Source organism: Perognathus longimembris, chromosome 9 (genome assembly GCF_023159225.1).
Source record: "Perognathus longimembris pacificus isolate PPM17 chromosome 9, ASM2315922v1, whole genome shotgun sequence".
NCBI classification, from domain to species: domain Eukaryota; kingdom Metazoa; phylum Chordata; class Mammalia; order Rodentia; family Heteromyidae; genus Perognathus; species Perognathus longimembris.
Genome location: NC_063169.1, coordinates 51049176 through 51121264, shown reverse-complemented (window position 1 = coordinate 51121264; position 72089 = coordinate 51049176). Strand labels below are relative to the sequence as shown.

At 38.0% G+C, this 72089-nt stretch overlaps 2 protein-coding genes, 1 long non-coding RNA gene and 3 other non-coding genes across 7 annotated transcripts; 1 reads left to right on the top strand and 5 right to left on the bottom strand.

The window, feature by feature from the left end:
• Nucleotides 1-23512: 23512 nt before the first annotated feature.
• Nucleotides 23513-25960, bottom strand: LOC125357624. Its single transcript, XR_007212177.1, has 3 exons — nt 25925-25960; nt 24053-24195; nt 23513-23541 (listed from the first exon to the last, which is right to left on the bottom strand). It is a non-coding gene; the product is annotated as an uncharacterized LOC125357624 (long non-coding RNA).
• Nucleotides 25961-32636: 6676 nt separating this feature from the next.
• On the bottom strand, nt 32637-35060 carry Rps12 (ribosomal protein S12). The gene is made up of 6 exons (XM_048354105.1): nt 34945-35060; nt 34785-34835; nt 34571-34687; nt 33557-33659; nt 33044-33145; nt 32637-32721 (listed from the first exon to the last, which is right to left on the bottom strand). The coding sequence occupies exons 2-6, from the start codon at nt 34796-34798 to the stop codon at nt 32659-32661; spliced, it is 399 nt and encodes a 132-aa protein (XP_048210062.1). The 5' UTR covers nt 34799-34835; nt 34945-35060; the 3' UTR covers nt 32637-32658.
• LOC125357799 lies at nt 32806-32939 on the bottom strand. Its single transcript, XR_007212204.1, has one exon. It is a non-coding gene; the product is annotated as a small nucleolar RNA SNORA33 (small nucleolar RNA).
• On the bottom strand, nt 33232-33307 carry LOC125357805. Its single transcript, XR_007212210.1, has one exon. It is a non-coding gene; the product is annotated as a small nucleolar RNA SNORD100 (small nucleolar RNA).
• LOC125357848 lies at nt 34244-34316 on the bottom strand. The gene has a single exon (XR_007212236.1). It is a non-coding gene; the product is annotated as a small nucleolar RNA SNORD101 (small nucleolar RNA).
• An 8463-nt stretch (nt 35061-43523) lies between the features above and the next one.
• On the top strand, nt 43524-69721 carry Slc18b1 (solute carrier family 18 member B1). 2 transcript variants are annotated; one of them, XM_048354104.1, is made up of 14 exons: nt 43524-43683; nt 45200-45339; nt 50579-50674; nt 51041-51114; nt 53984-54131; nt 56313-56469; nt 60342-60478; nt 62220-62321; nt 64228-64319; nt 65837-65932; nt 67232-67306; nt 68204-68297; nt 68399-68448; nt 68967-69721. In XM_048354104.1, the coding sequence occupies exons 1-14, from the start codon at nt 43569-43571 to the stop codon at nt 69031-69033; spliced, it is 1443 nt and encodes a 480-aa protein (XP_048210061.1). In that variant the 5' UTR covers nt 43524-43568; the 3' UTR covers nt 69034-69721. The 2 variants fall into 2 exon arrangements, with proteins under 2 accessions (XP_048210061.1, XP_048210059.1); XM_048354102.1 differs by having other exon boundaries at nt 43524-43710.
• Nucleotides 69722-72089: the final 2368 nt, after the last annotated feature.

Below are 72089 nucleotides of genomic sequence, written 5' to 3'. Positions count from 1 at the left end.
AAATTTTTTTAAATATCAGTAATATTCCTGCCTTAAAAGTGTCATCTTTTTTATTGATTATCTATGGTTTCTGGGATGTAGGAAAATGACCCGAAAACAAACACAAAGAGCTTTTTGTTGTTGTTTTGTTTTGTTTCGGGTTTTTTTGTTTGTTTGTTTGTTTGTTTTTGCCAGTCCTGGGCCTTGGATTCAGGGCCTGAGCACTGTCCCTGGCTTCTTTTTGCTCAAGGCTAGTACTCTGCCACTTGAGCCACAGCACCACTTCTGGATTTTCTATATATGTGGTGCTGAGACATCGAACCCAGGGCTTCATATATAGGAGGCAAGCACTCTACCACTAGGCCATATTTCCAGCCCAACAAAGAACTTTTTGAGAAGCTTTAACTTGTATTTCTTATTCAATGGATTATTTCCCCAAGACATTAGACCAAATTTCAGCTCTTCAATTTTGTGTACAAACTCTACACAGAAAATTTTCAAGAAGTTTGAGAAAGAGGAAGAAGAGGGGAAAATTTATGTCGAAAAACAACTTTGCAAAATATATTTGTTGAGTTGTCACCAAAATAATATGTTGAGTGACCACCTACCTTAAAACACTAATTTCCAGCATTATTTTCAAATACTTAACATTTAGGTCAGAAGGTTTATTTATCCTTTTGAAATAGAATCATACTTTCCAAAAAATCCAAGGCCTGACTGAACTAAAATTTGAAACAAACTAAAGCACGGAGTCCTTCTCACACAACCTGGATATCTAACCCTTAATGTACCAGAAGTTTTAGTTTCTAAGCAAGAAAGTGAGTATATTTATGACAGTGGAGCCAAGATGTGGGAGGCAAGGCCAGGCAGGGGTTCACACCTGTAATCACACCTACATGGGAAGTAGAGGCAAGAGGATCTAGGTATGAGGCCAACTGGAGAAATTAGTGTGAGACACTCTCAAAACCAAATGAAGCCAGTTGCTGGTGGCTCACACCTGTAACTCTAGTTACTCCAGAGGCTGTGATGTGACTATTGTAGTTTAAAGCAAAGCCAGGTAGAAAAGACTTTGAGATTTTTATTTCCAATTAATCAGCAAAAAGCCAGAAATAGCAATGTATCTCAGAGGTAGATTGCCAACCTTGACTAAGAAAACTAAGATGGATTGCTCTGGCTCTAATTCAAGCCTCAATAAGGGTACAAAAGAAAGAGAGACAGAGACAGAGAGACAGAGAGACAGAGAAACAGAGAGAGACAGAGAGAAAGAGAGAGATCAATTCCCAGTAATACATACATACATAAACACATACCTGGGGGGCAGCTCCTAGGAGATCTTTCAGCAAGGACTGCCCATTTCTTAATCACATAAAGATCACAATGGTAAAGATGAGTTCAGTTTCCTCTTTTTTGGCTCATGATGTTTATTTCTTTATGTTGCCCACAAAATAAAAAAGACTTATTCAGAGGCAAATTTTCCATATTAAAAATGCAATTTTTGTATGTAAGCAGAAATGTCCAGAGTCATATTTCTGGCTATGCAATTTTACCCTTCGTTTTCAGAAAGAAATTAAGAACTTTCTTTTCCAAATTCAGATTTTATTAGTATATGATCATTTTAATGTGACAGAAATTTGAAGGACTAACCTTTGAGAGAAGGAAAATTAAAACATCATTTTCAAAGAATCAAGATCGCCATGAAGTATTTCTGAGGACTTTAGAAAAATAGTTCAATGACTACCATTTTGCCAGATCATTTGCCAAAATGTTGACATGAGAGTTTCCTGAAAACTTTGTATAAGGTTTCCAAAAATTTCAGTGAGGAAATTGCTAAAAGAATAAACAATCAGTCCAATTGCATACAGTGAAAAATAAAGTCTACAGCCAATGTGCATATTCTCTGTTTATAACTAGGAAGAATTTAAATTACTTTCTTAGCATTCCTTTTTTTCCAAGTATAAACTAACTCAAAAATTAAGTAAAAATTGATGATCAGGCAGTGTTTCTCTGGCTGCCATACAGTATGGGCAATGAGTTCTAGACTCCAATTTATTGGTTTGTCAGAAAGTTTGGTTATTTTCATCAATTTAGCTTTACATTTCACATTCCTCTGCTTAATTGAAACCATGCAGACACATTTGGTTAGCATCCACAGTCCTACAATAGTAAAAAGGGCACTTTGTTTCAAATTCTGCACAGTTTACCAGTAAGTTATATTTTCTTGCATTAACAATTAAATATACTGTCACAGTTAATGGCAAGCCCTCCCTAATCTCCATTATCAATGGGTACAATTCAGATTTGACAAATATCCAGTCAGCTAGTAGAGGAAAGAACATTATCATAACTTTCTTCTTATAATTGAATAAATGGGTTGTTGGAGACTAATGATAAGATTTTAAAATACATTCTTTGGAAAGTTATAACTATTTTAGAAGCTTGATTAATTCCCTCTAATTCTTACCCTATGGGATCCAGAACCTAAGTGCCTACAAAAGACTGAGATCTAAAGGGCAAACCAGGAAGTGCTACAATTGGTTGCTATCTGTTCTTCCTTTTCAATCTCATTGTGAAAAACAACTTGGAATGAATTTTTAAAGTGAGTGTAGAAAGAAACAGGATTTTTATTTTCTTGCTTTGGTAAAGCAATTCCAAGTAAAACAGAAAAGCAAACCTAAAATAGCTTCTCTTTCTAAAATACAGTGTTTGGCAAACTAATAACAAAATGATAGCCTATTTCCTTTCTGTGTATGAAAACATGCACAGAATAAAGTAAAGGATGAACAAATGAGCCCTAGTTCACCCATACAATCTATAGAAGCTAGAATTGCTGCTGCTGGAAATGGATTACTCATTCCTTTGCAAATACTCTATTACTCTAGACACTCTTGCCACACTCTCACAACTACTCTAACCATAGACAGATGATATAAGTAGAACCCTGCATTGTTCTTCCACATTCCAGACACCCACTCACTTCCTTGTCTTCCTTGCAGCAAGCCAGTGTGGCCGAGCAATGAAGCCAGAGCAACTTTACTATGATTGTCAAGTAAGAGCAAGGAGGCCCCCACCCATCATGGCAGAAAGACTGAGTGGCTAAGTATTATCAGAAGGAAAGACCAGCTGTCAAGCAGTGAGGAAGAGTCAAGAAAGACACCAAGGACAAGCCAAGATAGATAACAAGTCACCAAGCTAACTGTCCTCATTAGAGGATTCATTGGCTTCCTTGCCCTCTTCCTTTTACACAAACCTACAGATCTCCCAGTATGTATTAATCTCTCACCCTGATCCTAAAATACTTTAAGTGACTACCCTGAAGTTAAAATGAATGACAACCTTAAGAGTAAAATAAAACACAACTGGTATCTTTCTCACCTCTTGTGGCCTTCCAGCTTATGGTCGCAACTTGCTTAGTTTCCTCTGAGAAGAATAAGCTCTTATTCCCTTCTGCCCTCCTTTCGTAAAGCAGCTATAATTCTAGGTCCTGGTTTAAGAGTAGCTTCTTCAGGATGGTCCTTCTGAATTCCTAAATCAGAGCTCTTAGAGGGCAGGCCTTCCTTCAGTCCTTGCCTGAAATATTAACTGAATCATAATTTCTTGGGCTAGGAAACTGCATCTTTAGCAAGGTTTCCACATATTCTGAGGCACAGTCATTTCAGAAACATTTAGATTCTAAGATGATAATATATAGTTATCCTAGCATGTATTAAAAAAAAACCATACAAAGCAATCAGCCACCAGTGAAAATAGCCCCCATGACCAAACATTAAGACCAATCAAAGTGAACTCCACATATCTCTGATGTGCCTGAGCATGCATTCATGGGTACTAACAACAGTCACTTACCCCATGCCCTCGTCTGGGATGAAATATAATGGTTAAAATTTACTGTATATTTTCTTTATAACAAGTGATGTTATGACTACTTTTCTTAAACCACCTCCATTAACCTTCCAAGATAGCCCTATAAGTTAAGTGTTCTTATCTTCATTTTGAAGACAGCAAAACTGAACAGAGATATTAAGTAATTTACCTAAAGTCACACACAAGTATATGCAGTCTACATTGTATTTAGCACTGTGTGTCAGATGCAAATAATCAGAGTGGCAATTAATCTTTCCCACTAAACTGGTCACCAGTGAGGTAAACATAGTCCATAACAGAGTCTCAGCAAACATTTGGTGAATGAATAAGGTTACAGTAATTCAGTGTATGACCATTTGTGAAGTGCTAGGAGGCTGATTGCTTTCACGAGGATTTTCCTAGGATTCTGAAGCTGTCTTTTAATGAATTTCAAAGTTACAGAGCTGGGGAGATATAGAAAATGTCAAAAGCCACTGAAATCCATACACGTTAATTATAAAATTTGCTTTTCCGCTTCAAGAATTTTTTTTTTATAAAAAAGTGATGAAAATGAAACTGACATGCATGCTCTTGGCCAGTGTAGTCATATACCAGAAAGGTCAGAATCAACAGTGAGACAAGCCTCCATATCTCATGAGATTAATTCCTGTCCAGAATGCATGTCAGCGGACCCAGTTACAGCCCATAGCCTCAATGTTGAAACTATCCATGTAACCCACCACACAAGATAAACATCCACCTCTCTCCCCAATATCAAGTTGGCTGCTTCTTTCCATTTGGAGCATAGTGGCTTCCCTAATCATAGTGGCTGTCACACTTAAACATGAACCCCTCTTGAACTTTTTATAACTGCTGAAGCACAGCACTCACTACATACTGTCCTCCTTCCTGTCTTACTGTCAGACCTATCTGCGTTTCTGCTCAACACCTCCCTAACTCAATTTTTGTTTTTGCCCAAGCTAAACTGCATCTTCCCTACATAAACAAACCGCTAAAATATCTCTGTAGGTGGGGTAAAACTTGGCTTTACCTCCTAGGGTCTCCAATGGGCCTTGACAATTAAATTTCCATACAACAAATTTAATAGGAGAAAAACATTGAGATTATTTGCATATACATTGAGACTCCCATTAGAAAATGAGGAGTCAAAAAGTAGCAAAACCTAAGTGCATATATATAGGTTGAACCAAAAGAAACAACTGTAGTAAAATATATGGAGGACTAAAAAGAGATGAGAGTTACCTTAACAAGGTCTGTATATACAGAATCAATCTCTCAGCTCCAGACTCTGTCTCAGAATGTTTCCTTGGAGAGTTATCTTTCCCTTCTCCTTGGAGATTTTGTCTCTCACTTTTAGAAAGAGAGGGGGTGCTCAGAGTCCCCTTCTTGAATCTAATATTTTTCAGGTGCTTTTAGCCCAAAATAATACTTTGCCAAAGTGGTGTATTTAGGAGTGGCATAGATTGTTAACCTTTACCTCCTTTCAGCATGATACTATACTTTAAAAGTCACTCCAAGCTGGGCACCAATGGCTCACACCTGTAACCCTAGCTATTCAGGCGGTTGAGATCTGAAGATCACAGCCAGTACAAGCAGGAAAGTACGTGAGACTCCAATTAACCACCAGAAAACTTCAAGTGATTCTGTGGCTCAAAGTGGTAGAGCAAGGGAAAAAAAAAAAAAAAAAAAAAAGGCTCAGGGACAACACCCAGGCCCTGAATTCAAGCTCCACAATGAACTAAAAACAAACAAAAGTCAATGCAAAATACTCTGAACATAAAATTTAAACTCTTCAGAATGACTTTCAAATCCTCCATAAGGCTTCTATTGTATGTGTCATTCAAACTACTTCCCAAGACCCTCAGTATAAACATCTTTATGATTTCCTTTGATCCAACTTCCCTGCCCCAAGGGGAGACAAATGTTTCATATTGAATACCTATTTCTTCTCTGCACTTGCCAAGTCACTTGGTGATCTCTCTTCCAAACAGGTTGTGGCCACAGTTAGTCCATGGAGTTCTTTCTCTTTTCTGAATCCCCATATTGATGGTGATTATATTCTGCATTGATTTGTAATTGAGTTTCCCACTTTCTGCACACAGTACTCATTACAACTCTGTCCACTATTTCAATAAGTTATTTTTTCATAGTAAAACAAAGATAAATTGAACTTTAGGTCAAAAAATGTATGAATTTCCATAAAATTTCTCCCTATGACCTAAATCCTTAAAATTCACTCTGTTATATAGTGAACAAGAAAAACTCCAACCTGGTTGAAGGAACAGCCCATAATAGTCACAAACAAGTGGGTCACTGTGGAAACCCCAGCACTCAGAAAGCTGAAGTGATAGGAACATGAGTTTGGGGCTAGTATAAGCTATAGAGACCTCATTCCAAAAGAAAAACAAATCTGGTAGCAAGGGAAGGGTTGACACTGTGCAAAAAGAAATATACTCTTTACCTGTCTTATGAAACTATAACCCCTTTGTACATGACCTTTATAATAATAAAAAATTAAGAAAAAAAGCATCTCACCAATGCCACTTTAGCTCTCTGGAGCTGGTCCATTTCTGTCTTCTACCACACAGTTTACATCTCAAGATATTCCTATGCTTCAGTATTGATCTCCTTCCAGAAGATAATGTTATTTCACATATTTGCTGAATATGTGCGTGTGCCTTTTTAAAAGCAAATTTTTATAATGAAAAACATACATTCAAGTACTTCCACAACTCATATTTCATCCAGCTAGGGGTTGCTGACATTGATAAACCACTCAGCTCCTGCTTTTTAATGTATAAGATCATCAGGCAAGTTCAATGAACTACAATCTATGTGTACATTAGGGCACATTTGGAGACCTTTATATTTGGTCTATAATTAGACTTTTCCAAAGTAATATTTTACATTTATTAAAGACTTTACTCCCCAGAGTCTTTCCAATTATATTGCCCACTTACAAGAGGGAAACGGGCAGTTCATCATTGTCAATAGACTTTTTTTTTAGAACAACTTTGGGGAAAACAATATCCCACACTTTTGTTGGTAACTTGGTTTTATTCTCACAATATCAGATGAATTAGAATTTCTAAATTTTTCATGTTAAATAAAGATGTAATTGTCTATTTGAAAAGCCTAGAAGAGCTTGGAATGAGAAAAAGTAAATAAGATCATATAAAAGCTAAAATAAAAACCTAATTAATTTATTTAAATATGACATACACATTTTTCCACAGCCAGTGTACAGTCTTGGGAAGCAACATTCCTAAAGAATTACCTTCTATATCGTGTTATATATATATATATATATATATATATATATATATATATATTTTTTTTTTTTTGGCCAGTCCTGGGCCTGGACTCAGGGCCTGAGCACTGTCCCTGGCTTCTTCCCGCTCAAGGCTAGCACTCTGCCACTTGAGCCACAGCGCCGCTTCTGGCCGTTTTCTGTATATGTGGTGCTGGGGAATCGAACCTAGGGCCTCGTGTATCCGAGGCAGGCACTCTTGCCACTAGGCTATATCCCCAGCCCCCTCGTGTTTATATTTTTAGCCATTCATTTTTTATAGTCAGACATCAGTCATATTTAAAATGCCTCATACATAATACATTCAAAAGTTTGTTATCTTGAAAACATAACTCTCTTTGGAGAGTTTAGTATGACTTTCTTGAACTCCCACTATCACAGATATTTCATAAGGATTATACACAAAAGTGAAGTATTGGAACTTTGGTAACCAACCAATTTTTTTATAACACAATACAACTAACTCCCTTAGCAATATGGTGCTAAGACCAGTAAAGTAAAATTTCCACCATTGTCTTTGGCTGTTACTCTGAGTTTCCTTTAAAGATACCACAAAGCAGGGACCCACCTTTTAATAAACCCCACAGAAATAGAGTTTGTAAAAGTTATGAGAACAGAGAGGCTGGAGGGAAAAAAAAAAAAACCAGAATGGTGGGAAGAAAGCAGACACACAGAGGCAGAGACAATCAGTCACCAGAACCAATTTTGCACTGGTTTATGAACCAGGATATTGGGGAAGGAGAGTGAGGTTCAAGAATTGGAGCTAGGAGGAGGAATTGTTTTTAATATAGTGTTTTTGCTTTTGGTTTTCACTTTTAATCCTGTGGTGTTGAAAGCACAGCTTTCACAAAGACAATCATATACTCAACATTATAAATCACTCTCCTAGTCTCATAAGCTGAAGGTCTGCAAGGAAAATTTGAAATCAACACTGTGCTCAATTCTTATAACCACAAAAATGATAGTGGGATAGAGAGAAAGAACGAGGGAGGAGGAGGAGGTAAAAGAGGAGGAGAAGGAGAAGGAGGAGGAAGAGGAGGAGGGAAATTTAAAAAAAGATAGAAGGGAAGGAGGAAGGGAAGAAGAGAGGGAGGGAAAGACAACCACTAAATCTTTACAGTCAAGATGCAGTGCTTTTTTTCTCAGAAAAAAATTATACCTAGCAACACCATTTGAAACTATTCTTTATTAAATCAGAGGTCAATATCTTGGCCATCAATCTATTGACATTTTCTAAATTTAGCAAATGTAGGATGCAACATAATGGAAAAATGTATTAATATGGGTAACAATTGGCTTACCCCTTCAGATTTTTTTATTAAACTTTTTTCTTTATTGTCAAAGTGTGGTACAGAAGGGTTACAGATTCATATGTAAGGCAGTGAGTACATTTCTTGTTCAACTTGTTACCTCCTCACTTATTTCCCCCACTCCCCCTCTCCCTTTCCTTCTCCTCCCAAGAGTTGTACAGTTGATTTACACCAAATGGTTTTGTAAGTATTACTTTTGGAGTGGTTTGTCTTTTTGTCCTTTGTCTCTCAGTTTTGATATTCCCTTTCCCTTCCCCAGTTCTAATACCCATTAAACAGTATCTAGGGTATTTGGATGAGATATAGTGGTAGCGGGAGTACAACCACAGGAAGGGAATATGAAAAACAAACCTACACAAAACAATCAAACAAACACACAGACAAGAAAAAAAATGAAAAAATACAAAAGGTACGGTTTCACATGGCACATTGATAATAAATACAACAGTTGGTATAACACTTGTCTCCACAACGTGGAGTTCATTTCACTTGGCATCATTTTATGTGATCATGATCATATGGGTGTAGCTATTGGGGTATTTTGGTCTTCTACCATGACTAGCCTAATCATGTACTAGCTATTCCCTATGAGGAACACCATAGGGTTTATGTTTCTTTGCGTCTGGGTCACTTCACTTAATATGCTTTTTTTTCCAAGTCCTTCTATTTCCTTACCAATGGGGCAGTGTCAGTCCTTCTGATGGAGGCATAGAATTCCATTGTGTACATGTACCACAGTTTCCTGATCCACTCATCTACTGAGGGGCATCTAGGTTGGTTCCATGTTTTAGCAATGACAAGTTGTGCTGCATTGAACATAGTTATGCTGGTGGCTTTAGTGTAGTCTTGCTTGTAGTCTTTTGGGTAGATGCCCAAAAGTGGGGCTGCTAGGTCTTAGAGGAGCTTTATGTTTAGTCTTCTTAGGAACCACTTCAAATTTTTAAAAACTAAAAATTCTGCTTCCAAAATTCCAATCAATATAGAGTATTTCCAGTTATTTGAAATTTTCTTGTGTGAAGCTTTCATATAGATTTATTAGCACCTAAAGTGTTCTTTACGTATCAAACCAACATTCATGGAGGTCCATGTATAAAATCCTATAGGCTCCTACCAATCTGTAGGGCAAAGTATAAAAACCCGAGGACCAGAAAAGTGACAACACTGCATTAAAAAGTCAGTAAGAATATATTTTGCAAAGATAGAAGCATGTTTCCAGATTTAGGTAACATTCAGTTTTTTTTTCTAATTTTGTATTCATAATATTGCTAGATTATTGTAACTGTACCCAGATACTACATGTTTAAATGAACAATTCAAAATAATAAAGTGTCTCATTGAAGGTTACTGCATTAGAAGTCATGAAACATGAAGAAAAGTTGCAAAACTAACTTCTGAGACATCTTGAGGCAGAAAATGTGAGGGCAGAATATAATAGTCTATGTCAAGGATTAAAAAAGTAAGAATAGGGCTGGGGATATGGCCTAGTGGCAAGAGTGCCTGCCTCATATACATGAGGCCCTGGGTTCAATTCCCCAGCACCACATATACAGAAAATGGCCAGAAGTGGCGCTGTGGCTCAAGTGGCAGAGTGCTAGCCTTGAGCAAAAAAGAAGCCAGGGACAGTGCTCAGGCCCTGAGTTCACGGCCTAGGACTGGCAAAAAATAATAATAATAATAATAATAATTTCTGTACCTTCAGAAAACAGACAGTTTTGCTAACATGATATTTTACTCTATTTGGAGCAAAAAAGAAATGTCACAAATAGGTAAAGGGGGCCCATATTCCTTGGAGTTTTCAAACAGGAATTCTATGATCATATATTAAGGGGAATGATGAAAAGATCCTTAGCTTTTCACTCAATACTCTGATTTTGTACATACGATGCACAGTCCTTTGCCAAACATAGCTCTTTGTTTTAGACATCAGAAAACAAGAAATTATTTTTTAATTTAGTTTAGGATATGACAATGCTGAATATCCAGTGAGCTCCACTACTGAACTTTCAACCCTTTTCCCCAAGAATCATGTACCCTTTCTTCACCCTTCCAAAGATATACACACAAATACATCATACAGAATTACCAAAAAATTTAAAAATTTAAAAAGAGATCCCTTGATTCCTTCCCATCTCTTATTCTCTTTGATATGTGGATATGCTATCTAAAATACATTGGGATATGACAAATCATACACGATTCTAGACACTTGCACACAGTGAGACCAAAAGAGAACACTCACGGGCTGGGGATATAGCCTAGTGGCAACAGTGCCTGCCTCGGATACACGAGGCCCAAGGTTCGATTCCCCAGCACCACATATACAGAAAACGGCCAGAAGCGGCGCTGTGGCTCAAGTGGCAGAGTGCTAGCCTTGAGCGGGAAGAAGCCAGGGACAGTGCTCAGGCCCTGAGTCCAAGGCCCAGGACTGGCCAAAAAAAAAAAGAGAATACTCTTAGGAAAGGAACACAAAGGTGCAATCCCAGTGTGCCACCATCCCTTTCCTTTGACCAACTTTTCTTAATAGCACTTAACACTCCCTGACACTAACAGGTTTACATCCCCTAGGATCAGTTCTATTTTAGAATTCAGCTTTATAGGAATTTTTAAACTTCATGACACACTTCTATCCTAGTTTGTGACAGCTTTCCATGCTCAAATATTAGTACTTTTAAAATCCTTGCATTGATATTCCTACTTAGAGAGATAAAGATTATAAACAGCTTCACCAGATGATTCCAGTTGAATCTGAAGACCTAAAAAGTTGTTCTCTTCCCTGGAAGTAAGTCATATGAGACAAAAACTTCACAGAGGAATTTTCATTGCTGTTATGAGTACAAGAGAGAACCTTTACTACTTTTTAATGCTCAGATCAAGATTATCTTTAGAAAAAAAATATTTAGAATATGAAAAATTGTAAAAGTCACCTGAGAAAGTCTGCAACCACCAAATAAAGAGACTGACTTCTTAACAATTATACTTCCAAGAGGGGAGATGCCATTATTCATTTACAAAGGCAAAAAGTATATGTAAATTGCTATAAATGCTTGTGGTTCAGTGGAAAACTTGTTTTAAAAAGTTTCGGTACCAAATGACACTTAGGCAAAGCCACCCATCTAGCTTTCCTACAGGAGGAAAACTGCTGGGGCGGGGGCACAGATAGTCTGGGGCAGTATTCTAGGTAATTGATCCATGGTTATTATCATACATATATGACATATCGCATATAAAAAGCACTGAAAGTGCACATTTGGTCTCCTGATGCTCTCCTAGAAATGAACAATGGAACACTAAAGACTTAAGTATGAACACTGCCTCAGTCAGTGGGGGGGGAAAGATGGAAAAAGAAAGAATAAAAGGCTGGCAATGGGATTTTCCCCCTCCTAACACCATTTTTTAAGCTAAAAGTACTCTGCCTCAAGGGTGGTGTTTAACAGGTTTGCCAGGAAGCCACATTTATCACACCAAGAAAACATACACCACAAAGGAGACAGCATGATAGATACTTTGTTTCAGGATCTCAGGATGGAGTGTCAAGGAATAAGGATAAGAATTTATTTTATCTCTTTAAACCCTGGAATCTGGTTCAAGTAAATTTCTTAGCAGTTTTCTTGCAAACACCCAACCTAATCATTGATTTAAGACATTAAATATATTTAATTACATGATGCTTCATCACATTCTTAAAAGGCTGATAGAGTTGTTCGCTGATCCAGGACACACATGCTAGTTATTTGTTATGGTGATTACTTGCTTTACAGGGTCCATATCCTTGACCCAGCCCCATAGATCAATGTCAGGGCAGGAGAGATCACCAGCAAGGGACAACATGAACCCTTGCTTCAAGGTTAGGCTTTGGAAGCTAATAGCTAATCCTACATTCTGGGATCAGATTGGCCTGGCTTTAAATTTTATCTCCAAACACAAAGTTGTGTGACCTTACTTGACTTAACCTCTGGAAACCTCAATTTCCTCACACATAAAATGAAACTTAATTATAAAGTACTCCTCAAAGTATGTTTGTGAGTTGAATGTGAAGTATACCTGAATGTGTACAGTACATAGTAAGTGTTCAAGAAACAGTACTATTTCTATAGTACTATCTTATGGAACTTCCCTATTTTAAACTGATTTGCCAGATTAATTAGAACCCTACCCATTGCCTCTGTTAAACACATAGACTTATGGCTGCAGAATTCTAAATGCTCTCAACAACAGACTGCATCTTAGAAGGCCCATACAATGTTATTCTAAGAGCTGAGTTTTACGCCAAACAAATGTCAGTAAGTTGGTACCCTGATCTGTTTATAATAGTTGTAATTGTTATCAGGTTTTTCCAATGAATTCAATAGATAATTCAATAAATAATATGTAAACTTATCAAATAAAATCAAAACTAAAAAGTAACTGGGAAAATAAAGTTAAATATATTGAAAAGGTTAAGTACAAAAATGATTTCTGCCAAACAAATGACACAACTATAAAAGTTTAAAGAAAAAAATTATAATCTTGAAAGTACTGCAATTAGGTTGACTCATGGGAACTTTGAAACTTTTACACATTTTAAAGAAACTACAAATGGAAATAGTGAAAGGTGCCTTTTAGATATTACTTATGGAAGTAACATCTAATGATCAGTGATGGTCCCAGCTACAGCAGAGAAAAGGATTTCTAATAGCTTCAGAAATACTGTTAAAGTCATTAAGCACTCAAGAGAAATATTGATCAGTAGACACATTTCAGTTAAAGAGGAGAAATAAGACCAAGAGTCATATTGTACAACACAGAAAATACACTTAGAAACATATTCTAGATTTCAAGAGCGGTTGAGTATAGATTTATACATGTTCTCACAACAAAGAGGCTCATGGACAGTGCCCAGGCCCTGAGTTCAAGCCCCACAGCAAAAAAAAAAAAAAAAAAAAAAGGGTTGTTTGACGTGATATTCTATTTTTAGGTCTAAAAAATATTTTCTGAATAATTCTTGCTTACCTTTCAGAAAACAGTGAAATATAAGTTGTATAGTTGTATAGTGCTCTGCCCCATAAAGTTCAATGATGTTGGAGAAAAAGCTGGGGCTTGAACCTGCACTTGGATATTCCTACATCTCAAACACTAATGATGCAAGGCACAGTCTTAGGTGACTCTGGGATGTGAGTAAGTTATGTATGTTTAAGAAAATTTTGTTCAAAGTATCACAATGAAATGCTCATGTATTACTAATGTATACTAGTTATAAAATAGTAAAAGGAAGAAAGGGAGTGAGAAAGTGAAAAAAGAAAAGAACAAATAGGGAAAACAAAAGGAATGGGAAAAAGGGGAGAAGGAGAAAAGGAAAGGCCGGAGGCATTCTTCAAATGGTAGGGCACCTACCAAGCAAGCTGAAAGCATAGTGTTCAAGCCCAAATGCCACCAGAAGAAAGAAAAAAAAAATGAAGAGAGGAAGGGGCAGACAAGGAGGAAGAGAAAGGGAGAGGAGGGAGGGAAGAAGAGAGAGAAAATAATGAGGTATGGAAGGGAAATAGCTTCAAAGTAAACTGCCCAGTGTAAAAGCACACAGTAGAAGCATTTCTAAATGTTCCATAAATACTTCTTACATTTATCCTATAATTATTATGTTAGTGGAAGTATATTTTTGAGGCTGAAATAAGTTTGAACAAAAAGTGCAGTATAGAACTGATGCACATTCTCCTTTGGGAATTCAAGCAATGCTTTGTTTGGTTTCTTTTTTTTTTTATTTCAATAGTAAAGTATTCTAGCCAGGAATATCACAGCCCATAATGCTGTAAATCAAACAAAACATTTGGGAAAGAAAGTTCTTTAATTCCTCACCCAACACTTACATCAATGAAAAAAAAATTGAGAATGAAACAAATTCAATGTCAGAGGTTAATAGACATGCATGAATATCATATTACAGACTTTTATTAAACAGTATATAAAAATTCTATAGAAACCTAGTTTTTCATCTCAAGATGTTCCTAAATTTACATACAAATCTATTAAACGTTCTAAGTACTTTTTTCTCCTTTTTCTTCTCACCTGATGAACACAGATGGCTCAAAATTAGCTTTTCAAGCAACTAGAGAGATATTTATAAAATTATATTTACTTTGAAAGTGAATTATTTAGTATACTAATTCATAAATGCATGAAAGTGACAGTAGGGTTACATTTGGTATTTGTTCATCCAAGAAAGGCACTAGGTTTTTACTGATTTTTTTCAGCACCTTAACAAAGATGAGAATTTTTTTTGTACATTTACATGCACAACTCATAACATATATTTATGATTAACAAATTAATAAACTTTATTCTAGCTTCATTAGGGATAGATCCAAAGGTATTTCAGATTTTGCCAATTAACTTTTAGTCTTGGGTAGGTTTTTTAAGTATTACTGTGAATTAATAGAGCCAATCAAAGCACTGGTTAAATAAATGAATCATTAAACCAAGAACAAAGGTGTCAGTTTATAATATGCTGGTGCCTAGGGCTTATCTTCCAGTCGATTTTTATTTTGAGGGTCAGGACTGAGTATTAAACTCAGGGCTTTATGCTCATAAGGCAAGCCTCTACCACTTGAGTCATGACTCCAGGCAGGCCCTTTATGCCCTGCTTATATCTTGAGTAGGGTTTCATTAAGGATGACCTGAAATTCCATCCTCCTACTTTTACTTCCCTATGTCACTGGGGACGACAGGTGTGTACCACTGTGCCCAGAAATTGTGCTTTCTATATAGTGAGACTAACAAGCATATACTTCCACACCCAGACACTGAATGAGATGATGTCTTAAGAACTTTTATGCTCACATTGGCCTTGAAACACAATCCTCTTATCTTTGCCTCCCAAATTGCTAGGATTACAGGCTTGAGCACTCCGGCCATGAGAGTAATTTTTATTTATTCCCTCAACTAATGCTTTTCAATATGCAAAATCCTTTGTTAGCTTACATGCAGTTAAAATGAATCATAACAATTGGTTCTTTATGTTCAATGATACATACATGCAAACACAAGTAAGGTAAGTACTCACCATATATTTCATACCACATGTTAAACACTGTGTTGACTCTCTAAGTGCCAAACCTGTCCCCTCTACAAACAATGGCAGTCTTCTCTGTCATTGTTCTACAAGTGTATAAATTACTTCCCAAATCCTGAGGCATCTAGGGTTTTACTTTTTCTTTTCCTTCTATTTTGGGTTCCTCTGGCTGCATAAATACCTCTCATTTATCTACCACAGACTTCTTCCTTTTTAGAGCTATTTCCTTAACACAGATACAGTGGAGGTTGCCTGTTTGTTAATCCTATACTATAAATAAGCATCAGGCAAGAATCATAAAATAAATGTTAAATAAAGGTGCCAATGAAGTGATACAAGGACTGGAGACACAGATGCTAAGGAAACAGGAAAAAAGTGAGTTACTATTGTCAGCTTTCTATAAATCTTTGGCTGGCTGGATCTTAATATTACAGAAAGGGCATCATCAGTCTGTAAACTTCCCCAAAATGTTTCCTACTTCATTTTTCCATCCCCATGATCAGCATGGATCAAGCATGGATTTAGACTATTTGACATCTAGTTTGCTTTATTCTTTGACTATTTGCAGATGTCTACATTCAGTAAGTGCACATGTTCTCTGCTGGGTATTTTACATTAGAAACTTGATCTCGTATTTCTTTTTGTGCCTCTGTGCAAACTCTACACATATTCTATAATCTCTCCTATCTTCTTTGGCTCCCACAGATCATATTCACTAGAATATGCTCATATATTTGTGTCCATATATCTAGCAGAAGTATGGGGCATGCAAACTGGAACATGGTTATATATAAATATATATATATATATATATATATTGTTTACAAAAAGACAAAGTTTGGGGAAACAGTAAAGGATTAAATCTAAGATCAACCAACAATACAAAGATGTAATTGTGTATGGAGCTATTTGGAGCTGCCCTCTTGTCCTAGAAAACTAGGTTAGAAAGGCCTGAGACTGCATACCCTCATGGCTATCTGCTCAGCATAGCACCCTGACTCTTTTTCTTTACAGAGATATTCCTTTCTGCTAGTTTCATATGGAGTTTTAGTAGTCGCTGCTATTTTTCCATAGATCTCACCTCCATGGCCACAGGGATTGAGCTAGAGATGAAGTTACTGTAACTAGACCTGGAATACTGTACTTCTCTAATTAGTCTCCTACTGAAGAGAGCCTATCAAAGTCTCTCCCTAGAAATTTTAAGTTCAGGTGATTCCATTCTATTACTTTCTAATCATGAGTGTGGTGAGCTGAGCACGGGAAAGCTTGGTGGCCTTGATGTAATCTGTCACAGAAGAGTCTAGGGTGAGGTAGCAGGGCTTTCATTAGTCCCTTGTGTGCATCGTGTTCATGATTTTCACAGGCATGATGTATTTTTCATTGCCTGAACCTTATATTCTCTCAACCTACTGAACTTTTCTTCTCCCTCTTTAATATTTCAGATCCAGATTCTTTTTTTTCAGGAAGTCTTTGACTACTTCTCTGTAAAAATGAAAATTACATTTTAGTAGAAGAAGGCAAAGACAAACTAATTATAAAATTAAGATTATGCTACAGTCTATTCCTAATAGGTCCTAAGAGGGGAACTATTTGCCCTACTGACCATGGTAAGGTCCTGCCAGTCAGCACAGTGATTCAGTCTTGGCAGACATCCCAAGAAACAGTACTTGGGCTGGGAATATGGCCTAGTGGCAAGAGAGCTTGCCTCATATACATGAGGCCCTGGGTTCAATTCCCCAGCACCACATATACAGAAAACGGCCAGAAGTGGCGCTGTGGCTCAGGTGGCAGAGTGCTAGCCTTGAGCAAAAAGAAGCCAGGGACAGTGCTCAGGCCCTGAATTCAAGGCCCAGGACTGGCCAAAAAAAAAAAAAGAAAAAGAAAGAAACAGTAGCTAACAGTCTTAGAGTTATCAGATATATACCCAAATTCAGGTTCCCTTAATTATTTTTACACCTTGATGACACACCAGCCAAAACTTTTTCTTTATAGTCTAGATCAACCCTTGGAAGGATGTGCTATCTAGTCAATATGCAAAGCAGCTTTGCAACAGCTTTGTTGCTGTTTTAGTTCATTCTTCTATGAATTAAATAATTTGCAATAAGAAAAAGACTATGTTGTCAATCAGTACTACTCACAGTCCCCGTCCCATTGTTCAATTATCATCTTTCCAGAATCAAAAGCCCCATTTTAGCCTAATTATGTTTAGCAGTGCAAATCATATCTGGAAATCCCCTACACATGAAATGTGACAATAGTTATTAACATTCTCGTGTGTGTGTGTGTGTGTGTGTGTGTGTGTGTGTGTACCAGAGCTTGAACTCAGATGCTCATGCTTAGCTTTTTCAATCATGTTTAGAATGCTACCACTTGAGCTACACACTGGTATAGCTGTTTTGCCAATAAATTAGAGATAGAGTAGACTTTTCTGCCTGCCTGGCTTCAAACATGATCTTTAGATCTCAGCCTTCTAAGTAACTAGGACTACAGGCTTGACACAAGCAACCAACTTAACATCATCTTTTTTTTTTAAGGATTTTTTTCTTTATTGTCAAAGTGTGATACAGAGGGGTTACAGATTCATATGAAAGGCAGTGAATACATTTCTTGTTCTACTTGTTACCTCCTACCTCATTTCCCCCCTCCCCTATCCCCTTCCCCTCTTCCCCCAAGAGTTGTGCAGTTGGTTTACACCAAATGGTTTTGTAAGTGTTGCTTTCTGAATGGTTTATCTTTTTGTTCTTTGTCTCTCAATTTTAGTATTCCCTCTCCCTTCCCTGGTTCTAATACCCATATAAACAATATCCAGGGTACTTAGATGTGATACAGTGGTAGCGAGGGTACAGCCACAGGAAGGGAGTACAAGAGAAACAAAAATAAACAAACCAATCAGACAAATAGACAAGGAAAAAGAGAGAAAAAAAGTACAAGTTCACATGGCATGTTGAAAACAATTACAACAGTGGTATAAAATCTTTTTTAAAAAAAATATTTTATTGTAAAGGTGATATACAAAGATGTTAGAGCTACATAAGTCAGGTAATGAGTTCATTTCTCTTTGAACAATGTTACCCTCTCCCTCCATTTCTCCCAGATTTTACCCTCCCAGCTCTTATCCCCAAATTGTATAGTTCATTTCCAATTGTCTAGTAAGTATCACTCCTGAATCGGTTCACTCTTTGTCCTACCACTTGTGCTTCTCCTTTCCATCCCCAAATCAAATAAACTTATACACAAGCAAAGGGTACAGAGATCACAAACAGCAACAAAAGGGAATAAACCAAAGAAAATGGAAATTAAAAAAGAATAACAAACAATATAATCTTTAAACCATTAGTTTCTATTTCTTGGAGTTCATTTCGATATGCATCATGTTATATGCTCATATACACATATCTGTTAAGCCCTTGTGATGCCCTCCTAAGAATATCTTCTTTTGATCTCACTTGTGAATGTTTAGCACTTTGTTTAATTAATCATGTCCAGGTATAATTTTTTATCTTTTGCTATCCATTGGGATTACTTGTACATTTATAGGCACATTCTAAATATTACAAATGAGGGATTTTTAAGCCTCTTTTGAACAAAACATTAGTTGGGTACTGGTAGCTCATGCCTATAATCCTAACTACTCAAGAGGTTGAGATCTACTCACCGAGGTCCAAAGTCAGCCCCAGCAGAAAAAAACCCCGTAAGATTCTTATCTCCAACTAACCAGCAAAAAGCCGGAGTAGAGGTAGGGCACAAGTAGTAGGAAACAAGCCTTGAGTGACAAAGCCAAGATAAATCATGAAGCCTTGAGTTCAAGCCCCAGTACTGGCACACAAAAAAGAAAAACAAACAACACATTTTCTGAGCTATGGAAAAGGCAGAGAATCCTCTCCTTAGAGTCTTTGATAAGGTAGGTGGTGGAAGGGCTAAATGGAGGGGAGTGATGGAAAGGGTGAGTCAAATTAAGATGCAATGCACACATAAATGAACATGTTAAATTGAAACCTTGTACAACTGAAGATAATAATTTCAAAACAAAAAGCTAAGAAAGAATGTTCACTACTTCAAAGAAATTCTTAATGAAATTTGCAATCTATAGGTTAATGTGGAATGGACAAATGAGGACCTAGAAAGGATAAGAAAATGCAGGGAAGGAAGAACAAGAACAAAGAACTCTACTCTCCAACCTCATTGCTCAGAAAATGAAGGCCACAGACCTAGACTGGAAATATTTAAGTAAAGTATCTCCTCACTTTATTTCCTAAGTAACAAAGAAAATTTCAAGAAATAAAATGTAAAATATTACAATAAGTACTGGGTATCCAAATAGTGAAAAAAACTGAATTTTCTGTTTGAAAAATGCTGTTCAAGAGCACCAACAGCTCTAAATGGTCACAAGAAATGCTCTTAATGAGCATGTTATCTCCAAAAGCACAAACCCACAGTGGAGAGCTGAAACCAAGAGCAGGAATCTGAACAGACACAAGCTCCCAGGGGGTAGAACAGTTTTCTATAATCTTTCTAAATAATCTTTAGACCAGCTTCTATGGACCCCTTAGGACTGGGGCCCTAATAAAGTCCATGGACTATGAAAGTTATTTATAAACCTTTCCTGAGAAGGTTATACAAATATATTGTCTCAAGTACTGTGTAACGAAAAGTTATAACGTATTCCTTAGGGGATATCTGAGTTTTAATAGATCTTAAAACTATCTTTATTATATAGGTTGATGTTTTTTGCAAAGAAAAAATAATCCAACTGTATTATTATTATTTTTTATTTTATTTATTTATTTATTTTGGCCAGTCCTGGGGCTTGGACGCAGGGCCTGAGCACTGTCCCTGGCTTCTTTTTGCTCAAGGCTAGCACTCTGCTACTTGAGCCACAGCGCCACTTCTGGCCATTTTCTGTATATGTAGTGCTGGGGAATTGAATCCAGAGCCTCATGTATATGAGGCAAGCACTCTTGCCACTAGGCCATATCCCCAGCGCCAACTGTATTATTTTTGTATATGTATTTGTACATGCATATATCTGTGGTTATAATTCTATATCATCATAATAATGAACACTACCAGTCATGTCCCAAACACTGTACTACACCCCTTATGGACTGTATGTCAATCTTCACAAAATACGATAAAACAAGTATCATTTTTCCTATGCTAGAGAAAAATAATTGAGTTTTATATATAAATTATTTCTCTGTTGTCTCCCAAATACTAAATGGGAAAGCCAGGATTTCCAACCAATCTCCCCTGATTATCAGTGCACAGATAGAGAAAAATGTAGGGAGGTAGGCATATATGTATGTATACTACTTGTATATTTGCATCTGTGTGTATGTGTACAAACACACACATACCCACATATATATCTACACTATTTATTTTTATTTGTTGTACTAGTATGAGACTTGGGCTCGGGGCCTGGGCTCTGCCCCCTAGCTTTTCCGTTCAAGACTGGTGTTCTACCACTTGAGCCCACCTCCATCGCTGGCATTTTATTAAGTAATCAGAGATGAAAGTCTCATGTACTTGACCTAGGCTGGCTTCGAACCAGGATCCTCAGATTTTAGTTTCCGGAGTAGCTAGGTTTACAGTGGGGAGCGGCCAGCACTCAATCATACTTTTATTTTTAAAGTCGTTGCATTCTCCTCCCCAAGTTTTCACTTTTCATATGGACTGATAGACCAGTATAAGAACCTTTACCAACCAATCTGATGCCCAGTAGGTGGCCAAGAAATATATTAAGAATCTCTGTCAAATATTCCATTTTAAAGACCTTAGTAAAGCAAATAAATGAAAATGTCAGTATTGTCTTTGTTCACCGTTATGGAGATACCCAGCATATTTAAAAAGAAAATCAAAATAGGTTTTAAGATTAGATATGCCCTCCCCACTATTTGTGGACCCCAGAATAAACTGCAGACTGCATTATGATTAAACATCTATAAATTTCATTTATTCATACTCACACTCAACTCATTACTTCTGTTATAGTAATCCTGTCAGTGATATATACTACCAAGTGGTAGACTAAATTTCAGGTTCACCTTTGAGACTCTGGCAAACTCATAAAAGCTATATTTATGCATTCAAAAGCCTCAGGTTTTAATGGAAAAAGATTTAGCATATTAATTAAGTGCTCTATTTAGTACACACAGCCAAATATATGCCGCTACCGAAGGGTAATTTTCTCAAAACAGCATTTCAAAATCCATTATTGCCTGAAGTAAATTTTCTGCAGACCTGAAAACATTAAAACTCAAAGGTTAATTAAAATTGTCAACAGAAACCCATAGTTTAAAGGTAATGTTTAGGGAAATTATATCTAAATATCTAAACAAATCTTCTAAGAATATAGAATTTAAAATAAAGATAAAAGTTAGAATGAAGCTCTCCAATTAAAAACAATTCTTTGTTTCTTTATTAGTTATGAGAAGTATATAACATAGGTAGGCATCCAGAAAACTTCTGTTAAGACCTTTATTCTTCTGTTTTGTGTAGTTAGTAAACTTTTATTTTCCAGGTATTCTTTCAGGGACTAGTTCAGCTTAACAAAGGAAGCTAAGATGGATTACAAACGCCTTACAAGTAAGACATATTTAAATTTATTACAGCTATACTGAAAGGTGGTTCAGGAAAACATATTCCAGATCTATGTTCCTTAGATGTTGTCTCTCAAGGAAAGGTTCAAAATTGAACTCTAAAAGGGGCCTCAAGGCCCATGGATTTACCAATCCGTCATTTTTCTCTGTCACTAATAACTTTAACAAGCATATATCAATGATTTGTGTTCCTAATGTGTTTCTGCTGACCTGCAATCTAAGTTTCTCATGTACTAGTATTAATAGCTCCTTAAAATTTGAAACTGGGTGTCTATTATTCTAAAAACAATTACTACTACTGCTACACACACACACACACACACACACACACACACACACACACACAAACACACATTCACTAACAATCCCAGAGTTCTAAAAAACCAAGCCTTCTTGGTTTTCTAAAGCCCATTAAAGTTTCAACATCTGACCAATTTTGTTTTTACAGAGAAGGAGCTATTACACCAGAAAATATGCATAAAAATCTGCAGCATTCAGAAAGATTGAACAGTTTTACTTCACATTTGTTTCTTATGTAGGAAGCATGCATTCCTATGTCCTGTGCACATGATAGCACCTGCTGCTATAACTCTACTTTCAGTCAGCTCCCAACCTTCCCATTTTAGAAAGGATTCATGTGAGCCTTTCTTGAACTGCTGAAGAAATGCTGCCATCTTCTGTTCACTATATACAATGCAATGAAATTACCCCCTAGGTGGAATGAAAAAATTTAAAAACTTTTTTTTTTCCAAAATGACAGTGCTACAAGAGTTTTATTCTAAATTTTGTATATTTTTGCAAGTCCTAGGGCTTGAACTCAGGATAGGGCCTAGACACTGTCTCTGAGCTTCTTTTGCTCTATACCACTTGAGCCACAGTGCCACTTCTGGCTTTTTCTGTTTATGTGGTACTAAGGAATCGGACCCAATGCTTCATGCATGCTATAAGCACTCTACCACTAGGCCACATTCCTGGCCCTAGATTTTATACTTTTAATTGTAATTATTGGAGAGAATGTGTGGTTTATTGGAATATTAAATCAGTAGATTTGAGTTTTTGAATGTTTTTGGTATTATTAAAATTGCAATCACCTACAAACATAAAGTATTAAAAATTATAATCATACATAGACTGATGGCTAATGCCTATAATCTTACCACTCGGGAGGCTGAGATATGATATTCTTATTCAAAGACAACCCAGCAGGAAACTCTTCAAGACTCTTGTCTCCAGTCAAGTACCAAAATAGCTGGAAGTGGAGCTCTGGCTCAAGTGGTAAAGTACCAGCCTTGATCAAAGACGTTCAGAGACAGTGCCCAAGCCCTGAGCTCAGGACCCAGGCTGAGCACAAAAAGGTTTTAACATAATCATTATTTATATTGATTCATAAGATTAAGATATTTTTAAGAAATGTTTTTCTCTTTAACAATTCCAAATCTATAAACACTGACGTAAAACTTAAGATCAAGGAAAATCTAACAACTGCAAAAGTAGAAATCAGTGACTTATTTTACCAAACAAAGCAGATACAAAAAATAGTAATTTTTCAACTATTCACAAGAGTTTTATTCAAATCACTCTTTTCTGGACAGCTTCCCTGACTTCTTTAAATGTCTGATTGGCTATCTGTTGTGGACCTCTGTTCTGGAGATTTCACTGCTCCAAACCCCTGCTGTGATCTGGATAACATCACTAAGTAAGGCCCAGCAAACTTCAACAGACATAGTATTGCAAATGGATGGCTCAGGAAAGACTGTGTTTCAACACTTACCTTTTGTATAAGCATTCTTTCAAATCTGTGCCTACCTTTTGTGAAAACCCAACTAATTATTAGCTTATTTGCAGGGCTCATTCATGGTATTTTTAATCAACATACATACAATCAGCTTATGAAACATAATATTATAATTTTCAATAAAATAACAAATACTATAATCAGTTTACTCACTGTTTCCAGGCTTCTTGACATCTCTCCTGGGATTTGGGGCTCTATCGTCTCTAGTGAAAATTAATTGAATCAATTCCTATCATTTTTTCCCATCTAGATTTTTTTACTACTAAAGCCTCATCCTTCTAAAAGACTGATTGTAACTGCAGATAGAATACATAATGAGAAAATGTTGTCATATTAGGCCTAAGTTCATTCTAGACAATAGAGAACATCTCCAGAAACATATGAATGAAAAAGGTCATATAATTATTTCTAGAAATAACACAACCAATAATGAAAGCAAGATGGCAATTCTCAGGAAAATAATGAACCAAATTTGCTACTTATACTTGCTTTAGATGACAGTATTAAAGAATATCATGTATCATTTTGAAACATAGCATAAATATTTTACTTTAACTGCTTGAATTGTGGACCATTCACCAATAAACTAACTTTGAAAAGTGAGTATAAATCACATGATTAGAATCATATTATATATGCTTTTATTATCATACAGTGATTAGTCTTAAATAAAGCCAGGACAACATGAGTAGCTTCTTCATACTTTCTTCAAAGCACTAAAATCAAACGTGAAGCAATGTAGGAGTTCCTCACATGGCAAAATAAGTAAAAGACATTTCCTTTTTGATACCATTACTTCAGTCTTATCAAAGAATATAGGCTGGGGATATGGCCTAATGGCAAGAGTGCCTGCCTCGTATACACGAGGCCCTGGGTTCGATTCCCCAGCACCACATATACAGAAAATGGCCAGAAGTGGCGCTGTGGCTCAAGTGGCAGAGTGCTAGCCTTGAGCAAAAGGAAGCCAGGGACAGTGCTCAGGCCCTGAGTCCAAGCCCCAGGACTGGCAAAAAAAAAAAGAATATAGCAGCAAACAAACAAAAAATCATACAATTCCAGAATCACAAAACAGGTTAAAATGATAGTTCACAGGATTTCCCAACTTCACGGGCTTGTTTTAGTTATATGTTGTTTGAAATTTTTTGGCTGTTTTCCAACTTAGGTAAAGCAATCACATATCAAATGAACTGTTTTTCTTAAATGCTTGGTTTTCCTTGAATGCTTTTTAAATTTACTTGACAAACTGTGAATATTTATGAGGTTCAATATAATACACACACACACACACACACACAACTTTTTAGCACAGAAACTACAAGTCTGTGGACTGGGGATTATTATAAGCACTTTTCACTTTGATAAAATGCCATTTCAAGCCAAATGCTGGTGGCTCACACCTGTAATCCTAGCTACAGGAGGCTGAAGTCTTAGGACCATAGTTCAAAGCTAGCCTGGGCAGGAAAGTCCCTGACACTATCTCCAATTAACTACCAGGAAGCTGTGGCTCACAGTGGTAGAGTACTAGCCTTGAGCAAAGAACTGAGGGACAAAAACATAAAAATAAAATGCCATTTCAGTATATATTGTAATCACCAGGAAAAACAACTAATGAAGTTCACCAGATAAAATAAAAATAGAATTGGACAGATAATATTAATTTATTTATACTTATTTTCAACTAATGGTTTATAATATTAAGTGACTGGTGACCTTCTAAAATCAAAGGTGAATGCTGGCATGTTTTTTAACCTAAGAAAAAAGTCTGTGGAGTAAAAAGAAAAGAACACTTTTATACTGATTTAGAATAACATTCTGGGGCCGGGAGTTTGGCCTAGTGGTAGAGTGCTTGCCTAGCATGCACGATGCTCTGGGTTCAATTTCTCCGTACCACATATACAGAAAAAGCCAGAAATGGCACTGTAGCTCAAGTGGTAGAGTGCTGGACTTGAGCAAAAAGAGCTCAAGGACAGTGCCTAAGCCCTGAGCTCAAGCCCTATGACTGACAAAAATAAATAAATAAATAACCTGCTGGTTACTGGTATCTCATGCCTGTAATCCCAGGAACTCGGGAAGCTGAGATCAAATAATCATGGTTCAAGGTCAGCTTAAGCAGGAAAGTCCATGAAATTCTTATCTCTAGTAAACTCCAAAACAGCCAGAAGTGGAGCTCCAGTGGTAGAGTGCTAGCCTGGAGGGAAAAAAATCCTCAGTGACAGTACCTAGGCCCTGATTTCAAGTCCCAGGACTGGCATGAGTATGCACACACTCACACACATACACACACACAGGCTAATTTATAGTAACCTGAGCACTTCTCTCTTCTCTTTCTTCTTGCCACTTTCCTTCCCTGATACCAATCCACCATACACACACATTCTTTGCTCCTCCATCCTTCTGCCTTTTTCTCTCTGCCTCTTTTCTCCCTTACAGGAATATTGCTTGCTTTAAAAAAAATGTTACATTCATTCACTAAAATAGATCTTAAGTAGTTTAAAATTGTCATTATGGTAGTGGATAGTGCATTCATTGGTCAGGCTAGTATCCAGTTCATACAAAATCCTGTTGACCATTGCTAAGACAGAGAAGCAGTAGTTGTAATCATTACACACCTTTTCAAAATGTCCCACTTATTACCTGTTGGATTTTTACTACAACCCACTTGAACAGTTTCAAGCTGTGATTGAATGCTAGCTTCACTGTTATCTGTTCCGTGTTGTCACCCAGCATACCCAAGCCAGATGGCAGCATGCAAGAGAGCCCAAGATACACTGAATGATAACCAGCTTCGCAAGGCAGCACTGGACAGCAATAAAGGCAGGAATAAGTCAGTCCCTTATGCCCAGGCCAAGTTATTTAAAAATCTAAAAGATTTAATTCATATCATTTTCTCTTTACACCCAGCTCTGAATTGTGCTTTTATACATTAGGGTTTTCATGTTATCACTACCATTTAAGTACAGTGTTCTAGTCACACTACATGACAGAAATTTGGAATAAAGTACTTTGAACGGATGATTATATTTTAACATGTAGCTTGTGGAGAGAGTTAGAAAGGTCTTTAATTTTTTATTTAAAAATATATGTGTATTTCTTTCTGGAATAATAGCATAACTGTGATTCCTAATAATCCAAGAGTGGTAAGTACTCCCAGAGATACACAACATATACCCATTTAGCAAAACCTCTGCTGACACTGGAATTTACCAAGTTTATCCAACATCAAATCTAAAAGAGAAGACAGGGCCTTAATTTGTACCATTCTGTATGTTAATATTTTACTTTACCCTTGTGAATATCATATTTGTTTATTTTTATGTGCATTTTGCTCCTTTTAACTTGATGGCAGCACTGTGAACTACCACAGCCCTTTCACTCTATATTTCCCTAACAAGCCAACCAGGTACTAACTGGGTTTTTATATCCATTTGTAAATTTTAGCGAGGGGTTGGTTGACTTGAGAGAAGGAAAATAAAAAGACAAATACTACATTTGTGTAATGTTTAAATCACATCACTGTACAATCTTGTGTTGTTGGCATATGTCTCAATAAATAGGCTTCAAAAAGAAATTATTGCAGTGTAAAAATAGTTTCCCTGAATTCACATGCTTTTTACTATTCCCAGGTCTCAAAATGGCTTTTAAAAATTATTTTTTTCAGACTTTCAGAGCCATGTAACTCATATTGCGATAGGATATGTTTCTCTGCCCTGATCCCTAGGGTAAAGTTGGAGAAAAGGGAAGTTGAGACAGCTTGGCACCATGCAAGTTTGAAAGAGGCGCAACCTGATTCACTTTTGTTGCCAAGAGAAAACGTGAGAAAGTAAGGTTCAAAAAAAGGCTGGGGCTAGGTGCCAGTGGCTCACGCCTATAATCCTAGCAACCCAGGAAGCTAAGATGTGAGGATCACAGTTCACAGCCAGTCCCCAGTAGGAAAGTTTGTGTAACCCTAACATCCAATTAACCACCAAAACCTGGAAGTGGAGGCTCAAGTGGTAGAACACTAGCCTCAAGCACAAAAACTGAAGGGACAGTACAGGCCCTGAGTTTAAGGTCTAGGACAGACAGACAGACAGACAGACAGACACACACACACACACACACACACACACACACACACACACACGCTGGGGATTTAAGCCTTAGTGTAAATGCTACCCACAATGAAAGAAATAAACTTGTAAACTCACCAAACAAAATATACTGGAACACTTGCTATCCTAAACACTATTCCAGAGATAATAGCAACAACATTCAATACTTCTATGAAACTGCATTGTGGAAATACAACCCTTGCACATTTCCATTTCCCTAAATAATGCCCATTTCCAATAATGGGTCTTTGCTTAAACGTTGTTCAGGTATCTTCAGACATAACCTCAATACAATGAAAGGAAAAAAGAAACTAAAAAAATAAAAAGGACAATCCACTATTACAAATCAAAATCCATTTCCTGCTTATATGTGAAATAACTGCAGTGGGACCAGGAATGTAGCTAGCTTAGTGACAGAGCCCTTGCCTAGCACATGGCCTGATCATCACCACAAAAATAAAAATAAAAACACATGACTGTAGTAATATGAGCTGTTTGGCTTCCAAAGCACATGCCAAACAAAATGCCACTCTCTACTGACTTCAGCATCTATGGACAGTGGGTTTTGCAATAAATAAAGGCTAAACCATTCAATCTGGAATAAAACCAGCAGCCCTGGAATAAATTGCTAACACCCTTGCTTCTTGAAGACAAACACTGCCACTAGCAGTGCTACTGCCACTAATCCCCATTACAGGAAAGGCAGAGACAGGAGGACCACTGTTCCAAGCTGGCCCAGAGAAAAAGCACCAAACCCTACCTAAATACAAATTTTAAAAGACAAAGGATTTTTTTTAATTATTATTAAGAAGGAAGTACATGCTGAAGTTGTGGCTTGGGTATTCATTGAAAGCCAACCATTTACATTATTGTAATCTCTGATTTGTATTTCATATAGATATATTGAATTCAGCAAAACTGGTTTTGTTCTGTGGCTGAATTAGTGTGACCTCTACCACTGAGCCATGCCTACAGAACAACTGATCAAAATTTATAAACGTTGAAGAAACATAAAAAGCAAACAAAGTCCATCAGTGGTTTCTTAAACTCTAATTGATGCTAAGATCATTTTATTTATAAAATATTGCTAACCTACTTTAAAATACAGCTAATTAAAATAGGCAACATTATACAAATGAGAAAGTGCCAATGTCCTTTAAATTTGAATGATTTACTGGCAATACTAATTATAGACTTTTTGTTGTTATTGTTTGACAGTGTTGGGACAGAATCTAGGGTCTTGTAGGCAAGCTTCCTACCAGTAAAACATAGCCTTGACCCTTAAGTCTATTTCAAGGTAGCAGTATTTTTTAGGTTTTTCTTAAACTGAGTAAAATGATAATGCCATTTGTTTAAAACAAATGCAACCAAAACTAGCAAACTGAAGTGCAACAGTGTCCTGTATCCTCTCATCCTACTGCTAAAATTCCTGAAATCTTCAAAGGTGAAGGCTCTAGGAAGAACTTTTGGTTAGTACTTCATTTTATCTTTGTGTCATGCTGCCCTCTGTTGGAGACACATACACACATACACACATTTTTACTTTTATTTCCCCTTCCCTTCTTTGTATGAATTTAGGCTGTTTAGTAGTACTGTGGACTAAACCTAGGGTCTTACACATGCTACATAAGCAATGTTGAGCCTCGTGTCAGCCATTTGTGTTGTGTTTTGGTTCCTACATAGGGTCTAGCTAACTTGATCCCCATTGGCCTTGAACTTCCATCTCTGCCTCCTGAGAATAGCTGGGATTCCAGGCCTGAACCACATCTGGCATTGAATTCTTTTTAAGCACTGTATGTTTTGTAAACGTGTAATTGTACTGAAAAGGTAGAACATGGTGCACAAAATGTAAGGGAGAAATTGTATCCATGTAAGTTTAACTCTGCAAATGTACTGCAGCATTGTTTAATTAAAGTTTTTAATCAGGCATGGTATACACCTTGAACTTCAAGGCTGACTGGCTATCTAGAAAGACCCTGTCTCAAAAACACCCATTTTCTTAGGATAAAAACACATGTTGAAAAGAAAAATAAACATACCCACCTTTTCAGAACCCAGTGTTAACCTGATTCTTGTTTTTCCAACATCTCTTCACTATTGCATGCACTTTATATTGCTTCACCTTTTTTTTTTTTCAAAATGCTATCCTGATGAACATTTTGATGCTGCTTTAAGAATATTCGCAACCATGCCTGGTTTATTCCTGTAAACTCAGCTACTCAAGATGCTGAAACCTGTGGATCAAGGTTCAAAGACAGACCAGATGGAAAGTCCATCACTCTTATCTCTAACCTCCAAAAAGCCAGAAGTGGAGCTGTGACTCAAGTGGGAGAATACTAGCCTTGAGTGAAAAAGTTCAGGGACAATGCCAGGCCCTGGATTCAAACTCCCCAGTGAGTTTACTTGTAATCCTACTCAGTATCACAATATGAAGACAGCCAGGGAAGAAAAGCCTATTAGACCACATCTCCAAAACCAACCAGAAGCTTGGATGAAGATGTAGCTCAAGTGTTAAGAATATCAGCCAAGCAAGCCAAGTGGGCCATGCTCAAACCCTGATATTATATTAACGTTAGCTTGGACAAATGCCCTCCCACAGATTACAGCACCATAATAGTCAAGCAATATTCTACTTCATCCTTCTCCTTCAAACAATAAAAGTACTAATATCTGTGATGCATATACTTAGAATTCCTATTCCTTCATTAGCAATTGGTCTAATGAAGGTGTTCTCTTAAAGACTCAAATTATCAATGGCTTAAAATTTTCCTTTTATCATCAAAAGGTGAAAATAGCATTGCATGATTGGCAAGGCCACAGGGCTAGTGCCCCGTACACTCTTCTACACTCTTCTAAAAACCAAGGCATTGAGGAAACCAAATTAGCAATGATGGTCATTGAACAAATGAAAAGTGCCCTTAAAAGAGGATTCACTTAGGGCTGGGGGATACAGCCTAGTGGCAAGAGTGCCTGCCTCGGATACACGAGGCCCTAGGTTCGATTCCCCAGCACCACATATACAGAAAACGGCCAGAAGCGGCGCTGTGACTCAAGTGGCAGAGTGCTAGCTTTGAGCGGGAAGAAGCCAGGGACAGTGCTCAGGCCCTGAGTCCAAGGCCCAGGACTGGCCAAAAAAACAAACAAAAAAAATGATTCACTTAAAGGGAATTTTAAAAACTACCAAAGTAATATAGCTTCTTCCAAATTTTTCCAAGCAAACTACAGGTTGTAATGCAATGTTAAGTGTATCAAAATGTAGAACTTAGCTGAAACATCTTATGAAAACAGTTCCAATCTACAAGTGCTAGTACTACAGACTGTAAGCCACATGTACGGAAAAAGCTTTTTGCTAGTCCTCAACTTTGTTGGTACTAGGTCTTAAGACAAACATCACTCAGCATTATTGAGCAGGCACTCTTCACTCGAGAACCACCTCTAACCCCTTTACCTGAGATGAAAGCATCTTTACCCCTAGGCTAGCCTGGACTGTGGTTCTACCTATGTAAGACTATCTCACCAATCTTAACCATTATACTTTACCTATAGCTGGGAGTACCAACCACACACCACTGCATCCACCTCTAGTCACCATGCCTGGTTACTTCTGCACTTTGCACGTTTTTGTGCCACATACCCAGTACCTTCATCAGCCATATTAAGGTTTTTAGATTCTAAGAGGACTTGTCCATCCCAGGTGCAAGGAAACATTCCAGAAACACCCCTGTAACTCACCATGTCTCTTCACTATTGTCACAAGTTACCACTTAAGCTTCTCTTCCAGAAATGTAGTTTGAAATTTAAAAACCTAAGACATTTAATAGTGAAGATTTCAGCTACTTACCTTATCCTATGATGAATGAAACCTCTGGCCCCATTTTTCTCCGTTAACTACATCTTTTTAAAAGTATGCTCTTCAGTACTAGCAGAAGTCATGGCTCTAGGCTGTAATCCTAAATACACAGGCGAAAGACCTGAGCATCTTGGCTCAAAGCCAGCTTAGGCAAAAAGTGGCCACGTTGGTAGTGCCAGCCTTAAAGGATTAAAAAAAAGCACAAGGCCCTGAAGAGTTCCAGGGCCAGTATGCCAGTACTGGTATAAAGAAAAATGTACATCCTGAAGATACTGAAAAGGTGGCTTTAAATATACAGTAGCTCTAAACACCCCTGAACTTTCTATGGCTAAATGATTCCAAGTTTGGAAAGTACTGCTCATAACTACTACTCTTCATCATGGTTCCTAGGCTAAGTGGCACTGTGGTTCCAAGTGCTAGAGGGACAGCACCCAGGCTCCATAGCTGACCAACACAAAACCAACAAACTCATCCAATGTCACCTAGCATGGAAGAGTATTCAGAAGCAAAAACAAAAACAAAAAAACCCACAAAAAACTAGAAATCAGCCCATGCCAATCTGTGCCCACACCCATTATGTATCACAGACTACTAGATTTTAGGACATTCCAAATTCTGCAAATTCAACACCTTAAGGCAGATATCTCATTTTACCCATACTTCCAATGGACAGTTAATTTATAGGATAAAGCTTTAAGCATTTAGAAGCTAAGAATTAGTTCTTAATTTCAGTTAATCAATTACTTTTCTCCAGATTACTTTTTACTGCCACAAATAATGAATCAGAGACAGAAAGTCAACTTTTTAAATTTATTTGTTCATTTCTTGCATTTGAAGTACTCTTCGATGACATCCTTGGCCTGAGACTCTTTGCCATAGTCCTTCAAAAAAGAAAAAGGCACATGCAATTAATATTTTGAAGGTTCATTTCAATTCTTAGCAAACTACTGAGGTCTTACACTTAAATTTGTAGCCATCCTCAGGGGACCTTAATGACTTTGATTGTCCTTAAGGCTCGTATCATGGCATTAATATTGCCAGCTTTATCTAAATCTCTGCATGTACACATGTAGGTAAGCAGACTCACGCTAGCTGGCTTATGTTTTAGTCTATTTTTCTTTGCAGAAATATTTAAGCTTATTATAAAACCACTTATTACTTTAAAAGCCAGTTAAGCATGTATTATTTACAACAGTGACTTACCTTAACCACGACACAACTGCAACCAACCACTTTACGGGGTTTTCCCTCTCGATCTATTTTGCAGAGGCCTACCCACTCCCCTAGTTTTTTGTTGTCATCGACCTGTAGGGGTGATTTACAAAAACAAAAAGAACAAATTAAGTGAGCAGACATTCACGGTAGTAACAATAAGTTAAAACACACAGATAGCTGTAGTCAGAAGGGTGACATGGCAGTTTCCTCATAACAATTCAGTAGAGGGAGCCAATTGTCATCATGCACAGCAACAAATCAGTAAAAACTTCCTAGGATAACTAGTACTCTTACATGTCAAATGCAACTGGGTAATTAGCATCAACACAACCAACCTAAGGCCCAAGTAATGCACATTCTACAAAAATCAACTGTGCTTGCCTATAAACTAGAAATGTAACATAGTAGCATTACTGTAATGCCATTCTCAATGTACACATTAACCTTAAAGCATACTATTTAGACACTTCCTAACCCTTCAAGTAAATCTAATCAACTTACCTTAATAAGGTTGATTTGGTGCTCAGCACAAAGGGCTTCCACCAACTTGACATACATGGGCTCATTGCAGTTGGATGCAAGCACACACAGATGTGCTTGGCGCCTGCAATAGAAAATGCAAGAATAGGGCCAAAATTTCTAGGACTAAATACCCACTCTTGCACCAAGGGTTTTTCATAATTGGTCACAATGGTAAAATATAAGCATCTACTTAGGTAACATAGTTATAGAAACCCAAGTCCACTAGAATGAACATTATCTGCAATGATTTAGTGCCAAATCTCTATTTCCTGTATAGAAAACGTACAATTCGGTGTCCTAGCAAATCATTGACTTTCTTACACATTCCAAGATGTTTCTATGTTTACTGCTAAGCAGTAATGTACAACACATTACTACCAGGACCGGAACTACACACTATTTCTCTGGCACTTTCTGGCCAGTTCACAGCAGGGAACTGACCCAACATTGAAGCCCTTATATTGCAAACTCAGTTGAAGCACTGAGTTAAAAAGTATGTACTTCTGCCATCCATATAATCTGCCCCCACTAACAGTAGAAACAGACTGAACCTTTACAGTGAAGCAAATTTTCTTAGGAAACTCAAATGATTCTACATCAACTTAAACCCTCGCGGTAAGTGAAATGAGAATCCACATCTACCCTCCAGGCAACGTAACACTACAGGTTTGTCAGACTGTTGTTTTTCACCTATGAAAAAGGTGAAGGGGTATCCGACAATTCAAATCATCATTCAAACGCTGTAGTTGTACTCTGACTATGAATCAACTGCCAATCCCCATGCCGAACGACAACCCACGTTACTCTACAGCAACTCACATTACTCAAAGTGGGTCATAGAGATCTGAGTTCTGGTACCTTTTCCTAGGTTTCCGGGTGAACGGATGCCATTCAGAACTCTTGTGCTAACATCATGAACTTCACGCTTTCTTCCCTTGGCTGCAGTTTTGTTCGGGCTGCAACAACCCACAGTATTGAGACTGATACACGTACTTGTCTAAGGCTTTGGCAGCTTCGCGGATTCCACGTGCTAGGCCGTCGTGGATGAGGGCGGTCTTCAGCACCTCTTGTAAAGCTGTATTAACGTCCATTACACCTCCAGCAGCAATGCTGAAACGCCAAGTCAGACCGTCAGTCAGGGGTTCCCCCAACACCCATGTGCGGCCCAGAGCCACTGTGTCCCGCCCCGGCCCGGCCCGCGGCTCACCCTTCCTCGGCCATGGCGGTGGATTACGGGTGAAGCCGAATCTTGAGCGCACTGCAAAGACAAAAAGGGAAACAAATCAACACTGAGACTGACCATATGCTGAAAACCTAAGTCACGGCACCCCACACAGTATGAGCAGCCCTGGCCGCCATTCACTCACCCCGAGCCTCCGCCTCCGCGCGGCTTGGCGGCGGCAGGGAAAGAGGCCGCCCGCGTCCGCCTGGCGATATTTAAGGGACCCTCAGGACCCCTGCACGCATGTGCATTACCTCCCACGGAAGAGGTTGGCTATCTCAGTGCCGGGTCCTGAGAAATTTCTGTTTCCGGTTTGAATGGGTTCGGACGCGAAAGTCCGTCGTCGCCTTAGGGCGGGTTTTAGTGAGCGCAAACAGGCACGACACGAACAGCTTCACGACGTCTTCCCGGCCGGGGGCGTAGTCTGTGAAGGCCCCCTAGAGCGTGCTCTACGGAGCGCGAGAAGAACCAAACTTTATGGATCGAGGTTCTACCCAGTCAACCCCTCGCGACGTTCTTAACCCTTTCCGCGACACCTCGCGGTTTCTGATTGGTTCCGCTCATTCGACTCCACCTTCTCGGGGGGCCGCTCCTCCCCTGCGTTGCTAAATCACGTCCACGGGGGCATTTTCAAACCCCACTTTTCAGACCTGCTATTAGTGGGAGGCTCTGCCACCCAGAAGTGGGTTCGGCTCTCTTGGTACTGTAGATTGCGGAAGGAGCCGTGTATGGTTGTGAACTGCACCCCAGTTCCCGGCCTCAAAGCGGAGTCCGGCCAGGTGCACCTACAACCAAAGCCAGAGAAGAGGAAAGCTTAATTTTCGTTCTTAGCTGTTCAGGTACTTTGATTTTCAGGCTAGTTGAGCTTTTGCTTAAAAGGAAAAAAAAAAAAAAGTCTGGGCTGTATCTGCCAATTTGCATTTTTGAGATGAGATTAAAGATTTGAAAGAAAGATCTATGTACCTAAAGTGGAATACTCAAAATTCCATGAGTGATGTAGAAAACAACAACAGGAGAAAAAAAAATGTAGCCTAGAATGTTAGGGAGGTGAGATAATTTGGAAAAGGCGAGAAAACTTTGGGATTGTGTGATTGTTTGAAATTATCTTGAAATAAGGAAGGAAATTCCTACTATCAGGGGCAGGTACTCTAAAAGAAGAAAGTGCCAGGGCAAAGTCCAAAATATCACTGGCTGCTTTGGGAGTTGCCTTTAAGCGTTTGAATGTCACAAGAGGGTAAGGCACTTACCTCCTAGCAAAGTGTAAGAGGCACAGGGTTCGATATGTGCAAGGCTGGAGCAACTGCAGAGTTGTGTATTTGAGAAAGTGTGGTAGGGTAAATACTGTTTCAGCACTTTCCTCAGTATCAAATGGTTAATATGTTAAGCACATTTGATTTATTTCTCTAGAAATAAATTCTTGCAAAAGCAGGCAGTTTGATAAAAAAAAGAAACGTGGGAAATGCAAGTGGGGAGAATCATTGTCACCACATGAAGCATTTATGTCAAGGAAAGAATCTTAAGTGTTCCCTGCTTTGTCTTCTAGCAGCTTCAACATGAATCTGTTCTTTTGACATGAATAAATACATTGCACCTCTTCCCTAATAGTTCACCTTAATCAATGCCCTTTCTATCAGCTACAAACTTATTCCTTACAACTGGAGCTGTTTTTCTTTTTAATTTTTTTTTCCATTGTAAGTATTGGAAAGTTAGTGAAAAAAAAAAATACAAAGGAGCCAGAGTGCCCGTGGCTCACACCTGTAACCCTACTACTTAGGAGCCTGGGATCTGAGGATCACTGTTTGAAGCCAGCTTGGACAGGAAAGTCTATGAGACTTATATCAAATTAACCACCCAAAGCCGGAAGTAGAGTTGTGGCTAAAGTGGTAGAGCCTTGAGAGAAAAAAATAAATAAAAGCTCAGGAAGAATGAACAGGCACTGAGTTCAAGCCCCAGCACCAACACCAAAACAAAAACTTACATGAACAGATTGTAACATTTATACGATGTTCACAAATATAAGTCTGAAATTGTACATCATAATATGTGGAGTTGCAATGTAGCTTAGTGGTAAGAGTGCTTGACTACCAAGCTGAAGGCTCTGGATTTGACCCCCAACATGGAAAAAACTTCCGTTACATTAAAAAATAAATAAAGCTTTGGATTAGAGTCTTACTGTATCAAAAAATAACTTGGTCAAATTAAAGAAAAAAATGAGAAAGTTAATGAATAAATGAGAGTAGAGTAGTAAGGCTATTGGTAGTCGTGTAGCTTATGAAATTGTTAGTCCTTTAATTGTAAAGCCCAGTTCATTAAGGAAAAAATAAAGGTTGTTAGAGAATGAGACTAGCTAATTATGTAGCCAAGTATGAAACACATGCTAATAACTTACATATCTTGAGGGTTTTGTGTAATTTTCTTGAGGTTTCATAAGTTTTGCTGATAGTAACCGTAAAAATTCAGATATAGTTTGCCAAAGAAAAATGACATGTATTTGCAAGTAGTATATCATTACAAAGAGAATATCACACCACAATAACCTATGGGCATAGTCATAACTAGTAGAGCCAAAGGGAAAATTGTAAACTCAAACATAATGAAGATTACAACAGATGATTTGAAATAATCATTTTCTGCATTGATTAATGACAAGAATGGTAGCAGTCTGAGATTGAATAGAAAGTTGCTGGACATGGCTGTGGTGACTTCTGTGCCAGTTTGTGGTTCCATAGCCTTTTTTTTTCCTGTTGATTGTGGGGCTTGAATCCAGGGCCTGGCTGCTGTCCCTAAGCTTTTCTGCCAAGGCTAGCACTCTACCATTTTGAGCCACAGCTCCACTCCCAGTTTTTAAGTGGGCAATTAGAAATAAGAGTGTTATGGGGTTCGTTTCTGCCAGAGCTGGCTGTGGACTTTGATATTCCGATGTCGGCCTCCTAAGTAGTTAGGATTATAGATGTGAGCCACCAGCCCAACCCAATAGTCTTTTATAAGATTCGCTATCAGCCAATCAAGAGTAATAGCCTTCCTTACAAAACCTCTTGGCTTTAGTTTTCTGTCAGGAAACAACTCTTTTAAGACCCTAACAACTTTTATACAAGATACACATTAAGAATGAAAAGCTTCTATTGCTTGGGATGCTACCCAGAACTATTCGAGTGTAACTGACCAATCAATTTGTGGGAACTAAACATACTATGAAAGTTATTTAGAAATAATACTTAGTGTTCACTAACAAACTCATTAGAAACTATCTGCCTTATAGTCTATAACAAATTAAAAATAGTAGCCAAAAGAGCAAACCATAAATTTACATCAAATTTATTCCCCTGGGATACAAAGAGGACAAAGAGTATATATACCTCCAGACCCAATGCTGCTTCCTATAGAATAGTTCTTCTGTGACCATTGTAGTATGTCTCTTAAAAATTCATTCAGAGGCATTAAGATGTACCTCATAACTGTACTTAGTAAAGTATCACTGGGAAGAAGCCATTTCTTTCACTAACCTTAGAATTAGAACTGTCTCTTTTTTAAAAGTCATAGTTACAATTAATTCTAACTCCAAAACTGAATGTAAAGAGCAAATTGGTGATATTTCAAGGATTTTTATAAAAATAGAAACTTTCTACCATTTTCTGATTTTCTAGTCTTTCTAAAGCACTTCCAGTCTCTAGGCCTTAATAGTTTATCAGTGAAATACTTGATTTGCTCTAAGCACTTTTTGGGCTTGAACATTCTTTATTTAAAAAACAATTTTTATTTATTTATTTATTTATTTTTTGACCAGTCCTAGGCCGTGAACTCAGGGCCTGAGCACTGTCCCTGGCTTCTTTTTTGCTCAAGGCTAGCACTCTGCCACTTGAGCCACAGCGCCTCTTCTGGCTATTTTCTGTATATGTGGTGCTGAGGAATCGAACCCAGGGCCTCATGTATACGAGGCAAGCACTCTTGCCACTAGGCCATATTCCCAGCCCTAAAAAACAATTTTAACTGTTAGTAAATGTTGACATCTGTGCTGTCTGCCATAAGTTTTCTGATTTCGCTTGGCATTTAGCCCCCTAACACTAAGCTGTCATTGATGCTGGCTTTGCAACTTTCTCTACCACAAAGATGTTCTCTTTATTTGTAAATGACAGTTATGTTTTTTATATACTAAGACATATGATCATGCACTACATAGAACATGTGGATGATATTCCTTTGCTTTTAGTTCTTTTTCATGTAACAGAATGAGCCATGACTAACAGAAACAAAAGAAATACATTTATTTACAAAGCACAGTGATGACTTAAGAGCAGTTGAGTCTGGGAAATGATGAATTTAGCATTGTGGTTTCTGATTACAGAAATTCATCATAACGAATTAACTGTCTAAGGATTTTCAACCAATCTATTATACATGATTAGTTTAACAAAATATAGCAAATATCAACCACTAGGACTTTCTACAAGCAGATGACAAATGTAACTCTGAAAATGTTTAAAATAACTACCCAAAGACATTGGAAGAGACAGACAGCAGACACAACTGGGCGGAGAGGTAGGGGATCACACAAGGAAGAACATGGCCCTGGCTAATTTCCTATTTTTGTAGGTTTTAACAAGATTGCATCTCTGTCACTGCCACATGAAGCAACTAATAACCAGAATTCCACAGATTTAGGCATTGAAAACCCAGAGCAGAGCTTAGAGCTCATGCAATCAATGTCCAACTGAGGGAAGAGTGGGAAACCCAAGAAAGCACACACTTAAAGACCAAAACTCTCTGTACAAACTGTACCCACATCTCTTACTGACTCCTCAACTACATGTGCATGGCGTAGGCTCTAAGCAGCTCAAGAAAAACTAAATAAAATGCACACGTATTTCAGCTACTTTTTAACCTTCATTAGAGGTATAGATTATAAAATTTGAAAGTTTTAAAATCAGTATTATTTGGAAAAATAAAATAAACCCAAGATCCCTGAAATATGTCATTAGGAATATTCTTGAAACTGAGTGAAAGTGATCTTCACTTGTAATTCTAGCCACTCAGGAGGCTGAAATCTGAACATCACCGTTCAAAGCCAGCCTAAACAGGAACATTCATGAGATTCTCTTATTTCCAATTAACCACCAAAAAGCTGCAGGTAGAGGTGTGGGTCAATTGGTAGAGTATCAGCTTTGAGTGAAAACATTCAAGAACAATGGCCAGGCTCTGAATTCAAGCCTACTTACCGGTGCAAAAGCATGCACTCTCATATACACACAGAGAACGCCCTTAATAAGACCCCAAAGCATCAAACCTACTATAAAATTAGAATGGTTCATTCTTGAGCAAAGGCAATTTACAGAAACTGATCTCAAGATGATCAAATGTTAAAACCAGAGAAAAATTTTAGAACAGTTATTAAAAATGTGATTATAAAAGTGCCTATAATGAATGAACAGATAGGAATGTAGGGGCTACAAAGGAAGTTCAAAGAGAAATTTTAGAAAAGGAAAGTAAAATACTATGAATAAAAGAGCTCATTGGAAGGTGTCAGTAGCAGATTGAAGGTAATGGATTAGCGAGCTTTTAGCTAGATCACTCAGAAACTATCGTTGGAAAAACAGCAAAGCAAACAAACACAAAACCCCAAATGAAAGCAAAAACCAATTAAAACGTGAATAGTTCAGAAGGCTGAGACCTAAGGGATCTTGGTTTAAAGGTAGCCCTGGCAGAAAAGTCCATGAGAATTAATCTCCAAAGCACAAGAAAAAAAATGGGCTGGAGGCATGGCTCAAATGGTAGAATGTCAGCTTAGCAAGCAAGTCATATAAACATGAAGTCCTGTGTTGAAATATTTATACTGGAAAACAATGATAAAACCTCAGATAATGAAAAAAATGAAGATATCCTAAGGTCATCAAATACTAACCAACTAACAGAATTCATCACTCAGAAGACATACACTTGAAGAAATGTTATTGGAAATTATTGTTAAAGAGAAATGGTATCAGGTGGAAAGTTCAGATGTTCCAAAATGAGGAGCCCTAGAAATGGTGAACATTGTTATTGAATTAAAAAAAAAAAAACTGTCTTTTCCTCTTAGTTAAAAAAAAGCGTATGGCTGTTTTAAAGTTATGCATAATATATCTTCATAATATATAAGACAATTGAAACACAAAAGATAGGGAAGCATGGCCCCTAGATAGAGATATATAAAATTATAAGCAAATCGCCAGATGCTAGTGGCTCATTCCTGCAATCCTAACTATTTAGGAGGCTGAGATCTGAGGATTGTGGTTCAAAGCCAGCCTGAGCTGGAATGTCCATGAGACTCTTATCTCCAATAAACTACCAAAAAGCTGGAAATAGGATAGAACACTATCCTTGAGTATAAAATCTCAGAGACAGCAACCAGGCCCTGGGTTCAAGCTCCAGGATTGGCACACACACACACACACACACACACACACAAATATTAGAAACAAAGCAAGTTTGGCTCAAGTAGTAGAACCACACTTGCCTTGTAAGCACAAGGCCCTGAGTTCACACTGCAACTACCAAAACTTTAAAATATAACCAAGGTTCTTTATAAAGATAATCTGTAAAATTGCAATATTTTACATGAAGTCCTATAATATTAACATTCAATTCACATGAAAAATTAGGAATGTGTATTATATTCCCTAAGCAACCACTGAAAGCTAATTAAAATACACTTAGCTAAAAAGACAACTTAGAGTTTCATTTTTTTTCAATTAAAACAAAAATGATCAGAAAGAGGAAACAAATGAATAGAAAACAAATGGGATGATATAAAACCAATAATAAAATCGGAGACCTACACCCAGTCATGTCCATAATAACTTAAATATAAAAGTAACTGCTCAAAATAATATCAAAATGTACTTCTTCAAAAATCAATTACATGGCTGGGAATGTGGCTTAATGGGAGAGTGCTTGCCTAGCATGAATGAGGTCCTGGGTTTGATTCCTCAATACCACATAAACAAAATTAAGAAAAATAAATTACAGCCGAGTTCTGGTCGCAGGAAAGTTTGTGAGACTCTTATCTCCAACAAACCATTCAGAAAAAGTGCTATGGCTCAAGGTGGTAGAGCACTAGCCTTGAGTAGAAAAGCTCAGGGACAGTGCCCACGCTCTGAGGTCAAGCCCCTACTGCTCCCCCAAAAAAGGAAAAAGAAAAAAGAAATCAATTTCAATCCATTTACAAGAGATTTTTTTCCCCCTTCAGTACCAAGGGTAGAACCTAGGGTTTTGTGTAGCTAATGTAACCACCCAGGAATTTTTATGTAACCTTCAAAATCAAAGGTAGCACTTCCTCCTGAAGTCATTCAGTACGCCGTTTATAGCATACGATCCTATCAATATGCTTAGGTTTATAAAATATATTGCATTATAGTAAAGCATTATTCACAGTTTGTTTTACCTGTGACAAGGAGATAAGTTGCTGGAGGGCAGAGATTAATTGGAACACTCTCTCTTTCTCTCTCTCTCTTTCAAATTAGTTTACCATTTCCTAGTCTAATTTAACCCTATGTTGTACAGGGAAGTGTTGCCTTGTTACAATTCCACACATGTATATATTCCAGAAAATCTCACTCTATCATACTCCCTTCCTTCGCCCTTCCTTCCCAAACAGTTTCAACAGGTCTGATTTTCATAGTTATTAAAAAATCTAGTTCGACCGTGTTCAGCTTCTTTCATCCTGCATTTGGGTTCGTTCATTTCTCCTTAAATTCATAATGCCTGGCACAAGGTGACAATTTAATAGTCTTTTGTTTCACCTTGGCAGCAAATCAAGACTTTCTAAGAGTCCAAATTCCAGCCTTTTCAAGTAGTGAAAGAATATCAAGCCAAATAAAGTCTATTTTTTTGTGTTCAAATATTGTATGAGAGTAATAATCACCAACACTCACAGACACTCTACCAGAAAAGCATTTCAATCTCAGTCGTCCAGATTAAAAAAAAAAAAAAGAGATGTGGGCCTCCAGTCACACACAGCCAGCATGTTCCTCAAAGAAACCCAACCAACCCAGCCATCTGTCTCCAGAAGTGATTCTCAGAGGCACTCATAATCCTACCTCTACATCCACTATCGTGTGTGTGCACTAGTACTAGGCCTTGAACTCAAAGGCCTCGCATTATCCCTTGGCTTTTTCACTCAAGGCTGGCATGCTACCCCTTGAGCCACACACCCCTTTTCTGGCTTTTTCTGCCTAGGCTGACTTTGAATCCAAATTCTCAGAACTCAGCCTTGTGAAGAGCTAGGATTGTGGATATAAGCCACCAGCACTAACTGCATAATGATTCTTGCTAATAGTTTTCATCACGTTTGCCTCATATTGCTTTCAATGTATCAGCTATGACAAACACCATCTCGGAAGTGCAGGGGCGTCTCAAGTGGGTAGAGGGCCAGCCTTAAGCGAATAAAGCCCAGCATGAGCTCAAAGCCCCGAGTTCAAGCCCCAACACAGGCACCCCCACCCCAACAATAAAAAGCCCACAAATCCGATCTCATTTATACAGGTCAAAGATAACATTTAAAAGCAATGAAATAAAAAAAAAATTAGAAGACGGGAGTACAAGCCTCCCTTTCTATTTCTCTCTTCTTCTTTAATTGAAACCCTTTTGATCAACTATTTGAAGAAAATAATAAAAAGGGGGTGGGGTGGTTGGGAGAGTCCAGCTCCGCCCCGCCCACGCCCCGCCCCCGGGGCCCCTCCTGCTCGGGAAGGTTTTGCAGAGCTGCGCGCTGACTGCCAGCCCAGCCGGGAATGCGGGATGCCAGGCCAGGCCGCGGCCCAGGACGACGACCTCTGCACGCTGAATCCCGGGCCCCCGACGGGCCGAGGTCCAGGCCCGGGACTGGACGCACCGCGCATGGACGACGCCCCAGGTTCCCCAACTCCTGGAGGGGGCGGAGGTGACCCAGCGCCACGGTGGCTTCGGGGCCTGTTTTTAACTAGGACGTTAAATTAATCCGTTTTTTAGCTTGGTTTTCTCCGTGAGATTCGATAGGACTCTGGGGTCTGGGCAGCATTTCTTCTTTCTCTGGTTGGGGGCCAAGCTTGGGGTCAGGATTGCCTGGGGTTCTGTACGGCTATTAAGGCCCCTTGGTTTCAGAATGCATTTAAATTAGGCATGCCATGAGACCAGCAGAAACATCAGCTTTCAAGTATTCACCGAGCCTCTTCTTTCTCACTTTCTCTTATTTCCCTCCTGCGATTCCAACATTTTTACCATTTTTTAAGCTTCCTCATAGAACACTGGTTTTTGTGTTTTTTCTGGATTGTGATAGCAAACTCTGGGAAACAAAGCAAAACAAATACATTATTTTTCCCCTCAGAACCATTTGCTTTTTTTTTTTTTAAATAAGGTGTCTGGCTTTGCTTAGATGTTTGAATCTGAGTAATTGATTAGGGATTTTTTTTTTTTTAAGTGAAATGTCAGGATAACCCGTGGACACAAGTAACTCGTGTACAGGAAATGACTGGTCTACAGATGTCTGGGACTGGTCTCTGCAGAATCAGATCATTTTCCTAAATTCACTATTACATCATTCAATTTGATTTCTCCTGAACTTACACTTCACTGACTGAACTTCACTGAACTTCCAACACTGACCTAGAATTCCTAGTACATAGTTAACACTGCATGCTTTAAATACCCAACAGCACATGAAACCAGTAATTTGAGTAATAAAAGATGTTATATTTCAGTGATCTCTTTGGAGACCACCTGCTTGCTGGCTGCCTTGAAGAAATTTATCAATGTCCAGGGAGAGAGGCCTAATAGCAAAGGCAAAACAGGCCTAACAGATGCTTTTTAATTCCTGCATTGAAGTTCTCATAGTAGAAGGGTATACAAATGAAAACAATACCTTTTCCACATCGTGTTGAGGTTCCAGAGTGGTTTTTCCATTCATTTGGTCATGTGTTCTTCCCTTCCCTTCCCTTCCCTTCCCTTCCCTTCCCCTTCCCCTTCCTTCCCTTCCTTCCCCTTCCCCTTCCTTCCCTTCCCTTCCCTTTCCTTCCTTTCCCTTTCCTTTCCCTTTCCTTTCCTTTTTTTTTTCTTTCTTGAACTCAGGGCCTGGGCCCTGTCTCTGATCTTTTTTGCTCAAGGCTAGTGCTCTACCACTTGGAGCCAAATGCCACTTCTGGTTTTCTGGTGGTTAATTAGAGATAAGGGTCATGGACTTTCCTGCCCAGGCTAGCTTCAAACCGTGATCCTCAGATCTCAGCCTCCTGAATTGTTGGGATTACAAACTTGAGCCACTGGCATCCAGCCTGCTGTATTTAGAATAGCTCTTAGCTCAACCAGTGTCTTCAGGATGCATCAAGTCTGCACAGAAATGGCCATGTGTATTTTCATCCACAGTCTAAGTTACATCTCTGGATGTGTTTTTATTCTAGATGATGTCCCTGAAGAAAGTGCAAGTGAGTCACCCAGGCGGCTTTCGAGAGAACAGATTTTTGTACTGATATCGGCGGCTTCTATGAATTTAGGGTCCATGATGGCCTATTCAATCCTAGGACCCTTTTTTCCCAAGGAGGTAAAACATTTTTATATCTTTATAAATTAGAATGTTCTGAAAGACTTTTGAATTATTTTAGGATCTGCTTACAAAATTGGTAATGTTTAGAATTTCAATAAAATGTTTAATACCAGAGGATGCTGGGGAAAAGCACAACAGAAAGAACATCCTCTTAGGTAATAACTTACCTAAAATATAATTGACTTTTTGAGCATGACTTTGTTTACTGTATAGTACAATTAAACTTGGAGTCTTCAATTGAAAAAAAAAGGAAGCACACTGAATAATTAAGATTTAAATGCTGCCAAAGGAGGTCTGCAATAAGACTTTCACTTTGTTTTGGTTCACTTGTATTTTGAAATTTGGAAATTTTGACCCAGTAAATTCTCTTTTCTCACTCAAATTTCTCATGTACTGACTGCAGCAGCAATATTTGCATGAAGGAAGAATGTTGCTAGTTAAATCTAACTGTAGCCTTTTAGATGGCATTAGGAACAGTAGGTAGAGGCATAAATGGAATCTCTCCAACAGAATTGCCTGGAATATGTGATAAATGGGGCATAACATAGCATGGGGCAAGTGGCAACAATATGTTCATGTATATTATTCTGTGCTTCAAGCCAAAGCTTTGGGGTCCCCATGAGCTGGCAGCTTCTGAGTCCTCTAACTCCTCAACAACTTGTAATCTCCACTGTGTGGGCTACCAAAGAAGTTAAAGTCTCTTTTCTCCCAGAGGAACAATGTGGCCCCTTACTTATAGAGCACTCATTGTTTTCCATACAGTTCCCACCCCTTTACCCATGTGGTCCTTCCAACAACCCCATCAAGGAGGCAGGATAGTAAGAATCCCATCGTAATGCAAGAAAGAAACCATCTCAGAAGTGAAGGGACTTCCCAGCCCAGTCCTATTCATTAGGGGCTTAAGAAGTTCCTTTTGTGGAATGTGCTAGTCATCAGATGTGGCAAGGCAAAAGATGGCTAGAAAAATGTCCATCTCTTGCCTGTTCATGAGAAGTGAAACATGTGGAAGGCAAAGAAGAGCTTCAGATTACTTGGAGAGCCTATAAAAATAATCACAACAATATAAAGGAGGCAGTCCGGAAGCTATGAAACTCATGAGAAAGCTTAAGAGATTCAAGAGCATTAGGAGACTCAGGACAGAGCAGCAGTAGGATGGTGTGGTGCTAAATAGAGTTCCATAGGATAAATCTAAGGCGTGATTTGAGAAATGCTGGTTTCTAAGGTGAAAAGCAAAAGCAAGAACCTTCCAGGAGTGGTCAGGGGAGTAACGGCAACATCTGGGTAACAGCAGGCAGCTCTGATGTGGCCTAAACCCAGGGTGGAGTGAGACCTGCTGAGGACCTGACAAGCAAACTGCAGCTAGGACAAGAGGGCATTTGAGTGCTTGTCAAGGAACTCAGTCACTGGGGGACCATCAGAGACACTTGATCAAGCTTTTATGCAAAACTATTGATAGCTTCTGGGATTATGGAAGGAAAAACCAACTCAAACCTACTTTCTCCTACTATACACTCAAATTAGATCACTTTGGTAGCCTCCAAGGATAAACAAATAGTAAAAAAGTACACAGGAGCAGACATCAGCTGGCTATCCAGGAGTCCTAGTCAGTTCTGACATTATCTCCCTGGTGATCACATCAGATTTTTTACAAATTACGTGCTCTGTTCCAGGCACTGACTACTCCCTCCTCTTTCTTCATTTGCCAATCATATATCTCAGATTATTTTACTTTGCTTCCACCATCGATCCCCTCCTTAATGGTGAGCTAGTTGCTAGAGTAGCCATAGAACTTAGGGAAACACTTATGCTCACTAGTTTATTGTAAAGGCTACAGATGAAGGGATGCGTTAGTTAAGGGATACAGGCTCAGTGCTTCCATGCCCTTCGTGGGTACAGCCCACAAACTGTATCCAGGATACACCCTCCTCTGAAAACACCATGAGTTTTGCTAGCCAGAAGTTCTGTGAATTCTGTGCTTTGAGTGTTGATCTAGAGATTTCTTTGCCTAGCCAGGATTATTTAGTTGATTGTGAAAGCCCAGCAAGACCTTGACCTCTCTGCCCTGCCTCCCTCTTGGAGCAGGATCTCACTTGAAGGAGGAAGATCCTATGATCAACGGAGATAAATGAGGTCAGAGATAAAAGCCACAGACCTTGAGAAAACACACACACACACACACACACACACAACACACACACACACACATATTTCATAGCCCCATTGAAGTAAGATGTAAAAGAACTGAAGTAAGATTAAGCAGTGATAAGGGCATTTCTCAGTTCATTTGAGATTGAACACTATTAATGTTAGTTTTCTCTAAGTTAAGTCTATGTACAGCATAATCTTTTGCTAGGATGTCATAAAAGTATCTTGACGATGACATTTTCCTTGTTTACACACTATTATCTCATGTGATTATTAGTCCCTATGAAGACAATGGCTGTTTTTGAAACCTACAGAATGATAGTCTCTGTTTCTAAGCAGTTACTGCAGTGCAATGTGTCTGCACCTGTGACCTCACCCACCACTAAGGGCTTAGAGAGCAACTTATGAAGATCTGCCTAGTAAAGGGGCCCTTCCTAATGTTTGCCTTAGAATAGTACGTTCACAGGTAGAAGTGGAAATGCTTTCAGGAGGCCAAGGCAGGAGGATCAAGAGTTCAAGGCTAGCCTGGGCTACCTGGTATATTCTAGACCAGTCTGGATTATATACTAAGATTCTGTTTCAAAAAGAACACACACACACACACACACACACACACACACACACACACACACAAACAAACACATAAAACGTGATGGTAGGTGGTAGAATGTTGTATAGTCTGGTCTGAAATTTTAAAAAGTGTCCTTGAAAGAGATAGTGTGAGATGATTATAGTATCTTGCATGAGAAGGGCCGGAGAAAATGTTTTCTTAAAATTGAAGACAGAAAATGTGGTGAACTGTAATTATAGCTAGTAGAATATGAATTGTTAATGATGTGTGTGTGCATGCACGTGTGTGCACACTGCATTTCTGTATGAATGAAGTTATTCAAAGCTCAGGTTAAAGGATGAATCTAAGTCAGACTCCTCTGACTATGACCTGCTGGCACAATGCCTGACTTGTGGAAGGTGCTTAGTCAATGACTGCTGACAGGGAGTCTAGAGCTGTCCAACTCAGACTTCAGGCTTTGTAGTGAGCTATGTTGCCAACTTATCTTTAAAAAGTTAACCACATTAAATTCCTATAGCTAATGTCCATTTGATCATATGAAGTATTATTTTATGAAATGAACTCCAAGAAACAGAAACAAGAGACCTTTTTTTAGTTACTGTTGATGTTTTTGTTTTCTTTTCCTTTTGTTTTGAGAAGGTAAGGGGAGGGAGCACAGAAAAGGTGGAATAAAGGGTGAACAAATAGCACAGTGGAACTCATTAGACACTATGTAGAAAATGAACTGTACATCTTATGGGGTGTGACAGGAGGGAAAAACTGTGAGAGAGTAAGGGATGGTGAGACATGGTCCAGAAAGAATTGTACTCATTACCTGACTCATGTAACTGTAACTCCTCTGTGCATCATCTTGACAATAACAATTAAGGTAAAATAAAGCCACAAAAAATAAAAATAAAAAAATTCCTATAGCTAGAGGCCCTATAAAATATGCAATGTTTTCAACCTTGTCTCTATTTTTTACAGGTGAATTCAGTTGTGTATCACCACTGCAGTCTTTAAACTCCAAACAAATTAGATTTAAGATAAATGTTATGTTATGCCATCTGTAGCAACTCCTAACACATTCCTTTTACATGTGGTTTGGGGGCCTGACCGCAAGGCCTCATGTATGTTAGGCAGTCACACATCTACAGTTTCTCTTTTTAGATAAGTTCTCCATCGCACCAGCATTCCCTTGGCAGGCCTTCAATCCCTCTCCTGCCCCTAGTATCTGAGTTTATAGGCATGCATCATCATGCCTCATACCATACCATACCTGCTGGAATGTACCTCAGTATGACTGAATGGGACTAGATATGATCATATGATCTACATATGAGCGCAAGGGATTTCCTGTGCTTGAGGTGTGTTTTTTTTCTTTTTGTGGCAAGTTTTTTTTTTAATTGTCAGGGTGATGTACAGAGGGATTACAGTTAAATATGTAAGGCAGTGAGTACATTTCTTGTCAAACTTGTTACCTCTTCCCTCATTTTTCTCCCCCCTCCCCCCTCAACCTAGTTGTACAGTTGGTTTAAAGCATATTGTCTTGTAAGTATTGCTGTTGCATTGGTTCCTGTGGCAAGTGTTTTTGTTGCTGTTCCTCTCCCCTAGCCTTCCTCTACTCCCACCTCACTCCACTTCTTCCCCTCTTCTGTCCTCTCCTGATCTCTTTCCTTTATTGACATAGTACCTCACTTTGTAGCCTAGGTTGACCTCTAAATTTTTTTTTTTTTTTTTGCCAGTCCTGGGGCTTGGACTCAGGGCCTGAGCACTGTGCCTGGCTTCTTTTCGCTCAAGGCTAGCACTACAGCACCACTTCTGGCTTTTTCTATATATGTGGTGCTGAGGAATCAAACCCAGGGCTTCATGAATACGAGGCAAGCACTCTTGCCACTAGGCCATATTCCCAGCCAACCTCTAAATTTTTGATCTTCTTGAACCCTCCACCTCTCAGGTATTGGAATTACAGATGGAAAGTGGGCAGTTTGCTTTTAGTGATACTAAAACTGTAGTCAGATGTTCCTTCCATACTAAGACAGAGTAGAGCCCCACTTTTCTCAAAGTATTTTGTGTTTGTTTATTTTCTCTGATTGTGACTTTTTCAAGCTCAAGGGAACCTTTTTTTTCTTTGTCAGTCAGGGGGCTTGCACTCAGAGCCTGGTTACTGTCCCTGAGCTTTTTCACTCAAGGATAGTGCTTTCCACTTTTGAGTCACAGCCCACTTCCGGTTTCTTTTCCTGGTAGTTAGCTGGAGATAAGAGTCTCTTGGATTTTTTTGCCTGGGCTGACTTTGAATTGTGATTCTCAGATCTCAGTCTCCTGAGTAACTAGGATTACAGGCATGAGCCACTGGTGTCCAGAGGGAGCAAATTATGTTCACATCAGAGACTAGCATTTTTACTATCTTAGTTTCCCTTTCTGTCCTACTCCACTTATTTTTAAAAGATAGTCTTTGAAACTGCTATACAGATACATTCTCCAATTCCTATTTTCTTTTCTGATATTCTTTAAAATTTGTCCCATTCTTATTTTTCAAAGGCTGAAAAGAAGGGAGCCAGCAACACTATGATTGGTATGATCTTTGGGTCTTATGCCTTATTTGACTTGCTGGCATCTTTGATATTTGGAAAATATGTAAGTATTAAAGTTTGTATAAATTTCCTAATTTAAAAATTGTATAGTGAGTTACTCTGATTTACCAAACTAGAATCTTCATGGATAAGGAATAGCCACCACTATAATCTTATAAATTATGCCTTATAAATTATATATCTTATAAATTATATCTTATAAATTATGTTGATAGCCTCAGTCTTTAAAATTGTTTTGTTTTAAAACTCTATCCATATTTGTAATCAACATATTAGTCTTTTTAAAAATAATTATTTTCATATTATTCTAACTATAATATATCCCCTCATTTTTATAATTGAGGATTTGTTTGTGAAAATATAAATATATTGAACTAATCCACTTACCACTCTTTGACATTTATTATAGCTTGTATGTATTGGAGCAAAATTTATGTTCATAGCAGGAATATTTGTCTCAGGAGCAGTTACAGTTCTCTTTGGGTAAGTTACTTTCTGATATGTTTGGCAGTTTGAGTAGCTTTCATCACCTGTCTTCAGTTACAAACATTCATATCTCTCTAAACTTATTGGTAGTATTCAAGTATGCTGAATACATGGCTTGTGACTAATAGTGAGAAGAGATGAGTGAATAGAGAGCAATGTCTCCTCACGTAGCCCAGGGTGGCCTCACACACTCCATCCTCCTGCCTTGTGAGTAGAGAACAGGGAAGGCTGGCACTGATATATCAAGGAAAGAGTCTTCCAGAGTTCTACCATTAAACTGACCACTAGGCCCAATGTGGTGGTGTGCACCTGTAATCCCAGCACCCGAAAGGCTGAGGCAAGGGGAGGCCAACCTAAGCTATATAACAAGGTCCTGTCACAAAACACCATATAATGCCATACAACCTGGTACAAATAAAACACTAAACTGGCTACTTAATCTCTTGTGACTGAGAGTTATAGAAGCTTATCTTCTTAGCTTTCTGAAGTTATAGAAACTTGCTCACTTGGCAAAACAATGCATTTCTTTCCTAATGCTTTGAGCACTATGATCCAGGAGCTAGGACAATGATCAGAAATCTTTCTCAGCTTCCTAGCTCTTTTCTTGTTGTGCTGTGTTCATGGGCAAAGCTCTCTCTTTTTGGTGGCAAGCAGGCGTCATAGCACTAGCAGGAAGAGAGTGCGGCTTTCCTAATAGCTCTATTCCTGTCATTGAAAAGAGTCCTGGGTGCCTGATCTTTGTTGATAGTCCTTTGCTGCCTCAAGGCCTCTGTAGACCAGAGGAAGGAATCTTCTGGTTTGTTTTAGGAAGTGGGGGATAGAAGAGAGATCAAGTAATGGAGGAAGTGCCTTGTATAACTAATGTATACTAATTAAAAATGTTCTGAGCTGGGCACAAGTGGCTGATTCCTAGGTACACAGAGGATTGAGATCTGAGGGTTGTGGTTGGAAGCCAGCCTACACAGGAAATTCTGAGAGACTCTTATCTCCAAGAAATCACTCAGAAAAAGCTGGAAGTGGGGCTATAGCTCACGTGGCAGAACACTAGCCTGAGAACAAAAAGGTTAAGTGACAGCACCCAGGCCCATAGTTCATGCCCCAGAATCTGCAAAAATATAAACAAACAAATAAATATTAAAAATGTTCGGATTGACTGAACATGAAACAGGATTGTTTTCCCATGGCTATGTGCAGGAAAAAAGAAAAGAGTGCCAAAAGCAAACTACCTCTGAAAATGCTTAAGTTTAGAATCCTTAAACCAGCAGCAAAATAACTTACAACAGGGAAGAGCTGCTATAAGTGACTGGGAAACAAAGATAAGAAAGAGTTTGAAGAGATAAACCTAGGGAAAGCTTAAAATGAAGCAGGTTTTCTTTTGAAATTATTTTCTTCATTCTTCTTCCTTTTTTGATTGTTGTTTTGTTTGATTTGAAGGTTTGAGATCTATTGTGGGAGAAATCTGCTAGTAAGAAGATTGTCCTTCTGTATAAGTCTTGTCAGAGTGATTTCATACCCAACTCACCCTCAGTATCTGTAGGCTCTACTTCTACTGTTAGAAGCAAACACTGATAGAAATATTTGAAAACAAAATGCATCTGTAGTGAACTTTTTTTTTCTTTGTCATTACTAAATAACCCAACATAACGATAACAACTACCTCCCTAGCATTTATGTTGTACTAGGTATTGTAAGGAATCATCTAGAGATGGTTTAAGGGGATGGAGGGTGTGGCTTAGCAGTAGAATGCTTGTCTACCATGAGTGAGACCTTGCATTTCATCCTCAGCAGGTAAAAAAAATAAGTGAAGGAATAAATGAATATAAATCAAATGATAGCAATGATTGAAAGCACTTATCTGGGTGTGTAATAGATTACATGCAACTACTAGGCCATTTTAGAATATTTTTTGTATTGGTATGGTGGCTTGAACTCATGGCTTGAGTACCGCCCCATAGCTTTTATTCCTCAAGCCTGGTACTTTACCACAGCTCCACTTCTGGCTTTTGCTAGTTAAGATAGAAGAGGTTCATGGACTTTTCTGGCCAGGATGCTGAGATGCTCAAATCTCAGCCCCCTCAGTAGCTAGACTGTATGTGTGAGTCACTGGTACCCAACTATGCCATTTTGTATAAGGGACTTGAAGCCATTTCCCTATGGCAACTGATAGATGATTATGTTCCATAAGGACCTATTTAACATTTTTATCTGTCCAATAGTTTTTTCTGTCAGCAGAAAAAGGCAGCTAACTTGTCATTATGACTCAAATTTTAATCAATAAAGGCAATTCTCTGATGAATGTTAACAAAATACGTAACAAATATGACAAGAAATGTACTCACTACCTTATTATGTAACTATACCCTCTCTGCACATCATCTTATCAATAAAATTTAATAATAATAATAAAAAAAGACAATATTGCTAAGAAACAAAAAAGAAATAGGCCTTAAATCATCCCCCCACCCCTCCACCACCACCATCTTGCAGCAAACCGGGCACCAGTGGCTCACACCTGTAATCTTAGCTACTCAGGAGGTTGAGATCTGAGGGTGGAAGTTAAAACCATCCAGGGCAGGAAGATCTTAACTCCAATTTACCTCCAGTAAAACTGGAAGTGGCACTGTGGCCTTAAGTGATAGAGAGCTAGTTTTGATAAAAAAAAAAAGAGCTTAGGGAGAGTTCCCAGGCCCTGAATTCAAGCCCTGCAACCAACAAACCAACAAACAAAAACCCCAGCATATTCTTAAGGAGGTTGACTTTTTAGCCATTATGAACAATAATCTACTCTTTTTCCATGCATATAGTTAAAGTGAAAAAGAAAACCATGCATGGGTTGACATTTGAGAATTGCCTTTTTCTTTTTCAGTGTCTTGGACCAACTTCCAGATGGACCAATATTTATTGCTATGTGTTTTCTAGTAAGAATAGTGGATGCAATAAGTTTTAGTGCAGCAATAACTGCGTCAGATGCCATCCTGGCAAAGGCTTTTCCAAATAACTTGGCTACAGTATTGGTATGTACTTTACACATTTTCCTTTACATCCAGGTCAGAATATTTGTTTGACCTTCCCAGCTAACACTGGACTTCATTCTTCTGAACCTACTTTTCTTGATTCTCCTGTTTTTGTCTGATCAGCTTAATACCAAAGACTCCCTTGATTTACTCATATAATACCGTAATCTGAAAATTATTTTACTATCAAATGCACTTCTGAGTATTAGTTCCTTTTCTTCTTCCTTTCTTCCTTTCTCCCTCCCTCCCTTCTTCCCCTTTTCCCCTCCCTCCCTTCCTCCCTCCCTCCCTTCTTCCCTTCTTCCCCTTCTCCCCTCCCTCCCTTCCTCCCTCCCTCCCTTCCTCTTTCTTTCTCTCTCTCTTTTAAACCCAGGTACTTATGTATATAGCTGGACAGGTTCACTTGGGGTTTCATAGGTCTTTGGCATGCTGTGGTGGCCATAGTGACATGCACATCATTTACATTCCCCTGAATATATTTCTTAGAAAGGGTTCAGAGGAGCCTTAAATGTTGATTTGCTCTATAGAACAAAGTTTCATGGTGAAATAAGTTTAAAGCAATTCACATTAGTGTTTCAAGGCTCAGTGAAATCCTGGAGTAAAGATACTTTATGAAGCATTCCCACATTTCAACCTGACCACTGTTTTTCAAACAAGACCTATGGACCCATTGAGGAGTTGGTGTTCTGCAGAGCCCTCTGGAAAGTGCTATGAAAGACTGTGGTAACAGTCCACTAGACTTCCTGACAGCCAGGGTTGTCCTGCCTACCTTCTGCCTTTCACCTCCGACAACATTACTTGATCATGATGGCCTGGTATGATTAAAGATAGACTTTATATGTTCTTTATGGAAATTTGAAAGTTCTCTATGAGCTCTTTTGTATATTCTATAAGAACTGGGAATGTTGCAAGCCACAGGTATCTCTTTAAAGCCCTTGAGATCTACCTTGATTTAAAATGGTATCATTTCTTCAATGATAAACTTTTTTTCTACAGGTACTGTCTTGTTTACCTTTAGTTAATAAAATAATTCTAGGTGGTATAAAGTTCAAAAATTACAAAAAGGAATATTGAATCTAACAGGTATATTTGACTTCTTACTGTTATTCACCCTTCATAGACATACCTGTTGTCTGAGTACCCACTGCTTTACATACTCCAGGAGGACAACAGATATTACAGCCTTCTCCCAGAGAGACATATATGTATATTCACACACTACATGACAACACGATTCCCCTCCCCGTTTATTTCTTTACACTAATGATAGCAAATGGTCCATAGCATTCATCAACTTGCTAATCATTCTAACCAAGAATTCATATCAGAGATATTTCTGTACCTACATATAAAGAGTTTTCTTACTCTGTCTTTGCTGGCTATATATTGTTTCACTATATGGCTATAACCCATACTATTTTAATTGTCAATGAATATTTAGTCATTTATATTTTTTTTATCCTTGCAAACATCTTGCAAGGATAGCCATGCTACATCTTGATGGCTATTCCTGTAAGTGAGGTCCTAGCTCTGGAGATTTGGCTCAGAGCATAGGTGCATTTGGAATGTTGATAGTTTACTAACTTGCCTCCAGTTCTCACCAATCAACAACGTCTGAGAAAGCCTCAGAAAATCACGTTGATAAATGCTTAGTGAAAAGTTGGTATCTTGAGATTTAATCTGTTCTTTTCTATAATAAGTGAGAGAAAGCTGCTGCATCTTATTGTTTGCATTTCATTTTAGGTGTCAGAAGGGTATAAAATGTGCCAAGGGTACCATTAATGAGTTCTTCATTTCTTTTCTTACAGGTTGTCTGAATGTCTTTGAGAAATTAATTTTTTTATATTGTCTTTTAGTTTTCATTTGTTCTTTGATATGTTCACCATGCATAGATTTGTGTATTTTTATATTATCAGATTTGTCAGTTATTTCTTTTGTATTTTGTTTTGTGTCTCATAAGTAGAGAATCTCCTCATGAGGATTTAAAAAACAGTTGCATATATTTTACTTTCCTGGTATCTTTATTATGTAAATATATACATTTAAATTTTTGGTAAATTTTTTATGTGTATGTATGAAAATTGTGAAGTAGATTTTTTTCTGATGGTGTACTGTTCAAATACGCACATACTCTTCAAACACATATATTAACTCAATTTTCTTTTGTTTTTCCTATTTTAGGGAAGTCTTGAGGTCTTCTCTGGACTGGGACTAGTTCTGGGTCCTCCTTTAGGTGGATTTTTGTATCAGTCCTTTGGCTATAATATACCTTTTATTTTTCTGGGATGCATAGTTCTGTTGATGATACCACTTAACATATGTATTGTACCAAATTATGGTAAGTCCAAGTTTATTTATTTTAAGAATTGTAATGTACCAGACACTTTAGAAATGTAGATATAAGAATGTCTTCATATCACAAAATCTTTCCAACATTTGAAACTAATAAATTTTTGATTCTCGTTCAGAACCATTATTGTGTGCCAGTGATCTTTTTTTTTTTTTTCCCCCAGTCCTGGGGCTTGGGACTCAGGGTCTGAGCACTGTTCCTGGCTTCTTTTTGCTCAAAGCTAGCACACTACCACTTGAGCCACAGCACCATTTCTGGCTTTTCCTGTGTATGTGGTGCAGAGGAATTGAACCCAGGGCTTCGTGCATGCTAGGCAAGCACTCTACCACTAAGCCACATCCCCAGCAACCCCCTCCCTAGTGCTCTTCTTGAACTGAATCACATATTTAGAGCAAGAAGTTTCTATGGGTCAAATATGGCCTCAGTGTTTCTAGAAGGCTGTGAGATATGAGAGTAATGCCAGTTCTCCCTTCCTAGTGTGTATCTCAGCATACCCATAGCATAGACCACATGCGAAGATGTAGGACCGCATTAGGTTGTAACAAAAATCACTCTAGATTCAAAGCTTTCTGCTCCATAGGAGACAACCAACCCTGTGTTCAATGCATTCATTTTTCTTTCAGATACAAATGCATATATTTTTCTTCCACATATCCATGAGGGATATGTGGATTCTAAGAGGTATACCTTTCACAAAACATGGTGTCCTTCTTGTAGCTTATTATTATTATTTTTTTTGGCCAGTCCTGGGCCTTGGACTCAGGGCCTGAGCACTGTCCCTGGCTTCTTCCCGCTCAAGGCTAGCACTCCGCCACTTGAGCCACAGCGCCGCTTCTGGCCGTTTTCTGTATATGTGGTGCTGGGGAATCGAACCTAGGGCCTCGTGTATCCGAGGCAGGCACTCTTTGCCACTAGGCTATATCCCCAGCCCCTGTAGCTTATTTTTAAATCCTTCTGTCCAGATTAAATTTACCAGTCAGCACTATTTAAAAAAAAATTACTATTATCCTTAAGTAGCTGTATAAAGGGGTCTCAATTCAACGTGTCTGTGAACACAATGCATCTTGGTCGTTGTCATCACTTCCATCATTCTACCTATCTCTCCTATCCCCAGCCATCTCCTCAAGGTTGCCTAGTGACATCCCGGACATTGTGATCTTAATCAAGTTGCTAGTGGAACAAAACTAGAGAGTTAACTAGAAAACTGGAGGAAAAGTTAGAGCCAGAGAAACAGTTCCAAACAAAGCCACATGGTGGTGCTTGTCTTTTATTTTAAGTGTTTTCTTCAGTTGAGCATACCTGTTGGAGACTTGGCTGATAATTAAGTAATAAATACCAATTCAATCTCAAGAAACAGGAGAAAAACTTGTGGACTATTACACAAGATAAAGGATTTTTCTGCCAGGCAATGGGCACCGGTAGCTCACGCCTAAGGCTGAGATCTGAAGATCGTTGTTCAAACCAGGCCCCTGCAGGAAAGTTCTTGTGAGACTCTTTTTGTTGTTGTTGTTTTTCTTGGCCAGTCCTAGGGCTTGGACTCAGGTCCTGAGCACTATCCTGGCTTCTTTTTGCTCAAAGCTACCACTCTACCATTTGAGCCACAGCCCCACTTCTGGCTTTATATATATGTACGTATATATGTATGTATGTATATATACATATGCATATATGTATATATGTACATATATACGTACATATATATGTGATACTGAGGAATTGAACCCAGGGCTTCATGTATGCAAGGCAAGCATTCTACAACTAGGCCATATTCCCAGCCCTTGTGAGACTCTTACCTCCAATTAATCCCTCAAAAACTGGAAGTGGAGCTGTGGCTCAAAATGGTAAAGTGCTAGCCCTGAGCAAAAGAGCTCAGGGACAGTGCCCAGGCCCTGAGTTGAAGCCGCATGACAAAAATAAATAAAATAAAAAGAGTGCTAACACAGACTAAATACTTAATAGCAGACTAAACACTTAATAGCAGAGCTATTTAGATCTTCTGTGATTCGGTATCAGAATAGCTTTAATGACTGTCATTCCTGCACATCTTGTTCATCTTTCCCACTTAGTGTCTTTTGCAGCCTCCTCTAGTCACTGCTGACCTATTTATTTGGTACCTAGTTATCCTCATTTCTGTTATCATTTAAAATTTCTCTGCACTAATAAACTTGAAGTAATGGGTTGTTATATTTCTATCAACTGAACAAAGCCAAGACAAAACAAACAAACCAAATACCCAGGTTTGAAACTCATTGTTTTCACCTACTGTTGTATCTTCTATTTAGATAAAAGAATAAAAAACCAAAACTTGTATTTGATGCTGTTAAGCTTGTAAGCGTCCCTCAAAAAGTTTTTAAATATTAATCTGAGATCATCTCTGGGCAGAATCACTACTGCTGTCTACCTCAATCCTCTCGGTCTATAGCTTAATGGAGCAGTCTCGGCACCCCACAGGTTTAATTCCCACTGCTGCTTGAAATCCCTCAAGATTTCCCAGGCTCCATGTCTTATCACTGCACCTGTCTGCAGCATCATAATCCGTTCTGTGATTTACTTGTTTGAATTTTTCTTTCTCCCTCCTTTGCTTGCTCATCTCAAGCACAGTCTTTAGGCTCCAGCTTAGGTATCTACTACTTTGGAAGACGTTGGTATATAGCTCTCTTTGGCGTGTTAATATAATTTTCTCTTGTACACCTCTTGCCACACCCTCGCTGTCTTCTCTCATTATAACTTCTCTGCAAGAAGAGGTTCTGGATCTTTCTTGTTTATTTTTGTTCTCCTAGTGTTGTCAAGATGCCTGGTTCATCATATACTTTGTTTAGTAAATGAATTGGAAGATAGAATCATTGAAGGATAATGTATAATACAAAGAGAAATATGTCAGTGAGAATTATGTTACATAGATTGGAAGTATAGTTGGAAACCTAATTGCGTGTGTGTGTGTGGTGTGTGTGTGTGTGTGTGTGTGTGTGTGTGTGTGTGTTCTGAGTGGGCCTTAAATTCAGAGCCATGTGCTGTTGCCTGGCTTTTTCCCTGAAGGCCTGAAGCTCTACCCCTTGAGTCATCCCTACACATCTGGCTTTTTGCTGTATAATTGGAGGTAAGAATGTCATGTAATTGTCTTCCTGAGTTGGCTTTGAACCGGGATCCTCAGCTCTCAGCCTCTTTTATAGCTAGCATTACAGGTGTAAGCCACTTACTCCAGATAGGAAACCTAAGTGTTTTGGATGAATCAGATCTAGAGTCAGGTCTTATGGACTAGAATTTGAAAAAACGTAGCAGGGGAGAATGAAAGGAGTCGTGTAGTATGACTGGAGGCTTGAATGTGAGATATGCTTTATGCTTGGTACAGGAAAAAAGTTGAATTAAATGTTAGGAGAATGGTAAGAAATGAGATTGGACCTTAACTGATCTTCATTACTCGATATAATTTGCATAGGATTCAGTGGCCTCCCCTTTCAATCTAGTTTTTGCTTTGCCCACAGAAAAAACTGTTACCTGTTTTTAAAAATAAGCTCATATTTCTCCTTGAGCACACATACCTTCTTCTTTGAGTAAATCACAAGGGATGCTTTTCTCTGCACCAAATCACATTCTTGAATTTTCTATCCTATTCAGAGAAAGCCTTACTTCTAACAGTCTAAAACCTAAGGCCTCTTCTTCCACTCACACTTGGATTCCAGATAGTTCTTTTTGTATCTGAAAGAATGTTTTTTTTTTTTTTGAGGAAAACGAAATAAAACATGCCCTCTAGATTTGAATATCTTAGAGATGTGAATGCAGATGACATACTGTATGGGGCACCTAAGAAGTTCTCTGGTTTATTGCTTTCTTTCTTTTTTTTTTTTTCATTTTAATCCTAGAGTCTGATCCCAGTGAACACTCCTTCTTGAAACTTGTCAGTATCCCCAAGGTTTGCTTGATAGCCCTCGTCATCATCTCCTGCAGTTCTTGTATGGGCTTCCTCGACCCTATTCTGTCTCTTTTTGTCTTGGAGAAGGTAAGAAGCTTGCATGGAGGAGGAGGCTACTTTGTATTCAGCTGATGTAAGTGCTTTCTCTTGGGCCTTTCTTCAGGAAAGGACCATTGAGTGACTGTGAGGAGGAAAAGGGTAATTGGGAACTGCATACCAAGGTCGGCATTTAGATATTAATACTTCATTGAGATGGATAAAGTTAATTCTATCATCCTTCATTTTTAATACCAGGGAACTCAACATACAACTTGTGGATTGTAAGCATCATTAGGGAGCTTGACACACATGCACATCCACCCAACTCTACTATTCTTGTGTCAGAAACTTAGGACTCAGACCAAAGGCCATCTCTTGAAGCATTCTAGGCATTTTTTTTTAAAGTTGTGAAACAATAGAGAATTCATATGATCTACATTACATGTTTAATATCAAATGTTACAAAACAAAGCATGAATATCTTCTGCTTTCTAGTTAGGTTGTTTTCCTCTCTGATGAAAAAATACACCATTTACAAAAGTAAAGCAAAAGTTAAGAATATTGTGATGGTCAATCTTGATTGTAAACTTGATTGGATTCAAAAGTACCTAGGAGATTAGTAAAGCAGAATGCTAGGTGTGATTGATGGTTTTTCCCAAGAGGATTAACTTCAGAGGGAATATTGAAGGGGACATCTATCCTGAATGTCTGAAGCACCTTTATGGATGAAATAAAATGGAAAAGGTGGTAAGACAGCTAGCACAGGCAGACTCCTTTCCTTTCCTTTCCTTTCCTTTCCTTTCCTTTCCTTTCCTTTCCTTTCCTTTCCTTTCCTTTCCTTTCCTTTTTCCTTTCCTTTCCTTTCCTTTTTCCTTTCCTTTCCTTTCCTTTCCTTTCCTTTCCTTTCCTTTCCTTTCCTCTCTCTCCATCTCTGTCTCTGTCTCTGTCTCCCTGTCTCTCTGTCTCTGTCTCTCTCTCTCTCTTTTCCTTCTTCCCTACTGTTGTCCCTCCTTCTCCTCCTTTCCTTTCCCCCCTTTTCTTGGCCACCTTGGCATGACCTGCTTTGCTCATCACATTCATTCTCCCTGACATCACACAGTGAAACCACAATAAATAATTCCTCCCTCTAAGTTGTTTTGTCTGGTGTTTTGGTCACAGCTATAGAAAGGTAACAAATAACAGGGGCTAAACCATAGGAAAGAAAAACACAAGAAAAAAGAAATAATTTCAGATAGTACATTAAAAAGAACAACAACAATGAAAAACCTCTTGTTTCCATGTCATGGAGTTCATTTCGCTTAGCATCATCTTATATGATCATATGTACATGGTCAGTGAGCCCCTTTTGTCCCTGTATTTGATTTTGGTACCCTAGGTATTGTATATATATTTATCTGAATTAGGGAAGGAAAGGGGAACATCAAAATGGTGAGCCGAAAGATAAAAGACAAACCAAGCATGACAGCAATACTTAGAAGGCGATATCTTGTAAACTAACTGTACAACTCCGGGGTGGGGGGACTGGGGAGGAGAAAATGTGGGAGACAAATGAGGGAGGAGGTAACACATTTGACAAGAGATGTACTCACTACCTTAACTATGTCACTGTAACCCCTCTGTACATCACCTTGACAATAAAATTAAATTTAAAAAAGCAAGGTAAAGAATACAAATGCCATGTATACTTAGAAGAAAAGTCACAATATGAATTGAAGAAATAAGAAGGAAAGGTAGAGGCTTATAAGAAATGCCTTAACTATGTAACTTCAATGCAGGATTTCTTTTTCAGTTTCATTTGCCAGCTGGATATGTGGGATTGGTCTTCCTGGGTTTGGCACTGGCCTATGCCATTTCTTCACCATTGCTTGGCGTGCTAAGTGATAAAATTCCAGTATGTACACTAGATGATTACTTGAATTGCTTTTGTGTGTTTTGATCAGCTTTCTAATTGTTCCTCTACCACTCTAAAGGTCCTAAAACTGATGGACTGATGGAGAGATTCCAATGCTTTTAGCCTTAGCCATCACCCAGAGCAGATTCATTTTTAATTACTTCATATGGGAAAAAGAGTCATAGCTAAAACTGTTAGAAAGTGATTGGATTCTAATTTTAAGCTTCTTAAAAGAAAGAAGTCTTTCTGGGCTGGCACAGATTCATCCTGAGAACAGAGTCCTAGTGATTATTATAATGGGACCTAATTAAATTGAGAAATTCTGCTTTAGGAGAATTCTGATTTACCAAGTGGGAGTTTAAGCATTGGCCATGTAAATGCAAATTGATTATCCAATAGCCATCATAACAGAAAATCACTTCTGTTTTAATGTGATCCAACTCATTCCTTTTACTCTAGTATATGAAACTAGCAGTATTAGCTAAATCTTAAACTTTTATGGCTTCTTTTATGACTTTAGTGTGTAGTTTTTGCATTTGCTCACTTTATTTCACTTGCATATATGTATTTCAAGACTTACATCATGTGGGGATTATTGAGTAACCCAGATGACCAAAAAAATTAGGGTCTTAAAAAGTGTTTGGAGTTGGGAATTAACATAGTCGTGAGCCAGGCATGCCGGTGCACCCCCATTTTCCCAACTCTTGGGACACTGAGGCAGGAGGGTATCCAATATGGGTCTGCCTGGACTACATGAAAAGCTTTGTCTTGGGAAAAAAATAAAGGAAGAAAGAAAGAGAGGAAGGGAGGAAGGAGAGAGGGAAGAAGAGAGGCAATTGCCTTACACAACAGAGCAGATATTGTATTACTGTGACTTTTAGACTAATCCAAGCAGTTTATAAGGGATAATTTTGCTGGATAGTATTTTAGACTATTTAAACTTCTACAAGAAAACATTGTACTCCGAGGGAATTTAAAAAATAGAAATTTATTATTTTTTTTGTAGTTGCAGCTAAGAAGTCTGAGATCTAGACAATGGGGTATTAGTGTCTACCAAGGGCCACAATTTGCTTGATTGGTTGTCTTCAGTGTCTCCTAGTATGGAAGAAGGGATAAGAGAGCTCTCTGAAGACTCTTTTTAAAGGCACTAACAGAGCTCCACCTTCATGACCAAATTACCTTCAAAAGACTGCCTCCAGATACCATAATTAAGATTCAAAATAGTAATTTGACAGGAACATTACCATTCAGTCTATAATAAGGGCTTTTCAAAATAAGGTAATTGTGTGTGTGTGTGTGTGTGTGTGTGTGTGTGTGTGTGTGTGTGTGTGTGTGTGTGTATGTCCTGAGTCTTGAACTCAGGGCCTGTGCACTGTCCTGGAGCTTTTTTTTTGCCAGTCCTGGGGCTTGGACTCAGGGTCTGAGCACTGTTCCAGGCTTCTTTTTGCTCAAGGCTAGCACTCTGCCACTTGAGCCACAGTGCCACCTTCAGCTCTCTGGTGGTTAGTTAGAGATAAGAGTCTCCCAGACTTTCCTTCCCCAGCTGGCTTTGAATTGCAATCCTTGTATATCAGCCTCCTGACTAGCTAGAATTATAGGTATGAGCCATGGGTGCCTAGCTAAAAATGTGTCTTGTCTTTTCTTAGATATTTTGACTAATTGGTGACTTCTGAATGGTGACTGTTTAGGAAACCCTTAGATATTTGGAATAGCTCATAATGTATAAAATTGTATAATATATTCCCTCCCAAGGAATTCATGTTCTTTGCTCATCCCCTATCTTGTGGCATGTTGTCCTTCCTTTTGTGTTTATCATCTACTTTCTCTTACATGTAAGTATCATGACTTGTGTGCTCTAGTGGTTTTAAAGTACTGTTTGCTTATAGAAGGTCTTTTTCTTTACCAGAAACAAAGGAAATGGCTCCTGGTGTTTGGCAATCTAATCACAGCAGGCTGTTACATGCTCTTAGGGCCTGTCCCAATTTTTCACATTAAAAGGTAAATTTCCCCCTTTATTTGACCAAATAGCATTAATAATTATTTAAAAAAGATACAGTATTCTATTGATATGACTTAGTAATTTAAGCCTTAATGGTTAGTTATCTTTATTTAGGCCTATATTGAGTTACTTGGTAGCCTGACAATATTTTAAAGTCCTAGACTTTAAAGACTCCTAAATCTTTATCAAATGAGAGAAATGCTGTCTTTCTCTGTGTTTCAACTGAATCCTTGTTAGTGCTTATTTTAAAATAAGATTTGTTTCTACTTACCTTTGCTTTACAGTTTTAAAAATATGTATGTTTGTGTATATATATGTGCACATATATAAGTGTATAATAATATTACTTTTTCCTGTGTAGTTTCCTGGGAATTGAACATAGAGCCTCAAGTATGCTAGGCAAAAATGCTTTACCGCTTAAGCTACACTCATAGTCTTAGAGTATATCTTTATTTTTCCTCACTACTTGATCTGGGACCAAGTTTGGTATGGTTATAGCATGTAATAGTTTCTCATTAAGGCTTGTTAAATGTGATTTATTACTTTTTGCTGAAATAAAGTGAGTTTATTAGATCTTTTCAGATACTTTTTGGATAAGACTTATTATCATGAGAAGAGAGATCTCAGTCTTTCAGAATTGGACTTCCATTTTTGCCTTTGTCACTTACTATGGTTTGAAGTTCGACAGATCAGTAAACTTCTAAGAGCCTCAGTTTTATTATCTGCCAAGAGGAGCAACTATAGTGTGAAAACAGCCCTATGTAACACATAATTAAAGGAATGAGTGTAGCTGTGTTCCAATAGCATTGGAAATTCTAATGTGTGGCATTGAAATTCTATATAATTCCTACAATAAAGAAACAAAATAATATTTATATCACAAGTATTAGATGAGATAATATATGACATACCTGTTGTCATGCTCAATATAGACCAAATGATAGTTTTCCACCTCTCCTTTTATTTCTTCCGTTACCATTGTTTAGTTAATGAATTTCAAGGCCACATGATTCTAGATGAATAGTGTTTGAAGAGAATTTTGTATAGTAAGCAATATCTTTAACCAAAGATATTATCAGATAGGTGGGTTGTTTTTTTCTTCACATATGCCAGGAGTTAAAAGATGATCAGGCTTTATGGAATGGAACTAGACAATAAAATGAGTTACATAATCTGTTTAACTTCTCCATGCTGGGCACCAGTGCTCACACATGTAATCCTAGATGAGGAGGCAGAGATCTGATGAAGATGGTTCAAAGCCATCTTGGTCAGGAAATGTCCACAAGACACTTATCTCTAATTATTTCTCAACAAGCTAGAAGTGGACCTGTGGCTCAAGTGGTAGAACTTAGCCTTGAGCAATAAAGCTCAAGAATAGTGCCTAGGATCTGTGTTCAAATCCCAGGCTATCATAAACGAACAGAAATAAAACTAACTTCTCTGAGATCCTATTCTCTTCAGATTTAAGATGTTTCTTAAAATGCTAATGTTTTGTTTCTACAAAACTCTCTTGCAGCCAGCTGTGGTTGCTAGTGCTGGTATTAGTTGTAATCGGCATCTCTGCTGGAATGAGCATAATCCCAACTTTCCCCGAGATTCTCAGCTGTGCATAGTAAGTGATCTCCATTGCTTGAACAACTGCCTTGTGCCTAGCTGTGAGCCTCAAAGTTTCCTCAAGTCTCAGTTTTGTCTGATGTTGGGCACCTGCCTCAATAGTAAGTCTTCATGATCTCCTAGCCTGAAAATATTATGATATAAACCCTATTAACACAAAAATAGGTTAAAAAAGATTAATAATAGATGATTGGCTTGGTTTATACCTCAGTACCTAAGTCATTTTGCAAGGCCAACAAATGGAAAGTCTTCTGCCTTGTCCCTCTTCCGTAGGAGATTCATACAGGAGCAGAGGATCAGTGGGTCACTTAGTCATTGGTCATGGGTTTGACAAGCCTATCAATGAAGCACACCAAGTACAATGGCAGTGCTGGGTCCATTCTACACTTCTTATAGAAATAAAAACCTCCCTCTGTGTCTCCTTAATGCTACTCATTGTTCTGTTAAATTCATTTTAGGAATTTCTCAGAATCTCTTAGTTGTAAGAATTTAATGCAAAGGAGTTATAATTTCTTATATTCTATCATACATGGAATAAAATTATCTTCAGAAAATTTATGGAAATTTCTTCAAGTTACATGGATATATATATATATTATTTTACTTGTTGTTATTGGTGCTGGACATTGAATTTAAAGTGTTGTGCATTAAGCATATGTTCCACCATTGAGTCATATTCCCAATACTTAGGTTTTCTCTTTTATGTTAGAGATAGAATGTTCTTGCTTTTAGTCTCCAGGTTATTCTTACTTTATCTTCACCACATGCACTTTTTATTAAAATTAATCACTTTTTATTATCATCTTTAAGTAGTTGTTTATAGAAAGGAGTTGTCACTCAACAAAGCGGTTTATGGATATAGTACATCTTGATCAATGTCACCTCTTTCAGCATTGTCACCCATCCCTCCCCTCCCCACTCCTTTCCTTGCTCTTCCTAAATCTGTATGACACTCATGGATTCTTGTCTGCATGTTTTCTCTCTTTTCCTCATTTGTCTACCCTTTTCCTCTTGACCCTACCCCACCTCTTTCCAATAGCCACTTCCTGGTATTTTATTTTGCTGAATTTCAATTTTGCATTTCTAAGGAATTATATTATTCGAGATCTCCCTTGAATCTACCGTATTTCACTTACTACAGTTGTATGCACTTGCATACCACCCCATATACTTACGAATCTGTGAGCTAAATCTTGTTTCCATGTGTAAGGGAAAACATGGGTCCTTTATTGCTGTGAGCCTGACTTACTTCACTTAATATGATTTTCTTTGGGTACATTCATGTTTCTCTTTGCAGTGAAAATGGATTTGAAGAAGGATTAAGTACACTGGGACTCGTATCTGGTTTCTTTGGGGCCATGTGGTCAGTTGGGTGAGTATTCATTGAATTTACTCAGACCTGCAAGAAGGAAAATACAGTCTCTGTTTTAAAGATAAACACATTGAGACACTAAGGAGTCACATGAGTTTCTCAAAGACTAGTAGTTCATATTGGGGAGAGCCAGGGTCTCAATCTGTATCTTCTGACTCAGAAACCTAGTCTACCAGCAGATTGAATACCAAATCAGACCTGTCCCATTTGCTGTGTTTTATTTGAATGATATTTTAAAAATTCCTTTAACACATCACCTATTTCAAAAATGTATTATTTGAGTGATTTGTTTAATTTTTACCTTCTTCTATGCCAGAGAGTTATCTGTATAGAAGAAACATCACATTTAGTGAATAAAGATGTAGACAAAATGGAATCATATTAGATGCGAATACTGAAAGGAGTAGATACTCTTTTAAACATGCCATGTTTATAAAAGCTATTTTTTTATATAAGCTGCCAACTTTTCAAAAAAATGTTAAAAATTATAAAAACAACATTATCGGGTATAATTTTCTTTCTTTTCTCTCCCTTTCTCTTTTGGTACTGGGGATCAATCCCAGGACCTCAGAACCTCACAAACTATAGGCACATATTGTACCACTGAGCTACACTCCTAGCCCTGGAATTATTTTCTTACAGCCAGTGCTTTGCCAAAGAATTGGTGTTTTTCTTTAGAGTTTATAGTTCCAGTGAAAGGAAGATGCATGCCTGATGTATCATCTTATTTTTTTTTAATTTTTATTATAAAACTGATGTACAGAGAGGTTACAGTTTCATACGTTAGGCATTGGATACATTTCTTGTACTGTTTGTTACCTTATCCCTCATACCCATCTTATACAAAGTATTTTCTTGAACTATTTAACATTCATTCATTCTTCTTTCCATTGTTAGTGCTTTTATGGGACCGATGCTGGGTGGATTTCTGTATGAGAAAATTGGTTTTGAATGGGCAGCAGCTATCCAAGGTCTGTGGTCTCTGATAAGTGTGAGTAACCACTTTTTCCTCTCTTTCTTTTTCCATTTCCTTACAATTTGGGGAGACTTGATAAAGGACTTAAATTAACTGTAACTTTTATTTCATTAAAGGGACTAGTGATGGGCTTCTATTATCTTCTGGAGTATTTCAGAAACAAAAGGTATGATTAACTTCAGATCTTTTGGTTGTTTTCCCTCCCCTTAAAAGTCAATACATAAAAGTAGGAAAGAAATATTGTCTTGCATTCATTCTTCTACTTAACAGATTTCTGGGTACTTGAGGCTCATCACTTTGTAGACATTAAGAACATATTTAGAGTGAGTGCTGGCTCATTCCTATAATTCTAGCTCCTCAGAAGATTGAGATCTGAAGATTGTAGTTCAAAGCCAACCTGGGAAGGAAAGTCTATGAGACTCTGATCTGTAATAAAGTACCAAAAACTCAAGTGGTAGAGCACTAATCTTGAGCAAAAAAGCTCAGGGACAGCGCTCAGGCCACTGGTTCAAGCCCCAGGATCAATGCTTTGTACACACATGCACGTGTGCTCTTGTACACACACACACACAAACACACACACACAAACATATTTAGGTGGAGACGTAGGTACTGTGAATGTTTCTTTGTTTTTAAGGTAAACAATACTGAAATTCTCCTATTGTTTTTCCCCCTCCAATGTAGGTCTAAATCTCAAGACACTGATAACACAGAAGATGAGCAAACTGACCTTTTGCCTGATGAAAGCTAGCCTCACAAGTCTTGATACAAGATTGGGAGATAGGTTCTCCTGGCCTTGAACGTCACTGCCAGAAGTGTTTCTTAGTTTTACATACAGAACTTTGTGGGCCTCACACTCACAGTTTTGCAAGGGTCAACATATATTTTGGACAATTCCTTGTTGGACTAAACTTACAGTTGTCTTGAAAAGTTAGCTTATTGAGCCAGCTGTATTTGAAGAGTTAACTATAAGAAAGGGAATGACAAATCAGCAAAAGTTTGTGGATTTTTAAAAAATGCCAGTATTAGGGCTTGAACTCAGGGACTCATGTTCTCCTTTGCCTTTAATGGTTACAGCTGGTGCTCTACCAATTGTGCCATGACTCCAATCTAGTGGGTTTTTTCTGGTTAATTAGACATGCAGTCTCACAGACTTTTCTTTCTGGGTTGGCTCCAAACTTCAATCCTCCATGTCTCAGCCTTCTGAATAGCCTGAGTAGCATGATTACAGGCATAAGACACGGGCACCCAGCTAAAGTTTGTGTATTTTAGTCACCAATATTGGATCTGGCTTTTTTGTTTCTTCTGTTTACTATTTATTCTAAAGAACTGTTTCTATGAATGTATCTTTTCAGTTAATAGGAAAAGTGAGGTGATTTGATATGTACTATACACATAAAGTTAACTTGAAATAAAATAAATAATTTTTATGAAATCCATTTTAGAAAGATATGTATTATCTGTGTGCTGAGGGTTTTGTTCTTGTTGAAAATTTAAAACTTACTGACTGGAAAAACTCTGTAACATCGCTTGGTCCTTAGTTTGTCTTGAAAAGAAGTGGTACTTATGGAAGATGTCCATTTTTGTGTCATTTTCAATTAAGATCTAGATTTGTAAATACTATCTGGTGTAACATTAATATTTATTTTTCTTAATGTCTCTGTGTTTCACTTCTACCATTTGATGTCTGTTTGTTGTTTTTTTTGCATGTGCATACTTTTTAAAAGAAATTACCTTTAGCTTTACAAAGGGATTTCAATTCAACAAGTCACTTTGTGAGTACAGTACATCTTGATGAGTGTCACCCGTCCCATCCCTCGTCCCCACTTCCCATCTATGCATACTTTTGGTGTATATATTCCATCCCTAGTGCAGAGTAGCACTCCTTTATACCCAGACATGATTATCTGTTGCATGTTAGGAAGACTTCTAAGGTCATGTAAAATTTATGCTGACTTGAATGCTTTCTTTGGACTGACATTTTACCGAGGTGCTAGAGATTTAGTTGTGATCAGGATAAACATAATCTTTGCCTTCCTCAAATCTAGTACAGTGTAACGGTGGAAAGACATAAAGAGAGGTAGATAGAGATAAATGAAGATGGAGAGAGAGAGTATGTGTGCGAATTTGTTTTCTGTGGATAAATGTTGATTATTCCTTCATATATTTCTTGGAAATTTATCAGTCCTTTTTTTTTCACTCTCTAAGAAAGTTCCTGCTATAACCAGAGCCAATTTTTCTACTAACTTTGGAAGGGTTTGTGATTAAATAAACCCTTACTAATTTTAGTCTGCATATTTATTATAATACTGGTAACTAATTCAAAGAGCCTTGGATTCCTAGTCTAGGAAGATCAGAGTTGGTGGCTTGCAATACTCCGTTTGGAGATTTGGCATTTTCACATGCTTTGAAAGACTTCCTTGATGCTGGTGTTACCCTGGCAAATCATCTCCAAGTAGATACCATCTTGTTTCCCACTGCTGGATAATGATTTGCCCCTTCTGTTAGCTATTGAATTCCATTCATCTTGGACAATGGAAATGAGAGTGAGTCTTCTTGTAGCCAACATACTTAATCTGAGCCTACATAAGACAGCTAACTCATGACTGGGTTATACTTCCAAATACAGAGCAATTAGTTCCTCAAATGGGATCTGCCTTAACTTTTGCTTTGTGTTGAAATTCCTCACTTGTTTGCTATTCTTTCACAAAAAGAAGGTAGTGCTTGCATGTAATATAATTACAAGCATAATTACCTAAAATTTTATGTGTATTATTCTGTGTAATCATTGCCACAGCTTTTTGTGATGACTATTATGATGTTCATTTACAGATTAGGAAATTGATACAGAAGGTGCCATTAACTCAACAAAGGCCACGTGGCTAGCAAGAGGATAAACGGGTAACTGAACAGAGATGTTCTCTAAACTGCCGAAAACAGATGGTAATATTTATATGCTGCTATATTTCCAATTACTCTAAAAGTTAAAAGGAAATATAGCTTAGACCAACAAATAATTGTCTTAGAGTTTCTGTTTGTCAGTTATTGGTGTGGCTTAAGAGCTCTAGATTTTATCAAGTTGCTGGCTAGGGAGCTGTCATCTGAACTCTATTAGTCTTCAGGAACACTCAGTTGCTTACTGGCTTTTGACAGAGAGAACTTCATTTCTTGTCCATTTTTAAGTCATAGGCTCTCATGAGAAATGTATCTCCATGCACTTCCTCTAGAGCAAATGATGAAAGAAGAGACAAAGATAGAGAGACAAAGAGAAATACAGAAAAAGACAGAGAAGAAGGAGGAAGATAAGCTGCCATTTCTGACCATTTATTACTACCATTACGTCATTAGAGGTGAGACACGAGGTCCTGTGGAGAGAATTAGATCCTCTCATTAGAAAAGGAAGTAGTGAGGAATGTTGGGACATATTTGCAAGTCACCACAGTGGGGGAGCAAGGCAAAATTGTGCATTACTTTTTTCAACCTATTAGGAACTCCCGAATACCAAAATTTTTATGCTTTTTTTAATCTTCAAAATTACTAATAAATATTATTATTATATTCAAAGTTCATTTAAAATGAGGCTACAAGGCATCTCTCTCTTCCAGAAGAGAAGAGATCATAACTAATGTAGTGACTGCTGTGATCACAGGCTTAATTGTGATAAATTGACAGGTGTGTGTGTGTGTGTGTGTGTGTGTGTGTGTGTGTGTGTGTGTGTGTATTGTTGTTCCCCATTCACAGAGAATGGTGTATGCAGGGACCAGATGCTCTCAAAGTGTACCACTATGACATGGGAACACAAAGGGG

Coding starts and splice junctions, on each gene's coding strand:
- Rps12 (XM_048354105.1), bottom strand. Junction 33,660..34,570: donor GCTGCCAAAGCCTTAGACAA/GTACGTGTATCA, acceptor TTTCTATTGCAG/GCGCCAAGCACATCTGTGTG. Junction 32,722..33,043: donor GCAGTTGTGTCGTGGTTAAG/GTAAGTCACTGT, acceptor TCTTTTTTGAAG/GACTATGGCAAAGAGTCTCA.
- Slc18b1 (XM_048354102.1), top strand. CDS start 43,569: ATGCCAGGCCAGGCCGCGGCCCAGGACGACGACCTCTGCACGCTGAAT. Junction 43,711..45,199: donor AACTCCTGGAGGGGGCGGAG/GTGACCCAGCGC, acceptor TTTTTATTCTAG/ATGATGTCCCTGAAGAAAGT. Junction 45,340..50,578: donor GACCCTTTTTTCCCAAGGAG/GTAAAACATTTT, acceptor TATTTTTCAAAG/GCTGAAAAGAAGGGAGCCAG.